The sequence below is a fragment of the Triticum urartu genome, chromosome 1A (genome assembly GCF_056163025.1).
Source record: "Triticum urartu cultivar PI428250 chromosome 1A, HENAU_Tu73, whole genome shotgun sequence".
NCBI lineage: Eukaryota > Viridiplantae > Streptophyta > Magnoliopsida > Poales > Poaceae > Triticum > Triticum urartu.
The window spans coordinates 384500859-384566427 of record NC_141873.1 but is presented as its reverse complement, the minus strand read 5'-3'; the positions used below and the strand labels follow the sequence as shown (position 1 = coordinate 384566427).

At 46.5% G+C, this 65569-nt stretch overlaps 4 protein-coding genes and 1 pseudogene across 5 annotated transcripts; 1 reads left to right on the top strand and 4 right to left on the bottom strand.

Moving 5' to 3' along the window:
- Positions 1-5423: 5423 nt before the first annotated feature.
- LOC147991348 (uncharacterized) lies at positions 5424-5978 on the bottom strand. Its single transcript, XM_087538634.1, has one exon. It carries the CDS (start codon positions 5976-5978, stop codon positions 5424-5426), a length of 555 nt encoding a protein of 184 aa, XP_087394760.1.
- A 9974-nt stretch (positions 5979-15952) lies between these two features.
- Positions 15953-17099, bottom strand: LOC147991347 (uncharacterized; annotated as a pseudogene).
- Positions 17100-17930: 831 nt separating this feature from the next.
- On the top strand, positions 17931-19746 carry LOC125513611 (uncharacterized). The gene has a single exon (XM_048678774.2). The coding sequence runs from the start codon at positions 18505-18507 to the stop codon at positions 19462-19464; it is 960 nt and encodes a 319-aa protein (XP_048534731.2). The 5' UTR covers positions 17931-18504; the 3' UTR covers positions 19465-19746.
- An 891-nt stretch (positions 19747-20637) lies between these two features.
- On the bottom strand, positions 20638-24347 carry LOC125513617 (polyadenylate-binding protein 1-like). 2 transcript variants are annotated; one of them, XM_048678783.2, is made up of 6 exons: positions 24112-24347; positions 23883-23970; positions 22371-22441; positions 21687-21878; positions 21513-21604; positions 20638-21036 (listed from the first exon to the last, which is right to left on the bottom strand). In XM_048678783.2, exons 1-6 carry the CDS (start codon positions 24238-24240, stop codon positions 21006-21008), a joined length of 603 nt encoding a protein of 200 aa, XP_048534740.1. In that variant the 5' UTR covers positions 24241-24347; the 3' UTR covers positions 20638-21005. The 2 variants fall into 2 exon arrangements, with proteins under 2 accessions (XP_048534740.1, XP_048534743.1); XM_048678786.2 differs by having other exon boundaries at positions 23883-23967.
- A 3395-nt stretch (positions 24348-27742) lies between these two features.
- LOC125513633 (phospho-2-dehydro-3-deoxyheptonate aldolase 1, chloroplastic) lies at positions 27743-33229 on the bottom strand. Its single transcript, XM_048678795.2, has 5 exons — positions 32682-33229; positions 31746-32023; positions 31051-31327; positions 28408-28653; positions 27743-28212 (listed from the first exon to the last, which is right to left on the bottom strand). The coding sequence occupies exons 1-5, from the start codon at positions 33150-33152 to the stop codon at positions 27943-27945; spliced, it is 1542 nt and encodes a 513-aa protein (XP_048534752.1). The 5' UTR covers positions 33153-33229; the 3' UTR covers positions 27743-27942.
- Between the last annotated feature and the right edge of the window lie 32340 nt (positions 33230-65569).

The window sequence follows — 65569 nt, the reverse complement described above, 5'->3', positions numbered from 1 at the left end:
AACCTCTATGAGCACCGGTACAATCGGTAACAGGCAATAAGCGGTAGAACCGGCCCACAACCGCCCAACAACCGCACCACAACAGAGACTAGTCCAGTGGTAGAGCGGTACATGACCGGTACAACCTCCGGACCAATTCTGGAGTGGCACAACCGCTCGAAACACCGGTTGTACCGGTCAACCGGTACAACCTCTCCATGGGGCGGTACAACCTCTCTGTGTAAAACATGTAATATCAAAACAGCCACAACTTTCGCATACGAGCTCCGAATTCGACGAAATCAAGTTTGTTGGAAAGCTAACGACAAGGGCTAACACAAACTTGATAGAAAAAACAATAAGAAGCAAATAATAATAGGCACATAAGAAAATGGTGAGAACCCTTCCTCGAATAAGACCGGTAAAAACTCCAACACCGAAAACGCAATAGAAGAAGCATGTGAACTCCGTTTTCGATGAACTCGAGCTCGTCATCAAGATGACCATAAGCTCTAAGACTCACGAAGAGAATAAAACAAGAACCAAGAAAGATGATGCAAGGGTGCAATGGTTTGAGCTCTCTACGAATGATACGGCCAAGCTACTCATCAAGAGCCCCCCTTGATAGTACGACAATCGATCCTATAACCCGGTCTCCCAACTACCACCATGAGACCGGTAAAATAGAAAGCCTATCAAGGGCAAACCTTTGCCTTGCACATGGTCCACTTGAGCTAGATGATGACGATCTTGACTCCCTCAAGTTGGACCACCTTTCTTGATTGCATTGGCTCGATGAAGACTAGATGATTGCTCCCCCATACTCCACTATGGGTGAGCCACTTTTCGGCACATCTTCACAAGTCCATTGATATCAAAATGGATGCAAGCTTAAAGCACTTGATCTCTCCGTGATGCTCCACTTGAACTTGCACGCTACAAACTTGATGACGATCACCACTTGATGTCATCCTCCATGGATTGTATGAGATCTTCCACTTGACGCAAGACCATGGAAACATACCTAACCCCACAAAGAACTCTCGCGTAGACCATGGGTTAGTACACAAAGCATAATGGACAATGCTTACCATACCATGGGATCACTTGATCCCTCTCGGTACTTCTTCTACGCTTTGTGAGTTGATCAACTTGATTCACTCTTGACTTTGTCTTGATCAACCTTGAATCTTTCCAACTCTCTTCATTTGGATGATGTCTTGAAGGTAAACATGAATGATCACACAATCTTCGTCTTCAAGACATGCTTGCAATAAGCTCAACTCACATATGACCAATCTTTGGATAATTCCTTGAAAAGCACTTTGGCCATCTCATAAACTCCTTGAAACCAACACATGGACTTCAAGACAATCCTATGGACAAATCCTTCAAATATAACTCAAGGCAACCGTTAGTCCATAGAGATTGTCATCAATTACCAAAAACACACATGGGGGCACCGCATGTCCTTTCAAGGTTGGCCAGTCTCAGCCTCGTCGGGGAGCTTGTGAGATTTGTGTTCTCCAAATCAGTTTGGTTGGACGTAGAGCGTTCTACAGACCTTTTCCGCATTTTATTCTCAAAGGCTGCGATTTATTAAGCAGGTCGTGGCCAGTCGGCCACCACCATCTTCTGATCTACATCGATGACTTGTTGACAGTTGCTTATACGAGCTCCTGAGTTTCAACAAATTTGCTCGGCTCAAACGAAGGCCTACAGGCGGCAACGAGCTATGCTCATGATGCCGTCGGTGGATGTAGGAGGAACAAGACGTCGACACTCCAAATGATTTGGAAGTATTTTCAATTTATGTAAAAGTGTTTTTGTAAGGGTTTGTGCTACTTAATATATGGCCTTTGGCTTTCTCAAAAAAAGTGAATTAGGAAAAACTCAGGATTGTCATGTCACAACCACTTGAATTCATGATTGGATTTTTTTTGCAGAAAAAGGCACTACATAAGAAGAAATGATTCCTCCCCCCTTAAGGTCTCGTTCATTATGAAGTTTTACAGAACTGAATTCAAAACAAATATTCATATGCGAGTTGTTTGATTTGTGCACGAGCGAAGGAGAACGGGACTCATTTCATCATTAAAAAAAGACCTTGATAAGTGCCACATTTGTGGCACGAACATATGGCCACTCTGAACATTTTTTATGCCAAGTTTAATGACATGAGAATGACAACTTAGTTATAAGCATGACAATTTCTTTTCGGATAACAAGTTTCATTTCTATTGGGTTTCTTTTTTTTCTTTTTGGAGGTTAACTTTTTTTTTGAGGATCAATGTCGCCGCTTTATTACTTAAGTGTAACTAGGAATCTCGTCCGAAATAGTTGCCAGAATGCAATCTGGAGGTACAGAAAACCAAACCTTACAAACATCATCACCTAAACCTACTTTAGCTAATTTGTCTGCGGCACTATTGGCATCTCTACTTACCCACGTTACCCTCACCTCCAAGAAATTGTGAAGCATGTCTGTGATCTCGTGCACACAGGGTCCCAACGCTGAGAGATCTCTCGCTTGACTGTTGATCGCTGCCACCACGCCCACATTGTCTAGCTCTAGGTGTAACCTGTGAACATTTATCTCCATGGCCACTTGTATGGCTCGTTTACACGCCAAGACTTCCATCTTCTCCGGACAAGAGGCATGGCTGTAGGAGTGGCACGCCGCAGCTCTGAAGGCGCCGTACTGATCCCTTAGCACAATACCTGCACCTCCTTTGTCTCGGTTTTTTGAGTATGCACCGTCAGAGTTGGCCTTCACCCATCCCTATTCAGGTGGTTCCCACCTCATTTTCACATCCGGCTGCCGATGGGTGACAGATTTCTCGTGTACTATCTTCCACTCGTCCACGAGCGGAACTACGCGGTTCATGATCACATTTGGGTCCTCTATTCGTTTGCCATCTCATGCTTCATTCCGGGCCAGCCACAGGGCATAGACTACTTGAATCATGACAGCCCGCTCGTCTTCCTGTGCTTGTGCAAACCAATCTAGCAACCACCTTGATACTGCACTCTGGGAATCCAAATGACACGGCGGGATCGCCACCGCAATTCCCTTCTCCGAACGCAGTTTCTTCCAGAACAATATTGAATGAGGGCAACCCCAAAACCCGTGATAAATTGTTTCATCACGCCCGCAAGTAGTACAGAATACCCCGGCCTTGATGCTCCGTCGATGCAGCTCATGTCCAACAGCTAAACCATTTCTCAACAGCCTCCACATGTGTATTTTTGCCTTGCCGGGAGCTGGAGTATCCCACACTGCCATCCAACTCTTGTGTTGATTAACCGAGGAGGAAGACTCCTGCATACCTGTTCTAGCCCTTGACATTGCCATTCGCGGGTGGTAAGCTGATCGTACAGTGAAATATCCGTTCTTGGTATAATTCCATGCTAAACAATCCTCAACGCCCGGCCCTCCAATCGTGATCTGCTTAATATCCCGCGCATCATCTTCTGAGAACATCGCGTCCACCTTCTGCTCGTCTCAATCCAGCCCCTCCTGATCTAATAAGTGACTAACTTTTGTTATCCCAGGAACATACTCGGCACCCAGTGGCACCAAGCTTCCACTTCTCGGGATCCACTGGTCATGATGGATGTTCACCTTGGACCCATCACCAATTCTCCAAACTAAGCCAGTCCTCAACAAATCTCTTCCATGGAGTATGCTCCGAAAGGTATATGATCCTCCTGCCGGGCAAGTGGCACTCAGAATACCCCCTTCGCTGAAATATATGGCTTTAAGAACTCTAGCACAAAGTGAGGAAGGGACTTGTAGAACTCTCCATGCCTGTTTTGCCAATAAGGCTTGGTTAAAAGCCTCGGGGTCTCTAAACCCCATACCTCCCTCTCTCTTGGCAGCACACATTTTGTCCCAAGCAATCCAGTGCACTTTATGTTCACCATTTACCGCCCCCACCATAATTTTGAAGAGATCGATGTCAGATTCCGGCACATCTTCTTTGTGAGTTGAAAGCAGCTCATAGTAAACGCTGGAGTGGCCTGAAGCCCAGATTTTACAAGAACTTCTATTGCTTTTTTCGAGAGGCCTTGCCCTTTCCATACCGTTACTTTTTTCTTGGAGCACTCAGTCACATATTTGAAAGCCCCATCCTTCTTCCTCCCTACCACAGTAGGTAGTCCCAAATACCGTTCACTTAAAGCTTCCGATTCAATCCCTATGGTTTCCTTGAGAGACTCCTTTTGCTCCTGCGAGCAGCCCTTACCATAAAAGATTGCTGATTTTTGAAGATTGACTCTCTGCCCCGATGCCTCCTCATATCTGACAAGTATGTCTTTAAGCACCTGAAAAATTTCCATAGAGCCCTGCAGAAAGACTATGCTATCATCAGCAAAGAGGAGGTGGGTCACCTGGGGTCCAGTGCTCCCAAATGACACACCTTTAATGGTACCATCAACTTGCGCTTTCTTCAACAGAGATGAGAATCCCTCCACGCAGAATAGGAACAGGTATGGAGACAAAGGATCACCTTGTCGAAGCCCACAAGAGGGGTAAAACAACCGAGACAGACCACTATTTAGCCTCACCATAAAATTAGCTGACGTCACACATCTCATAACCATAGATATCCATGCAGGTGCAAAGCCAAATAGCTCCATCATCTTCTCCAAGAAAATCCATTCGACCCTATCATACGCTTTCATCATGTCCAGTTTCACAGCGCACAAAGGTTTTTTCCTCTTCCTCTTCCGGATTGCATGCACACACTCATACGCCACAAAGACGTTGTCTGTGATCAACCTCCCAGGAACAAACGCGCTTTGCTCTTCGGAGATTAGGATCGGCAGAATGATTTTCAATCTATTTGCCAATACTTTAGCTGCTATCTTGTAGAGCACATTGCATAGGCTGATGGGCCGGAATTGCAAAAGTAACTCCGGTGAGCTAACTTTCGGTATCATTACAATCACCGTAGCATTAAACACATCCGGGGCCGCCACACCCGCCAGAAACTCATGAACCACCCTGCACACATCCTCCTTTACCGGTGACCAGTGTCGCTAGTAAAACATAGCTGGTAGCCCATCTGGTCCAGGCGCCTTCGTTGGCCCCATCTGGAACAAGGCAGTCTCAATTTCCACATCTGTCATTGGTGCCACCAGCTTCAAATTCATGTCCTCTGTAACCGCAGCAGCGATGTTTTCTAGCAGTCCTTGAGCACTTGTAGATCCTTCAGACGTAAACAGGTTCTCATAGAACGTAGCTGCCATTTCCCTCATATCCTCGTCCACCATGCACTTTGAACCATCTGCTCTAATAAGTGCTCTCACTGTATTCTTCCGTTTTCTGTGTGTGGCTCGCCCTTGAAAGTACTTTGTGTTCATGTCACCTGCGGCAAGCCAGTCCACTCTCGATCGTTGTCGCTGCACCACCTCTTCTCGTGCATAGACCTCTCTGCTCTTCAATATCTTTGATTTCCGTCGAGTATCCAGTACCCAAACGCCCTGTACTTGGCATCCTGCAGTTGCGCCTTTAACTGCTGTTTCTGCATGCGAATCGATCCAAAGACCACTCGTCCCCACTCCTGCATACTCGCCGATAGCTCCCCAAACCTGTTGCATGCTGCAGTTAAACCTTGCTCACCCGACGCCATGCCAGCCCACTTCTCCTCCACCATCACGTCATAATTCTCATGCCTTGTCCATGCCTCCTCGTATTTAAACTGTCGTACACCTTTCTGTCCATGTACTGGAGCCGTCTCCATAATATGAACCACCAAAGCCACATGATCCGATTCCTCCGTGATAATATGCTCTACATTGGTGTCCGGAAACATGGACAGAAAACCTTCATTGCAAGTGCCCCTATCAAGCCGAACCTGAATGTTCTCTCCTCCCTGTCTTTTGTTATCCGACGTGAAAGGATATCCGAAGAAGCCCAAATCCGCAAGGCCGCAGTCGGCCAGATAGTCGCGGAAGTCTTCCATTTGCACAAAACTTCTTTGGTTACCCCCCATTTGTTCAGTTTGAAACAAAACTTCGTTGAAATCCCCAACACAGAGCCATGGCAACTCATCTTGTCTTCTCAGATACTGGATTGCATTCTATGATTTTTTTCTATGGTCGGTGTCTGGTTCCCCATATAATCCAGTGATTCGATAGGTCTTATCCTCCCACACTACCTCTGCATCCAGAAAATATTGACACCAAGGTCTCATCGTTACCTGAATGTAATCTCTCCACCATAATGCTAAGCCGCCACTCTTCCCTCTACAATCCACTGCCACTCCACTTTTGAACCCCAAACTCCACTTTAACCTTTCCATTGCTCTCGCCATCTTTTTTGTTTCACTCAAGAATACCACCGCTGGGTTGTGGTAGGGGCGGATCCATGTGGGGGCATGGATGTACAGATGTACACCCAATTATTTTCGCAAGATTTTTCTATATATGATGTATGCTACGTACATGTATTGAATGTGGTGTAGTTTGTGCAATAAACACATGTTAATTTGTATAAAACTGGCCTCAAAGCCTCAGTCCAGCAACCATAAGTTTTGACAGTCTATCCCACACGACCCAAGTGGCTGCAAGTAAAGGATCCCTATTTGAAATATGGTTTTTGTTACATTTTTGCTCAAGAATTTTTCTGCAAGTAAGGATAATGACACCATGCCTTGTTTTTGGCCATGCCATATTTGTATGATTGTGTAGTAAATAATCTTTGTTTTTGTTATTTCTGTACAATACTTGTTGGAAATATGCCCTAGAGGCAATAATAAAAGCATTATTATTATATTTCCTTGTTCATGATAATTGTCTTTATTCATGCTATAATTGTGTTATCCGGAAATCGTAATACATGTGTGAATAACAGACACCAACATGTCCCTAGTAAGCCTCTAGTTGACTAGCTCGTTGATCAACAGATAGTCATGATTTCCTGACTATGGACATTTGATGTCATTGATAACGAGATCACATCATTAGGAGAATGATGTGATGGACAAGACCCAAACCTAAACATAGCACAAGATCGTATAGTTCGTTTGCTAGAGTTTTCCAATGTCAAAGTATCTTTTCCTTAGACCATGAGATCGTGTAACTCCCGGATACCGTAGGAGTGCTTTGGGTATACCAAACGTCACAACGTAACTGGGTGACTATAAAGGTAGACTACGGGTATCTCCGAAAGTGTCTGTTGGGTTGACATGGATCAAGACTGGGATTTGTCACTCCGTATGACGGAGAGGTATCACTGGGCCCACTCGGTAATGCATCATCATAATGAGCTCAAAGTGACCAAGTGTCTGGTCACGGGATCATGCATTACGGTACGAGTAAAGTGACTTGCCGGTAACGAGATTGAACGAGGTATTGGGATACCGACGATCGAATCTCGGGCAAGTAACATATCGATTGACAAAGGGAATTGCATACGGGGTTGATTGAATCCTCGACATCGTGGTTCATCCGATGAGATCATCGTGGAGCATGTGGGAGACATCATGGGTATCCAGATCCCGCTGTTGGTTATTGACTGGAGAGTCGTCTCGGTCATGTCTGCTTGTCTCCCGAACCCGTAGGGTCTACACACTTAAGGTTCGGTGACGCTAGGGTTGTGAAGATATGTATATGCAGTAACCCGAATGTTGTTCGGGGTCCCGGATGAGATCCCAGACGTCACGAGGAGTTCCGGAATGGTCCGGAGGTAAAGAATTATATATAGGAAGTGCTGTTTCGGGCATCGGGACAAGTTTCGGGTTTATCGGTATTGTACCGGGACCACCGGAAGGGTCCCGGGGGTCCACCGGGTGGGGCCACCTATCCCGGAGGGCCCCATGGGCTGAAATAGAAGGGAACCCAGCCCATAGTGGGCTGGGGCGCCAGCCCCTATAGGCCCATGCGCCTAGGGTTTCCACCATGGAAGAGTCCATGTGGTGGAAGGCACCCCTAGGTGCCTTGGGGGGGAGGGAAACCTCCCCTTGGCCGCCGACCCCCCTAGTAGATCTCATCTACTATGGCCGGTGCCCCCCCCCATGGCACCCCTATATATAGTGGGGGGAGAGGAGGGATTTTACACCAGCCCCTGGCGCCTCCCTCTCTCCCCGTTACGTCTCTCCCTTGTAGTCTTGGCGAAGCCCTGCTTCTGTGACGCCCTGCATCCACCACCACGCCGTCGTGCTGCTGGATCTTCATCAACCTCTCCTTCTCCCTTGCTGGATCAAGAAGGAGGAGACGTCTCCCGTCCCGTACGTGTGTTGAACGCGGAGGTTCCGTCCGTTCGGCGCTGGTCATCGGTGATTTGGATCACGTCGAGTACGACTACATCATCACCGTTCTTTTGAATGCTTCCGTGCGCCATCTACAAAGGTATGTAGATGCATCCGATGACTCGTTGCTAGATGAACTCCTAGATGATCTTGGTGAAACGAGTAGGAAAATTTTTGTTTTCTGCAACGTTCCCCAACAGTGGCATCAGAGCTAGGTCTATGCGTAGTTCTTCTTGCGCGAGTAGAACACAATGAGTTGTGGGCGTAGATTTGTCAACTTTCTTGCCGTTACTAGTCTTTTCTTGCTTCAGCGGTATTGTGGGATGAAGCGGCCCGGACCAACCTTACACGTACGCTTACGTGAGACCGGTTCCACCGACTAACATGCACTAGTTGCATAAGGTGGCTGGCGGGTGTCTGTCTCTCCCACTTTAGTTGGAGCGGATTCGATGAACAGGGTCCTTATGAAGGGTAAATAGAAGTTGACAAATCACGTTGTGGCTTTAACGTAGGTAAGAAGACGTTCTTGCTAGAACCCTAATTCAGCCACGTAAAACTTGCAACAACAATTAGAGGACGTCTAACTTGTTTTTGCAGCAAGTGGGTTGTGATATGATATGGCCAAAGTTGTGATGAATGATGAATGATCTATATGTGATGTATGAGATGTTCATGCTATTGTAATAGGAATCACAACTTGCATGTCGATGAGTATGACAACCGGCAGGAGCCATAGGAGTTGTCTTTATTCTTTTATATGACCTGCGTGTCATCGAGAAACGCCATGTAAATTACTTTACTTTATTGCTAAACGCGTTAGCCATAGTAGTAGAAGTAATAGTTGGCGAGCAACTTCATGGAGACACGATGATGGAGATCATGATGATGGAGATCATGGTGTCAAGTCGGTGACAAGATGATCATGGAGCCCCAAGATGGAGATCAAAGGAGCTATGTGATATTGGCCATATCATGTCACGTTTATTAATTGATTGCATGTGATGTTTATCATGTTTTGCATCTTGTTTACATAGAACGACGGTAGTAAATAAGATGATCCCTCATAATAATTTCAAGAAGTGTTCCCCCTAACTGTGCACCGTTGCGACAGTTCGCTGTTTCAAAACACCACGTGATGATCGGGTGTTTTATTCAGACGTTCACATACAACGGGTGTAAGACAGATTTACACATGCAAACACTTAGGTTGACTTGATGAGCCTAGCATGTACAGACATGGCCTCGGAACACAGAAGACCGAAAGGTCGAGCATGAGTCGTATAGAAGATACGATCAACATGAAGATGTTCACCGACGTTGACTAGTCCGTCTCACGTGATGATCGGACACGGTCTAGTTAACTCGGATCATGTAATACTTAGATGACTAGAGGGATGTCTAATCTAAGTGGGAGTTCATTAATAATTTGATTAGATGAACTTAATTATCATGAACTTAGTCTAAAATCTTTGCAATATGTCTTGTAGATCAAATGGCCAACGTAGTCCTCAACTTCAACGCGTTCCTAGAGAAAACCAAGCTGAAAGACGATGGCAGCAACTATACGGACTGGGTCCGGAACCTGAGGATCATCCTCATAGCTGCCAAGAAAGATTATGTCCTACAAGCACCGCTAGGTGATCCACCCGTCCCACAGAACCAAGACGTTATGAACGCTTGGCAGACACGTGTTGACGACTACTCCCTCGTTCAGTGCGGCATGCTTTACAGCTTAGAGCCGGGGCTCCAAAAGCGTTTTGAGAGACATGGAGCATATGAGATGTTCGAAGAGCTGAAAATGGTTTTTCAAGCTCATGCCCGGATCGAGAGATATGAAGTCTCCGATAAGTTCTTCAGCTGTAAGATGGAGGAAAATAGTTCTGTCAGTGAGCACATACTCACTATGTCTGGGTTGCATAACCGCTTGTCTCAGTTGGGAGTTAATCTCCCGGATGATGCGGTCATTGACAGAATCCTCCAGTCGCTTCCACCAAGCTACAAGAGCTTCGTGATGAACTTCAACATGCAAGGGATGCAAAAGACCATTCCTGAGTTGTTCTCAATGCTGAAATCAGCGGAGGTAGAAGTCAAGAAGGAACATCAAGTGTTGATGGTCAATAAAACCACTAAGTTTAAGAAAGGCAAGGGTAAAAAGAACTTCAAGAAGGACGGCAAGGAGGTTGCCGCGCCTGGCAAGCAAGCTGCCGGGAAGAAGCCAAAGAATGGACCCAAGCCCGAGACTGAGTGCTTTTATTGCAAGGGAAGCGGTCACTGGAAACGGAACTGCCCTAAGTACTTAGCGGATAAGAAGGCCGGCAAAACAAAAGGTATATGTGATATACATGTAATTGATGTGTACCTTACTGGTGCCCGTAGTAGCTCCTGGGTATTTGATACCGGTGCAGTTGCTCACATTTGTAACTCAAAGCAGGGGCTGCGGAATAAGCGGAAACTGGCAAAGGATGAGGTGACAATGCGCGTCGGGAATGGTTCCAAGGTCAATGTGATCGCCGTCGGCACGCTGCCTCTGCATCTCCCTTCGGGATTAGTTTTAAACCTTAATAATTGTTATTTAGTGCCAGCTTTGAGCATGAACATTGTATCGGGATCTCGTTTAATTCGAGATGGCTACTCTTTTAAATCTGAGAATAATGGTTGTTCCATTTGTATGAGAGATATGTTTTATGGTCATGCTCCTATGGTGAATGGTTTATTCTTTATGAATCTCGAACGTGATGCTACACATGTTCATAATGTGAGTACCAAAAGAAGTAAGGTTGATAATGATAGTCCCACATACTTGTGGCACTGCCGCCTTGGTCACATAGGTGTCAAACGCATGAAGAAGCTCCATGCTGATGGACTTTTAGAGTCTCTTGATTATGAATCATTTGACACGTGCGAACCATGCCTTATGGGTAAAATGACCAAGACCCCGTTCTCAGGAACAATGGAGCGAGCAACCGACTTATTGGAAATCATACATACTGATGTGTGCGGTCCAATGAGTGTTGAGGCTCGCGGTGGCTATCGTTATGTTCTCACCCTCACTGATGATTTAAGTAGGTATGGGTATATCTACTTAATGAAACACAAGTCTGAAACCTTTGAAAAGTTCAAGGAATTTCAGAGTGAGGTTGAAAATCAACGTGACAGGAAAATCAAGTTTCTACGATCAGATCATGGAGGAGAATACTTGAGTCACGAGTTTGGCACACACTTAAGAAAATGTGGAATAGTTTCGCAACTCACGCCGCCTGGAACACCTCAGGTAACGGTGTGTCCGAACGTCGTAATCGCACTCTATTGGATATGGTGCGGTCTATGATGTCTCTTACTGATTTACCGCTATCTTTTTGGGGCTATGCTTTAGAGACTGCCGCATTCACTTTAAATAGGGCTCCGTCGAAATCCGTTGAGACGACACCGTATGAATTATGGTTTGGGAAGAAACCTAAGCTGTCGTTTCTAAAAGTTTGGGGATGCGATGCTTATGTGAAGAAACTTCAACCTGAGAAGCTCGAACCCAAGTCGGAAAAATGCGTCTTCATAGGATACCCTAAAAAAACTATTGGGTACACCTTCTACCTAAGATCCGAAGGCAAGATCTTTGTTGCCAAGAATGGGTCCTTTCTAGAGAAAGAGTTTCTCTCGAAAGAAGTAAGTGGGAGGAAAGTGGAGCTTGATGAAGTATTACCTCTTGAACCGGCAAATGGCGCAACTCAAGAAAATGTTCCTGAGGTGCCTGCACCGACTAGAGAGGAAGTTAATGATAATGATCAAGATACTTCTGATCAAGCTCCTACTGAGATTCGAAGGTCCACAAGGATACGTTCCGCACCAGAGTGGTACGGCAACCCTGTCTTGGAAATCATGTTGTTAGACAACGGTGAACCTTCGAACTATGAAGAAGCGATGGCGGGCCCGGATTCCGACAAATGGCTAGAAGCCATGAAATCCGAGATAGGATCCATGTATGAAAACGAAGTATGGACTTTGACTGACTTGCCCGTTCAACGGCGAGCCATAGAGAATAAATGGATCTTTAAGAAAAAGACAGACGCGGATGGTAATGTGACCATCTATAAAGCTCGACTTGTCGCTAAGGGTTATCGACAAGTTCAAGGGGTTGACTACGATGAGACTTTCTCACCGGTAGCGAAGCTGAAGTCCGTCCGAATCATGTTAGCGATTGCCGCATTCTATGATTATGAAATATGGCAGATGGACGTCAAAACGGCATTCCTTAATGGTTTCCTTAAGGAAGAATTGTATATGATGCAGCTGGAAGGTTTTGTCGATCCTAAGAATGCTGACAAGGTGTGCAAGCTCCAACGCTCGATTTATGGGCTGGTGCAAGCATCTCGGAGTTGGAACATTCGCTTTGATGAGATGATCAAAGCGTTTGGGTTCAGGCAGACTTATGGAGAAGCCTGCGTTTACAAGAAAGTGAGTGGGAGCTCTGTAGCATTTCTCATATTATATGTGGATGACATACTTTTGATGGGAAATGATATAGAACTCTTGGACAGCATCTAGGCCTACTTGAATAAGAGTTTTTCAATGAAGGACCTTGGAGAAGCTGCTTATATATTAGGCATCAAAATCTATAGAGATAGATCGAGACGCCTCATAGGTCTTTCACAAAGCACATACCTTGATAAGATATTGAAGAAGTTCAATATGGATCAATCTAAGAAGGGGTTCTTGCCTGTGTTACAAGGTATGAAATTGAGCTCAGCTCAATGTCCGACCGCGGCAGAAGAAATAGAAGAGATGAGTGTCATCCCCTATGCCTCAGCCATAGGTTCTATTATGTATGCCATGCTGTGTACCAGACCTGATGTAAACTTTGCCGTAAGTTTGGTAGGAAGGTACCAAAGTAATCCCGGCAAGGAACACTGGACAGCGGTCAAGAATATCCCGAAGTACCTGAAAAGGACTAAGGAAATGTTTCTCGTTTATGGAGGTGACGAAGAGCTCGTCGTAAAGGGTTACGTCGACGCTAGCTTCGACACAGATCTGGATGACTCTAAGTCACAAACCGGATACATGTATATTTTGAATGGTGGGGCAGTAAGCTGGTGCAGTTGCAAGCAAAGCGTCGTGGCGGGATCTACATGTGAAGCGGAGTACATGGCAGCCTCGGAGGCAGCACATGAAGCAATATGGGTGAAGGAGTTCATCACCGACCTAGGAGTCATACCCAATGCGTCGGGGCCGATCAAGCTCTTCTGTGACAACACTGGAGCTATTGCTCTTGCCAAGGAGCCCAGGTTTCACAAGAAGACAAGGCACATCAAGCGTCGCTTCAACTCCATTCGTGAAAATGTTCAAGATGGAGACATAGAGATTTGTAAAGTGCACACGGACCTGAATGTAGCAGATTCGTTGACTAAACCTCTCCCTAGAGCAAAACATGATCAACACCAGAATTCCATGGGTGTTCGATTCATCACAATGTAACTAGATTATTGACTCTAGTGCAAGTGGGAGACTGTTGGAAATATGCCCTATAGGCAATAATAAAATCATTATTATTATATTTCCTTGTTCATGATAATTCTCTTTATTCATGCTATAATTGTGTTATCCGGAAATCGTAATACATGTGTGAATAACAGACACCAACATGTCCCTAGTAAGCCTCTAGTTGACTAGCTCGTTGATCAACAGATAGTCATGATTTCCTGACTATGGACATTTGATGTCATTGATAACGAGATCACATCATTAGGAGAATGATGTGATGGACAAGACCCAAACCTAAACATAGCACAAGATCGTATAGTTCGTTTGCTAGAGTTTTCCAATGTCAAAGTATCTTTTCCTTAGACCATGAGATCGTGTAACTCCCGGATACCGTAGGAGTGCTTTGGGTATACCAAACGTCACAACGTAACTGGGTGACTATAAAGGTAGACTACGGGTATCTCCGAAAGTGTCTGTTGGGTTGACATGGATCAAGACTGGGATTTGTCACTCCGTATGACGGAGAGGTATCACTGGGCCCACTCGGTAATGCATCATCATAATGAGCTCAAAGTGACCAAGTGTCTGGTCACGGGATCATGCATTACGGTACGAGTAAAGTGACTTGCCGGTAACGAGATTGAACGAGGTATTGGGATACCGACGATCGAATCTCGGGCAAGTAACATATCGATTGACAAAGGGAATTGCATACGGGGTTGATTGAATCCTCGACATCGTGGTTCATCCGATGAGATCATCGTGGAGCATGTGGGAGACATCATGGGTATCCAGATCCCGCTGTTGGTTATTGACTGGAGAGTCGTCTCGGTCATGTCTGCTTGTCTCCCGAACCCGTAGGGTCTACACACTTAAGGTTCGGTGACGCTAGGGTTGTGAAGATATGTATATGCAGTAACCCGAATGTTGTTCGGGGTCCCGGATGAGATCCCAGACGTCACGAGGAGTTCCGGAATGGTCCGGAGGTAAAGAATTATATATAGGAAGTGCTGTTTCGGGCATCGGGACAAGTTTCGGGTTTATCGGTATTGTACCGGGACCACCGGAAGGGTCCCGGGGGTCCACCGGGTGGGGCCACCTATCCCGGAGGGCCCCATGGGCTGAAATAGAAGGGAACCCAGCCCATAGTGGGCTGGGGCGCCAGCCCCTATAGGCCCATGCGCCTAGGGTTTCCACCATGGAAGAGTCCATGTGGTGGAAGGCACCCCTAGGTGCCTTGGGGGGAGGGAAACCTCCCCTTGGCCGCCGCCCCCCTAGTAGATCTCATCTACTAGGGCCGGCGCCCCCCCCCATGGCACCCCTATATATAGTGGGGGGGAGAGGAGGGATTTTACACCAGCCCCTGGCGCCTCCCTCTCTCCCCGTTACGTCTCTCCCTTGTAGTCTTGGCGAAGCCCTGCTTCTGTGACGCCCTGCATCCACCACCACGCCGTCGTGCTGCTGGATCTTCATCAACCTCTCCTTCTCCCTTGCTGGATCAAGAAGGAGGAGACGTCTCCCGTCCCGTACGTGTGTTGAACGCGGAGGTGCCGTCCGTTCGGCGCTGGTCATCGGTGATTTGGATCACGTCGAGTACGACTACATCATCACCGTTCTTTTGAACGCTTCCGTGCGCCATCTACAAAGGTATGTAGATGCATCCGATGACTCGTTGCTAGATGAACTCCTAGATGATCTTGGTGAAACGAGTAGGAAAATTTTTGTTTTCTGCAACGTTCCCCAACAATACTATCATTATGATGGTAAAAAAGTTCTTAGGCCTCCTTTGGTTTAGAGGAATTTCATAGGAATTCTAGAGGATAGGATTCTTATAGGATTTTTTCCTTTAGAGCCCTTTGGTTCATAGGAATGGATTCCTATTCCTACATAGGATTGGTTCCTATCCTCCACATTTCATAGGAAAATAAAAAAGAGCCTAGACTCAATGGAAAAATTCCTTTGGTGTCAACCAAATGACATCTTGTTTCCTATTCCTACTCATAGAATTTGAGATACATGTCATCTCATTTCATACAAGATTCCTATTCCTATGATAATCCTATCCTATGAACCAAAAGAGGCCTTAGTAGCTGCGTGAACATTTTAGATATTGTACACGGAAAAAAAATTGAACACCCAAGTCTAAAATCCTGGATCCGCCACTGGGTTGTGGGACCTATTCAGGTCGCGAAATTCGCCCACTATCGAGTCCAACCCCGGTCCTCGACAGTTCCAGGCCAGGATATTCATTGCTCCCGGCGGCCCTGAGCATCAGGGTCCGCCGATCTCTCGTGGTTTTCGGTAATGCGATCAAACACAGTCGATGTTTTACGTCGAGTATCGCGAATGAAAGCATCATTCCCACCCTGCCTGTCAGAGTCACCCTTAGCCATCCACATCTGTTTTGGCCTTCGTTTCCTGGACTCCTGAACCTCTACCTCTCTTTGTCCATTGCGTTGTTCATAGTCCGCATTTTGCCTTGGCTTCCTGACATAATATCCCCTGCGTCTCTCTTGAAAGCCATGCATATCGGGGTTCCCAACCGGGCCTATACGCCCGGGTCGAGCAGGTGCATGTCGCCCACTGTAGGAGCTGCCCATAGCATCTTTACCTTTTGCACTCCAAGGAATATCATGAGCAAAACCAGCCTCCCTCTGGAGGTTTTTATCAATCAGGGTGTCCCTTAGATCCTTCTCCTTTTTCTGCTCTAAGTGATGCCGCAGGTCACGTTCATGCCCCATACTCGATATCATTCTATCTTTTCTTGGGCTATTACTTCTCCTTCCCTCAGCTTGCTCAGCCCGCCAGTGCGGATTTCAGCTGTTTGAGAAAATTCAGAGTTTAAATTTCTCTTTGTTGGGACGTCCCTCACACGCCCATAATCAGCTCTTTGCCTCTGTCTCATACCATCATCAGCCTGCGAGCTACTGTGGCTATTGTTGCTACTTGTTGCCCCTCCAGTAGATCCTTCCTTTTTACCGTTCCTGCCTGGAGAAGCTCGCAGCCATCTGCCCGACTATGACGTGGAGTCAACCGGTGGCTCACAAATCCCACCACCGTGCACTAGCTGCCCACATTCAAAACAGAAGTGGGGGACTTTTTCATAGTAAAAATCAAACCATGTGCCCCTAATATCATCCTTTGATTTTTTAGATAGAATCCTCTGACTAACCATGCATAAACGTCAATTTTGGCCCGGACCCGAAGTTCGTTTCCTCTGGCCATCCCATCCTTGTCCACATCTACCTTCACTACTTCGCCAAGCCAATTTCCCAAAGCTTTCCCAAACACCTCAGTCCTCTTATCTGGCGGAAGATCTATAACCCGGACCCATATATCCACCTTATCGAAGATCATCTCCGAGGGCCTCGTCTTGCCTTCGTAATCCTTCATGATCAGCACAGCGAAGTCATACTGCCATGGGCCATTGTTCAAGACATGTTTGTAATCGCCCTCGCTCCCAAAGTGCACAACGAAGATATTGGAACCCATGTCTCTGAATTGCACATCTCTATGCAGGCCCCAACCACGCGGCATGGTCCTCTCAAGAACAGACTTTTTGAAAGGATGGGTAGAACACACCTTACCCATCGCTGACCATCGTGAACACTTTGGCATCTTAGATTCTGGTTCATCAAAGATGAACCCTTCCACCTCCTTATCCATAAGCACCATCCCACCCAATCTCGCTGACAAGCTTGATGTCGGATCCGGCGTTTTGCTCTCCACCGGGGATTTGGAACACTCCTGATTAGCAGATCCACCCGATCGCCGTGCTGTTGGTGTAGCCGGTGTCGCCTTTGGGGTGGTCATCTTGTTCTTCGCGGATCCCGTCTCCTTGCCGTCCACTGTCCCCGCCATGAGCGGAATACTCAGCAGGAACCAGTTCTCCCAGCCAGCGAACAGGGATTGCGCCGTTGCCCTCCTTGCTGCTGCCAAATTCAAACCACCCTCGTGAAGCAGAAACCCTAACCCTAGCGCAGGAGCACAATCGCCTCGCGATCGCCCCCTACCGCCTTAGTGTTTCCTTACGTGGTGGACTCTCAAAATCAGGACTAGAGTGCTTCGTACAACACGTGTGTCACTTATCATTTGGAAAAATAAAAAGAAAAACCAGATTAGCAGAGGGCCGGCAACCCAAATCGATCGGCACCGGCGCTGGTGAACCAGCGAGGTCCGGAGCCAATAATTGAGGAGGAGCAGACGATGGGATCGGAACGGCGCTGCTGGATGGAATTCGAGTGCCCGATTAAAAAAGGGGGAAAGGAAAGGAGACGGGCGGAGCCTCCGCCGATGGAAAGGAGACGGAGGAGGTTACACGGCGCACGGCCACGCGGCCACGCCGCGCGCGGGCGGGCGGGCGGGAGGGAGAGCGGTGGGTGGCTGGCCTGGCCCCGGCCCCCCGCACCGCGGCCTCGAGTGCCCACCACGGCACGGGCCGCACGACGCGGCGCCGTGCGGTGCGGTGCCTCTGCCCCCGCCCGTGCCGTGCCATTACCCACCCCTTACCGCCCGCCCACCCGCCGCCCCGCCCGCGACGCGACAAACCCCGCTCCAAGCAAAAACCACCACCGCATCTCGCACCGCACCGCCACGCCCCACGCGGCTGCCGCGGCCGCTGCCCCTCCACAGCCGGTCGTTCCTTTCACCGCGCGGCCCACCCCACCCACGCCCGCCAGCGGGCGGGCGCCCGCGGCCCACCTCCACCGCACCGCGCCTCCTTATATGACCGGTTCCCCACCTCCTCCTCCTCCGTTCCCCATCTCCACCACCAAACCCTAGCCGCCGTGCTGCGACCATGTCCTCCTCCTCGTCGCTCAAGCAGGACGACGTCCCTTCCTCCCCGGAGCTCCCCCCGCTGGCCGCGCCCGGCATCGCGGCGGCGGCCGCCGCGGCCGCGGCCGCGGCCTCGTCCGGGGGCGGAGGGGGCGGGGTGGGGGCGGGCGGCGGCTCCGGGAGGAGGCTGCCCCCGCCGTGCTGGACGCACGAGGAGACCCTCGCGCTCATCGAGGCGTACCGCGACAAGTGGGAGGCGCTCAAGAAGGGCAACCTGCGGGCGGCGGACTGGGACGAGGTCGCCGGCGCCGTCACCGCCCGCTGCGGGAGGTTCCCCACCGCCACCTACAAATCCGGCGTCCAGTGCCGCCACAAGATCGAGAAGCTCCGGAAGCGGTACCGCGCCGAGCGCACGCGCTCCATGGGGCGCTCCAAGGGCCCCAAGTGGCCCTTCTTCCCGCTCCTCCACGACCTCGCCGGCGGCGGGGTGCCCGACGCCAGCCCCAACCCCATAATCAAGATCAAGCCCAGGGGGAACGCCACCCCGGCGTCCCCTTCCCCCGTGTCGTCCCCCTCGTCCGAGGACGCCGGGCGGAGCAGGAGCCTCCACGGCCTCATCTCCAACGGCGGGGGCGGCAGCGGGCTGCGCTTCACCATCCCCAAGGCTTCGCGCACCAAGCCGGGGGTCCCGCGGGAGGCGAGGCCGGACCGGGACAGGGGCGATGACGACCCGGAGGCGGAGGCCATGGCGGAGGTGGCCTCGGCACTGAGGGCCGTCGGCGAGGGGTTCCTGAGGATGGAGGAGCGCAGGCTGGAGCTGTCGCTCCAGATGGAGAAGGAGCGGATGGAGTCAGAGATGAAGCGCACCCAGGCGCTGCTCGACGCGCAGCAGCTCTTCGTCGAGGCGTTCCTCGGCAAGCAGCAGCCGCACCACAAGAAGGCCAAGCTGGTCTCCTCCGCCGCTGCTATGGAGGAGGATTGAGAACTAGAGCTCCGGTGCAGCCTCAGCTCAACTCCGTGTTGATGGATGCTTGCTGGCTTTGTTAGTTAACTGCTGCTGCTCCTGTCAGTCAGCTGATGACTTGTGATGTTTCTACTCTTCTTTTGTTTGGATGGTTGATTTAAGAAGTGAAGGGCAAAGAATGTAGGTGTAGGATATGGCTGTGGGAGGATTTAGAAAGTGTTCATTTGTAATCAGTGTGTTGTCTTTTGAGTTGCTGTTTATGGTGGGGAAAAGAAAAGAGTAGCTTCGCTGGGAATATCATCATCTGGTCACTGCTTGCTTCTGCTGCTTTGCTATTGTTAAGATTGTCTCACAGTGAGCCAAGGTGTGATTGTTATGATAGTTGTAATCAACAGTCTCTCACTCATGGATAATTTGTTATGGATGGCCCTTGCTCAACTATCAACTGGGTACTGTGAATTTCACAGTTGCTGCAGGAATTGAACTATCAACTGGTACTGTGAGTTTTACAGTTGCTGCACCAATTGAACTATCAACCGGGCACCGTGAGTTTCACAGTTCCTGCAGGAATTGAACTGTTTGTAGTATGAATTCCTGCGAATCAAAAGGCGCCACAGAACACTGCCATTACACTACTGAAGACGAGGGACGGCTGAACATCAATGAGGGCATGAAAGTTGCAAGCTGCGGCTGTAACTAATGTCACTGGATACAATATTTGTTCTTCTCAACCTTGACCTTCTCCATTCCCTCCGGCGGAGTGCGGGTGCTTCTAGGTCGGTAATTTGATTGACTAACCAGATATATATGTTTGAGATGAAAAACATATGCTTAGAAGCTTCATCTTGTGTATGATTCTAATGATATGCTTTTCATGACATACAATTTGATTAGTCAAATCAACGACCGTCCTATGTACCGGACTTGAGGAGGGTGTGAATTCAGGAGGGTTCAGAACAAACAAAAGCACCATAGCCAGAAGATCAGCCTCATGGAAGAGGCGAACCCTTCCGCTGCCTGTAAACCTGCAACTACACACACCCTACAGCAGCAGCAGCTATAAGGACTCGACAGATCAAATATGAAATCTCTGGACAGGTGCCATGTTTTCTCGCATGACAAAAGCGGAAAACCAAGCAGAGGCAGCCATCAGTCCATCGGAATGGAACATCACCAGCTAACAAGACAACCAAACATGAACTAACAGGCATAATGTATATCGCCAATGGTTGCAGATAATTCAGGTCCAACTGCTTAGAACTCATCAGAGCAAGCAGAGTACACAACTTTGCCAACAATTCTGACTCAAAATTCGATAAAACTTCAAAGCTAAAGTCAACGGTATAAAACCCACCAGGCCGACTGATCACGGGATAATTCGGAACATAGGTTCATTCCTAAGGTAAAAGGGATGTCATCATGGTCTGATGGGAGGTATGACAACAAGGAGACTATGTAACTTTCAGAAGTCGCAGCCTTTCAGGGTCTTTGCCTGTATCTTCTGTATGTATCATGGAAATTCGCTAGCAAAAACCTGAAGTCATAGCAACCCAGCAGAATCAGGAATAGGGACAGAACCTGGGTGACCTCCTGCAGAGAAAAACAGAACATCAGAAAGGTCATCCTGGGAATTCTGTTTGAATTTCTCTCATCTTGGGCTCCATTTTGGATTTTTGGTAACCTCAGGAAAAGAGGAGATCCCAGGGAATAAAAGTTCGCCTGAATGTTTGGTGCACAACTAGTCGGATGCATTACAAGAATGGCCTCCGCATGCCATATTCTTCGAATCCTTTCATTTACTTTATATTATATACAGTTTACGATTGAAATTCTGCTCTATTCAAACAGAAGTACTGGGTTGGTCTTGATTAGGCTTATGCAAAAAAATTCCAATGAAATCAGGATAACCCAAAATTCAGCTGAAAAGATCAATATCTAGAAACAGTCGCTAAAAAATGATTCACCTAGAAAAATTCCATTAGTCCTACCTAAGCCACAATTGGAAACATGCTGACTTAATCTTTCCACATCTAAGTGCAATACATCTTCATGAAGAGACACCTTACCCAAATGCTGGACAGGGGGGATAGTAAGGTTGAAACGGGCGCCTTCCCCTATGGTGGCTCATTCCTGGAACATTAGTTCTTTTTGGACACACCTATAAAAAAAGAGCACGCAAGTAAATGTTAGAAAGTTCAAAACAACAGTGAGTGCAAATTGTAAAAAGGTTCGTTTTGAACCTTCAAAGGACGGCCATGCAGTTCTGTATCATTCAGCCGGAGAGCATTTTGGACTGACTGAGCTTCCTGAAACTCCACGTAAGCATATCCTTTGGGGTTGCCATAAAAGTCTGTCAGAATTGTAACCCTGTTGACAGTTCCACAATCCTGAAAATGCTCCTGAACTTCCTCTGGCAAACACCCATAGTCAACCTGAGGCAAGGTGGTAATAGTATAGTTAAACAGCTGCACAGGAGTAGCTAAGAACTATTCAATGCTATTTTTAATTTATTTTTTCAAGAGAAGTACTCCCTCCGTTCACAAATATAAGCCGTTTTGGATATTTCAATATGGACTACATACGGACTGAAATGAGTGAACAAATACACTAAAACGTGTCTATATATATCCAATTCAGAAAGAAGTTAGAACATCTTATATTTGTGAACGGAGGGAGTACTAAAACAGCAGATGAGGATGCCATAAACCCCAGGAAGAAATGGGATGGTAAAATCAAGAAAGAAAGTATCATCTCAGTAGCAGTCATAATTTATTAAAAGTGCTCCCCGTAATCCAGATTCTTGGCTTAACAAATGGCAATGCAAAACTTTCTGGCTCTGTGTGCTACTGCATATTGGAAAGTTCTTCATGGACATGCTAGAAGTACACTTTAGGATAAGAAACAAAACAAGAAGAAAACCTCACATTTCCAACATAGATGGAGCGAGCATCCACCTCTGCCTTTTCGAGTGCGGTTGCCGCTGCAGCTGGATCATCTGAAAAAATAGACCGAAGGAGGAAAAAAGTGTAAACAGATTGTAGAGTTTAATGGCTAACTGAAGGCAGAGAGTTCATTAAAAATAATGAAACAACGGCATGGCATGGCACAGCTCTCATGATCAGAAAGAATCAAACGCAAAAGAAAGAAGACGCCTTTGATTAGGATCTTTAATCAGCATCTATGTTTCTATTTATAACCATACTTATTAAGTAAGTATGTAAAGGGTGAGGCTTGAAGCAAACACTTAATCGTGTACACAATATCATCTTTAAATGCACCATATGTGTGCATTTTAAACCAGGTCATCTCACATTTCTCTTTGCTGTCAGAAAAATATCAGAAGCAGCAGTAAGCATGTACCAGTAGAAGAAGAAAAAAAGGTTACAACCATAAACTTTAGTGGCATTATCGGTGTATATAAACCATGCTTTCCATAGAACATTTTCATCAACTTCAAACCATCATCATGGTAACCTATTCTTACAGCTTTGGTTATGATATTTTCAAATGCACCATATGTGTGCATTATTATCTCGAATCAGGTACGTAAGCAGACCCCTTTCCTAATTTACATCGTTCATGATTGATTTGGGGCACTATTTAGTGCCATTTGTCTAAAAAAATACTCCGTTCATAACTGAATTCCATCTGGACACATCGGTAACATTTCGGGAAATGTGGAATGCAGGATGAGCTCAATGACTTGATGATGCTCTACAAAAGTGCAATTGTTGACGCTCGAAAATAACATTCTAACCGTCTCCGGATAGTAAATGTGACGAGTTGCGAGAAGGAAGATGGTTTACACTTTACAGCAATTGTAGTAAATAATGCTTAGCAACACTAATCCACCACGTAACCAGGTGAGTCTAAGTAATGCACCATCATTATACCCCTACTCCAAAAGACAGCCATGTACGTAGCCCGCCCACGAGGCGCTACGGTCCTGCTTTACGCGTCTAGGGGGCTGCCTAGCCCATGATTAGGTGCCGACATCACCCCCGCTGCCTGCCTATCACCTTAAACACTGTAACAATCCTTACCAAAGCTGTTCAAATGCATATTACTGGTACAACACAAATCAACAGAGCAATGAAATGAACAAACACACAATGCTCAAAAGATGCACTCACCCAGCACCTACAAGTACTCAAAGGCAGCAACTATTCCGACAACCAACCACACAGAAGTCGTCAGAAACGAAGAAACTAGGAGCCTGTTGACTGGAAAGTGAAGATCAAACCGATCACGTAGTGTCAGCGATTCCACATCGAGAGTGGCACAAATCTTATCACATGAATGACGCCCAAGTAACAAGGCGCTCGGGATCTCACGTGCATCCAACCAATTTCAATCCGGGCAACCACCAAAGACGAAACAAAGCGCTAATTACACGAGCAGAAACGGAGAGGGTGGTGGCGACTAGGACAGATTACCATGCGACGCGGCGGCGGCGGCGACGGCTAGCATCTCGCGCTCGGTCTCCTCCAACTCCCGCAGCCTCCTCCGCATGTCATCAATCTGCTGCACATCACCACACCATACCCTATCCTCGTTAGCACCCGACGCCACAAACACCGCAGGCGCTCAAACCCTCGAAACGCGAGGCAAAGAGGCTACGCTGCAAGCTGTAACACACGCACGCACGCACGCACGCACGCGAACCTGGTCCACGGAGGAGCGGTTGCGGTTGAATCCGTCGCCGCTGCCGCCGTTCCCACCCTCGCCATTGCCTCCGGCGGCAGGGAGGACCTCGCCGTTCTCGATCGGGATTGCGCGATTGCCCGAGGCCATCTCGCCGCCGCCGCAAGTGCTGGTTCGCTTGGTGCTCTCCCTCTTCAGTTACTTTTGTCTTGGTGATGACTAGCTCCTGTTGCCTCTTTTGGCGTGGCTTGGTTGGTTGGAGAGTACTTGTACACTTCACACGGGAAAGCGAGTGGTAGATCCCACGGTTCTGCGTCTACAGGTGCCAGATCGGACGGTCGGTTCGACCCACCCTAGAAAATGGAAGGGGGTTCTCGTTCCAAAATAAAACCCTAGAGAAAGCACTGGAAAAAAACATAGAAGGACTGCTCAAAAGAAATCCCTAAAGAAAATATAAGAAAACTATATTTTTTTTACAGCTAACTTCATTTCTTCTTCTTTGAAATGCTAACTCTATGCTGACATCAGGTAGCCATTAGTTATAGAAACATCACAAGTTTCACAGCACAAGAGATAGTTGTCGCGGGGTAGCCAACACTAAGCACAACTAATGCAGGAGATATGTGTGTCAGCTCGAAGGTGATGAGTAGATCTACATATCTTGGTTTTCTAGGGTCTTTGACTTCAAGAAGTCTAGCAAGACTTTGACCATTGTCATCATATCTGCTTTCTCGCGACAACTTCAACATGGACCTCCTTCGTGAGGTGATGGTCATCACCATTGGCTATGGATCAAAGGCGCTTTAGTCATACAAGGTGGCTTCACAGCGCCACCCCTATGAGTTACCCCCTCTTCTTTTCTACTTACTCGACAAATGTCACTTAGTAAGGGTGGAGCTCTAAGATGACAGTTGGATGCATTTTCAGTTGTCAAATTATAACGACGCTTCAAATCCACGACTTTCTACTTACAGAATGATGGGTTGTGGTTGGCATGAAGATGGCAAACATGGCAAAAAGAAACAGTTCAGCCATGGCAATTGATGGGTTATGGATCTGATGAAGTTGCCAAGCATTTAGTACAATAGCATACCAATTGCTTGGTACTTGTTAACAGGCATAACAAACATGAAACATGGCAAATTTCAGGCTTTTATAGAGAGTGATTAGCCATGTATTTACTCAGAAATTTGAAAAAAAAGGATGTGTTGTGGTTTGAAAAACATGGCAAACAATGCAAGTTTTTACAGTTCCACACATAGGGCAAGTTGCCATCTATTTATTCAGTAGAATGGCAAAATGATGAAAGGGCAAATGTAAATGCATTGACTGCCGTAGCATATGGCATATCAGAACACATGGCAATTTTCAGCGCCAAACAGTAGGATAGTTGCCATGTATTTATTTAGAAGCATGGCAAATTGATAAGAAGTGGAATTGTAGACACATTAACATCAGTATGAAAATGGAAGATCACACAAAAACACATATTTTTGCCATGGAAAATACTCCAGAATTTTGACATGGCGGAAGCTCATAGCAACTCTGTCCCATGGCAATTATTCGTAGCAAATTCGGCCATGGCAACTACTATATAATTTTGCCATGGCAATTACTCTAGAAATTTGCCATGGCAACAACTCATAGCAATTCTGCCCCATCAGAACTACTCATAACGAAAACTGCCATGACACCAATTGATCCAACATTCAGTTTGACATGTTATTTGAAGTATTCTTGACATGTTGTATAAAATTTCAGAATTTGCCATGTTTTACAAAAAATGTCGTGTGTTCAAAAAAAGAGCAATCCTACATTTGCCATGTGACCAAACAAATTGTGGGAAAAATTTGTACATGATACATGGAATTTGCCATGGCAAAACACATTCTGTAGCATCTATTCAACAATGTATGAATTTACTATGTGATGCTACAGAAAAATTGCCATGGTTATGTTAGTTTGAACATTGGATTGATGAGAAAAACAAATTTGCCATGGCAAAAACATTCAGTATAATCTATTTCAGCTCATGTGAATTGCCATAAGATCATATAAAAAATTGCCATCATGTGGACTAGTCATATACACGAATTCTGTTATTCGAGCCAATGGACCAGCGACTCACCGGCAAGAACGGGCATGGCCACGACCTCCTCCATGGGGTGGCCAGACGTGATGCCGGTGACGGGATCCAAGGTGAGGACGAACGTCGCCGTAGAATGGACGCGGAGGAAGGGAATCGACGGAGGCGAGGCTCCTCCAGCGTGGATCCCGCGGCAGCTCCTCTTCACCGTCGCCGCTGCCGCCATTCCTCTCCCTGCAGCTCCTCCCCCACTGCGCACGGGCACTCCCCTGCGGCAGCTCCTCCCCCGCTGCGCACGTGCACTCCCCTGCGACAGCTCCTCTTCACCGTCGCCGTCGCTACCATTCCTCTCCCTGCAGCGGTTCCTTCCCGCCACGGCTCCTCCATCGTGGCTCCTCCTAGCCGCAGCCCAATCCCGCTGCGGCTCCTCCATCGCGTAGCGAGCGCGCCCTTCCTCCTCCGCTGCGCCTTCCATCACCGTCGGCCGGATCCACCTCCTATTCGCCACCGCTTAGGGCCTCCGCCCGCCACCACTCGGGACCTCCGGTCGCCGTCGCCCAAGGCCTCCGTCCGCCTCTGCTCGGGGCCCACGCCCGCCACCGCCAGGGGCCTCCGCCCGCCTCCGCTCGGGGCCTCCGCCCGCCACCGCCAGGGGCCTCCACCCCGCCTTTGCTCGGGCCTGCCGTCCGCCGCCGCCCGGGCCATATTGTGTGTGGTGTGCGGGTAGGTGGGAAAGAAGGTGAGGCGGAGTGGGGAAAGAAGAACGGGAGTGAGGACGTGCGGCATAGTTTGTCCAGGTCCGGACGTGCGGCACAGTTTGTCCAGGCCCGGACGAGGCTGTGGGATGACGTGGAACGTAAAGTGCTTCAAGAATCGTGCAAAATGATCCAACGACAGATGACGCGTGTGGGCGGGATGCTACACACCACACGTGTGGGCGTTAACATTTCCGGAAAAGATCTGGTCGGCAACAAAAATTCTTGCTGGTTCTAGCAAATTTTATTGCCAGTCCCAGCAAAATGATCCTCGATGCCATCTGGTTCCAGCATTGGTCCACGGTGGTTGGAGCTTTTTCGCCAGGTGGTTCCAGCAAAAAAAAATCTACAGTTGCAGCACCCGAGCTCGCCGTTTCCGTCGGCGGCGGCTGCTGGTTGTAGCAACCATGGGTGCTGACTCCAGGCTTCCAGCATCAGCCGCCGGAAGGCGCCGACACTCGCCGTTGCAGCACCTTGCTCCACCCTGTCGCAGCTCTAGTCGTCGTCGAGCAGTGACAGATGCAGTTGAGAGAGAAAAACGAGGGGATGGTGCTGGCTCGACGGTTGGCTTCGTGGTGCTCACCGGAGAAGACAGCGAGAGAGAGGAGGAGATCCCTCGGGCAGAACAGAGGAAGAAGAATTGGGCGAGTGGCTAAGAACGACAGCGAGAGAAGATAAGGCACTTCTCATATTGCGTTTCCAAATTTAATCAATAAACCTTATGTCCAGTCTCAGCAAATACCGAATGAGTAATCTATTGTCAGGTCTCATGTAATCTCTCCACCCTCACACAAACTGCACCAAAGAAACGATGAAAATGAAAGAAACTGGAATTGAACCAAGCACAAGTACTGCACCAAAACAGCTATATCCTATTATTTGAGGGAGATTTTTCCTCGGCATTTCCAAAATCAAACGAGACCTATACTACCAAAAAAACTAAAGAATGCAAAATTATGTCCTCTAGCAGCTGAAGATAGTTTTGCAGGGAAGAAATCTAAGATTGATATCTTAAGCTTCTACTTTAGATATCAGGCTAGTCCATGTCCTGTCTCTCTTCTTCCTTAGCCTCTCGGCAATGGCAAATGCCAGCTCGAGCGACTGCGACGCGTTCAGCCTGGGGTCGCAGTGCGTGCGGTAGCGGGAACTGAGATCGTCGAAGGTCACTGTGTTGGATCCACCAATGCACTCTGTAACGTTCTGCCCTGTCATCTCTAGGTGAACCCCTCCGGGGTAGCTCCCCTCTTGCTCATGTACATCAAAGAAAGCCCGAAGCTCAGCCTGTGCAGCCATAAAGAAACAGTGAAAATTCTGAACCATGCCAAAGTTGACAAGTCCGAACAATGCTATCGGATGTCTCAATGGCATGTGGTTCCAGAAAACAACAGTCCATGTCTCATTGTAACAAACGGCGTGAAATACCGACCATAAGTAGGTTGTTCTATGTCGAATCATGCAAAAAGTTATCACGCTTACCCGGATTGCATCAAATGATCTTGTCTTGAGCCCGCAAGGTGCGCTGATGGTGTTCCCGTGCATGGGATCGCAGACCCAGGTGACAATCAGCCCTGCTTGACGCACGGCTCTGATCATATGGGGGAGCTTGGCACGCATGTTCTCGGCCCCCATCCTTGTGATAAGTGTCAGCCTCCCGGGCTTGTTGTGAGGATTCAAAATCTCACAGAGTTTCACAAGCTCCGATGAATCAAGCTTATCACTCACCTGTATAACATAGTCAGAGTCATTAGATTTGTCAACTGATTTTTTTCCATCTAAGACAGTCTGTTATGGCGCTGCTAGAAGGAGGGCGCGAGAGGGCCAGCCGGGGGCCTTTTGCCCACGGCCGGGCAAGATGGAACGGATTTTCTTCTTAATTCTTGCTTGATTAGATTGATACATCTCCTCTCTTTATATAGAGAGGTTTATTTGACTCCCAAGCAAGGCTTACTTGACCCCTAAGAAAGGGGCCCTTATCTCTAATTAACCCTAAGACTAACGGGCTATACCGCCAGCCCAGGCCATTAGGCCCATTACGTACTCTAACACTACACCCCACCTGGACATGCAGCTTGTCCTCAAGCTGCAGCCTAACCAACTTATAACCATGACTCGAGGCAACACAAACCTAACACCTAAAAACAAGCCTTTTACATCTCGGCTTGTTTTATTACTCTCAACCTGAAATGGACTGGGATGATTTATTTTGGACCTCTTAACAAAAAGTGGATACCATCCGCACGTCGGACGTGCACGTGTACAGCCACCTGGATCCCATGGACACCATCTGGACAAAAGGAGTGCATGTGTATGGCCACCTGGAAGTGGTCGCAAGAGCGACCAGCAGAGGCGCCCTCGCGGCGGCCGACGGCGGAATGCAGTGGTGCTACTCGGTGCGCTCTTGTCGGTGACACCATGCCTTCTCCCCGCCGGACGGCTGTTGGTCGGCACCGTACATAGAAGAGTGGAGGGTTGTCGATGGACAATGGCGAGGAGGGGTGCGCCTCCCCAACCGCCGATGTCGCAGACTTTGAGGGCGTTGTCCGTGGGGAAAACAGCATGCCCAAGATCCCCGACGCAGTGGACGAGATCGAGGTCCTTTGCGCAGCGAAGCGCAACTGGGAGGAGCGGCAACTGCAGACCACGCAACTCCCGCACACGCCGACGCGCTAGGAGGCCGCGTGCAGCAGCCTGCAGCCTCACCGTCGCCGACACGTGGCGGGTAGTGATCCAAGCTGGAAGCGGTGACGGCGACGGCGGAAGCTTGATCTGCTGGATGGGGACGCCCTGGGGAAGCGGTGATGGCGATGGCGGGAACTTGATCTGGTGGATCGGGACTCCCGTCGGCGCGGTCGATGCGGGGCCGGAGTTGACCGGTGATGGCTGCTGCAGTTGCAGCGGCTGCTGCGGCGGAGTGCCGGGCGCGGCGGAGGTCGCCAGGAGCGGTGGCTGCCACTGCAGCCAGGGCGGGGCGATGGATGGCAGCTGCTGCAGCGGCCCGATGAGCGCGGCGGAGGCCACCTGGTGCGGCGGCTGCCACGGCAGCCAGGACGGGGCGGTGGTGGCGGTGGATGGCAGTTGCAGCGGCTGCTGCAGCAGCCCGACGAGCGCGGCGGAGGCCGCCTGGTGCGGCGGCTGCCACGACAGCCAGGACGGGGCGATGGATGGCAGCTGCAGCGGCTGCTGCAGCAGCCCGGCGAGCGCGGCGGGGGGCGCTTGGTGCGGCGGCTGCCACGGCGGCGCGGTGGCGGTGATGGGCGGCGCAGCCGGGTGCGGCCCATAGGACCCGGCCAAGAACAGGTGGATCTCCTGGACCGCCTGCGTTAGGTCCCGCAGCGCCCCGGACACCTCCGGGGTGAGGACGACGGGGGCGGGCGCGACGGAGGATCCCGGCGCGGGCAGGAGCGGGGCGACGGTCGTGACCGGCAGCGGAAGAGACGGGTTGGGCGGCAGTGAAGACATGATCGAACCGAAGCTAGCTGATACCAAATTGTTATGGTGCTGCTAGAAGGAGGGCGCGAGAGGGCCGGCCGGGGGCCTTTTGCCCACGGCCGGGCAAGATGGAAGGGATTTCCTTCTTAATTCTTGCTTGATTAGATTGATACATCTCCTCTCTTTATATAGAGAGGTTTACTTGACTCCCAAGCAAGGCTTACTTGATCCCTAAGAAAGCGACCCTTATCTCTAATTAACCCTAAGACTAACGGGCTATACCGCCAGCCCAGGCCATTAGGCCCATTACATACTCTAACACAGTCATAAGATTGTAACTAGTAAGATTTTTAAAACATCAAAACTACTGTTCTTTGTAGTTGTTAAAAACACGACATCTTTCATGTCATTAACAATATATGACAAAAGATGATTATCAACAGATAAACACTATACATAAGCCTGGAGACCACAAAAGTGAAAGATCTATAGGAGACTTGTGAAGCATTGATGGTCGCCATTTGCAATGGAAGTTGAAGTACTTAGAATTAAGATGTTTATGATTTTACGTGACCAACTCCAACAACGAAATGCAAACCTTCAGGACTTCAGTAAAAACTTATGTCATATGAAGAGATGTCACCGAAGACCATATGCAGGCAAGCCAACTCTGATGGGTGCTTTGGTTACCTTTATGCCGACAGGATTGGAAATACCGCGGAGGAATTCAACATGAGCACCATCCAGTTGCCTAGTTCTCTCCCCAACCCAGAGCATGTGTGCGGAGCAGTCGTAATAGAGGCCAGAAGTGGAGTCCTCCCTGGTCAGTGCCTGCTCATATGGCAAGTGAAGGCACTCATGGGATGTCCAGAATTCAGCTGTGGTCATCATGGGATGCTGAGGAGGCAGACCAGCAGCAAGCAGGAACCCGATGGCGTCATGAACCCTCTGGGCAAGCTCCACATACCTGCTCAGAGAAGAACATAACGAGGTAAGATCTACTTTTATTGTATATAACACAGGATGTCAGTGATCATATTTAGGCTGACTGATATTTCCTACAGAATCCTAGAGAATGAATACCTAGCTATGATTACACGTGACTGATGCTGTCCAGATTAGTGTGCTAAAACAAGTACATCAGTTGTTTGACAAAATCACTTTTCTGGACTTGCAAATTATCCACAAACAAGGTCAGAAGTAAAAATTAAACCAAAACCGTTGCATATATGTGCAAATATGGCAATGACATTGAATGGGGCATGAGCCGTGTGCTGGAGAAAGATTGATGGTAATTTCTGAATTCAGATGATATTTACGGCGGGGTGAAAAGAGTTTTGCATAAAGGCTAGTCACTTGATGAGATCAAGTAGCAATTTAGTCACCTGTCTCCCTGCGTGCTGTGCCTCAGAAAGTCGAGGTTCCACTCGGTGACTCTCTGAAGATCAGCATATCCTCCATGGGCAAATGCTCTCAAAAGATTCAGGGTGCTCGCAGACTGACTGTAGGCTCTAATCAACCTTTGAGGGTTTGGTGCACGCGATTTCTCATCGAAATCATCGTGGTTGATGATGTCACCTTGATAGGACGGCAGCGTCACTCCATCTCTAGTCTCGATTGGGTTCGATCTTGGCTTTGCAAATTGGCCTGCCATCCTTCCAACCTGAAATACATAGTGCCACAAATCTTTTGTATAACAGGAGAGATGTTTATATACAAAGATGGAGTGTGGATGGTTTTTCTGCCAATCATGGAGGGAGAACATTTAGAAGCATTTCTCTTCAGCATAACAAGAATCTTTATTTTGTCAATACAAGTTTTCTTAATCTGTAGATAAATAAACATGGTTAAGCACCATTTCATAGTTTCATGTAATCTATAGCTTTAATCAATTAGTACTGGTTTGCAGATGAATCGAATGCAAAATAGCAATAGATCATTTTACCATCCATTAAACCAGCAGTATGGGCACAATTATTGTCGGGGACTCCCCAACAGTTATTCCGCTCAAAAAAGACTGACAGTTTAAGGATCCATAAACATGACCGCTTGTGTCATGATCTAGCCAGTAGTCACCTTTTCTGTGATTCTACTGAGATTACAAGTGTTTTCATTATAGACACTTGAATATCTGATGAAATTGTGGAGGCGGCAAAGTCTGAACTGCATTGTGACTTGTGAATTTGATCATCACAATTCACAAGTCAGAAGGACATAAACCCTCGTTAATTGGGGCGCGAATCCAACGGTAGGCTATTTGCGTAGGATCGTCAAATTAAGGAAGGGGTATGCATGGATGAAAGTGGGAGTCGGACTCGGACCTTGATGATGGGCATCTGGCCCCCGAAGGTGAGGACGACGGCCATCTGGAGCATGAGGCGGAAGGTGTCGCGGATGTTGTTGGCGCCGAACTCCTTGAAGCTCTCGGCGCAGTCGCCGCCCTGCAGGAGGAACGCCCGGCCCATGGCCGCCTCCCCGAGGCGCTCCTCCAGCGTCCACGCCTCCCCCGCGAACACCAGCGGCGGGAAGGACGCCAGCGTGCGCTCCGCCTCCCCGAGCGCCGCCGCGTCCGGGTACTCCGGGATCTGCCGCGCCGGCCGCGCCCTCCAGCTGTCCGGCGCCCACCCGCTCGTCACCACCGCCGGTGCCGACGACGACGCGCGCACCGACGGGCCCGTCCCGCGGCGACGCGGCGGGTCGGAGGAGGCCAACGAGGACCTCCGGCGGGCGGAGATGAAGGGCGACAGGTGCGCGGGAGCCAGCGGCGCAACGGGGAGAACGGGAGCCGCCATTGAGTGTGTGACTGGACGGGGAACGGGGCTGATCTAGAGGCGGTTAGGCATGCCGCGAGAAGCTGTAAGCGCGAATATATATGCAGTGGCGTGGCGGGGCCGAAGGCGGCAGTGCCACCCCGCTAGATAAGACGATCTTCTCGGTTCTCACGTCTTCCGTGTGATTTATAACAAACAAAAAATAATAACATTGGTTTAGTTATTTCCCAATTTTATTATTTTTGGATTATGTAACTTTCTTGCTGTTAGAAGGGAGAGAGAGGGATTGTTGCGGAATATGATGGATGCTGTGTTAAGCCTCTCGGGCGGTTTATATAGAGTACAAGGCTGGGCAAGAAGCATCTCCTAGAGATAAGGCAGGAGATGACTACAAATCATAGTCTACCATATACAAAGATATGTCTATATACTCTAACATCCCCCGCAGTCGTAGCGGTAGCGGCGTAGACATCAGGAGCGTCGCGGACGGTCAGACTGGATAGAATAGCAGCCGACAGGCTGACCCCCCCCCCCCCCCCCGACACTCATAGCGGTACCGTCGTGAACGGTGTCGCGTCACGGACGCGTTGACTGTAGAGGAAGCCGACGAGTTGCTCAAGCGGATGATAGCCCTTTGTGCCGATGTCGAGGTAGCCGAGAGCGTAGGGTGGTGTAGCCGTGGTCGATGTCGAGTCGGGGTAGCCGGTGTGGAGGGAGTTGCCGTGGAGCCGCGGGCGCAAGGAGGCACCGAATTAGTTATGAGCGCAGTGGTGTCGAAGTAGTGGTGCGCCGGAAAGAAGACGGTGTTGATGACACGTCGCGACGAGTTGCCAAGCCCAGGCACACATCGTGGACGAAAGCACGCATCGGTGTTGCCAGCACCGGGCATGCGTAGACGGACGAAGACGAAGTTGACGAAGCGCCGCACCAGGCTTGCCAGGCCCGGGAACACGTCGTTGACGAAGGCACGCACCGGTGTTGCCAGCATCGAGCATGCGTAGACTGGGACCTGCACGAGTTGTATGCCATGTCAGAGAAATCAGAGAGGCCAACAGAGAAGGACTCGACGACGGTTGTGGCGTCCGTCGGCGCGGGGCCGATGTCGCCCGCGGTTGTCGTAGTAGACGAAGTGGCCAAGGTAGATGACGACGACGCTAGCAGCGGGCTGGTGCTAGACGAAGACGAATGGGGTGGACGGGCGGTTGCGGCAGCTACAGGGGTAGCGGCGGCAGCAGACGAAGAAGAGCGGTGGCGGGCAGCCTGACGGTGACGGTGACGGCTAGGTTAGGAGCGCGGCGGCGATGCTCGAAGGAGGCGAAGAACCCGATAGCATGACGAAGACCGACGCGTACGGTGGCGTTCTCGCGCCAAGGAAGGCGGCGTGGCGCATATCACGTGAAGTCAACGCGTAGGAACGGCGGAATGGATGGTGGGCCGCGGCGCTAGACCCGAAGGGGCAACACAGCATCAACGGGCAGGTCGGAGCTACGGCGAGAAGACCTCGGGGCGACAGCGGGGACTGCGGGCCGCGACGTTGCGGCCCGAGGGGGTGACACAACGGCGGTTTGCGAGTCGGTGCATGCTACCTCTTAAGCATTGTGTTGGTTTTCCCTTGAAAAGGAAAGGGTGATGCAGCAAAGTAGAGTAAGTATTTTCCTCAGTTTTTGAGAACCAAGGTATCAATCCAGTAGGAGGCTACGCGCGAGTCCCTCGCACCTACACAAAACAAATAAATCCTCGCAACCAACGCGATAAGGGGTTGTCAATCCCTACACGGTCACTTACGAGAGTGAGATCTGATAGATATGATAAGATAATATTTTTGGTATTTTTATGATACAGATGCAAAGTAAAATAAAAGGCAACGAAAATAACTAAGTGTTGGAAGATTAATATGATGGAAGATAGACCCGGGGGCCATAGGTTTCACCAGTGGCTTCTCTCAAGAGCATAAGTATTTTATGGTGGGTGAACAAATTACTGTTGAGCAATTAACATAATTGAGCATAGTTATGAGAATATCTAGGTATGATCATGTATATAGGCATCACGTCCGAGACAAGTAGACCGACTCCTGCCTGCATCTACTACTATTACTCCACACATCGACCGCTATCCAGCATGCATCTAGAGTATTAAGTTCATAAGAACAGAGTAACGCTTTAAGAAATATGACATGATGTAGAGGGATAAATTAATGCAATATGATAAAAACCCCATCTTGTTATCCTCGATGGCAACAATACAATACGTGCCTTGTTGTCCCTACTGTCACTGGGAAAGGACACCGCAAGATTGAACCCAAAGCTAAGCACTTCTCCCATTGCAAGAAAGATCAATCTAGTAGGCCAAACCAAACTGATAATTCGAAGAGACTTGCAAAGATAACCAATCATACATAAAAGAATTCAGAGAAGATTCAAATATTATTCATAGATAAACTTGATCATAAACCCACAATACATCGGTCTCAACAAACACACCGCAAAAGAAGATTACATCGAATAGATCTCCACAAAAGAGGGGGAGAACTTTGTATTGAGATCCAAAAAAAGAAAAGAAGCCATCTAGCTAATAACTATGGACCTGAAGGTCTGAGGTAAACTACTCACACATCATCGGAGAAGCTATGGTGTTGATGTAGAAGCCCTCCGTGATCGATGCCCCCTCCGGCGGAGCTCCGGAACATGCCCCAAGATGGGATCTCGTGGATACAGAAAGTTACGGCGGTGGAATTAGGGTGTTGGCTCCGTATATGATCGTTTGGGGGTACGTAGGTATATATAGGAGGAAGGAGTACGTCGGTGGAGCAACAGGAGGCCCACGAGGGTGGAGGGCGCGCCTGGGGGGTAGGTGCGCCCCCTACCTCGTGGCTTCCCAGTTGGTTGCTTGATGTAGGGTCCAAGTCTCCTGGATCTTGTTCATTCCGAAAATCACGTTCCCGAAGGTTTCATTCCGTTTGGACTCTGTTTAATATTCTTTTTTGCAAAACTCTGAAATAGGCAAAAAACAACAATTCTGGGCTGGGCCTCCGGTTAATAGGTTAGTCCAAAAATAATATAAAAGTGAATAATAAAGCCCAATAATGTTCAAAACAAAAGATAATATAGCATGGAGCAATCAAAAATTATAGATACGTTGGAGACGTATCAAGCATCCCCAAGCTTAATTCCTGCTCGTCCTCGAGTAGGTAAATGATAAAAAAACAAAATTTTTGATGTGGAATGCTACTTGGCATACTTTCAGTGTAATTCTTCTTAATTGTCGTATGAATATTCAGATCCAAAAGATTCAAGACAAAAGTTTAATATTGACATAAAAATAATGATACTTCAAGCATACTAACTAAGCAATTATGTGTCTTCAAAATAACCAAAGAAAGTTATCCCTACAAAATCATATAGTCTGGCTATGCTCTATCCTCACCACACAAAGTATTTAAATCATGCACAACCCCGATGACAAGCCAAACAATTGTTTCATACTTTTAATGTTCTCAAACTTTTTCAATTTTCACGCAATACATGAGCGTGAGCCATGGACATAGCACTATAGGTGCAATAGAATGGTGGTTGTGGAGAAGACAAAAGGGAGAAGATAGTCTCACATCAACTAGGCGTATCAACGGGCTATGAAGATGCCCATCAATAGATATCAATGTGAGTGAGTAGGGATTGCCATGCAACGGATGCACTAGAGCTATAAGTATATGAAAGTTCAAGAATAAACTAAGTGGGTGTGCATCCAACTCGCTTGCTCACGAAGACCTAGGGCATTTTGAGGAAGCCCATCATTGGAATATGCAAGCCAAGTTCTATAATGAAAATTTCCCACTAGTATATGAAAGTGATATCATAGGAGACTCTCTATCATGAAGATCATGGTGCTACTTTGAAGCACAAGTGTGGTAAAAGGATAGTAGTATCGTCCCTTCTCTCTTTTTCTCTCATTTTTTTATTTTTTTATTTGGGCCTTTTCTCTTTTTTATGGCCTCTTTTTTTGCGTCCGGAGTCTGATCCCGACTTGTGGGGGAATCATAGTCTCCATCATCCTTTCCTCACTTGGGACAATGCTCTAAAAATGATGATCATCACACTTTTATTTACTTACAACTCAACAATTACAACTCGATGCTTTAGAACAAAATATGACTCTATGTGAATGCCTCCGGCGGTGTACCGGGATATGTAATGAATCAAGAGTGACATGTATGAAAGAATTATGAATGGTGGCTTTGCCACAAATACAATGTCAACTACATGATCATGCAAAGCAATATGACAATGATGGAGCGTGTCATAGTAAACGGAATGGTGGAAAGTCGCATGGCAATATATCTCGGAATGGCTATGGAAATTCCATGATAGGTAGGTATGGTGTCTGTTTTGAGGAAGGTATATGGTGGGTGTATGATACCGGCGAAAGGTGCGTGGTATTAGAGAGGCTAGCAATGGTGGAAGGGTAGAAAAGTGTGTATAATCCATGGACTCAACATTAGTCATAAAGAACTCACATACTTATTGCAAAAATCTACAAGTTTATTAAAGCAAAGTATCACGCGCATGCTCCTAGGGAGATAGATTGGTAGGAAAAGACCATCGCTCGTCCCCGACCGCCACTCATAAGGAAGACAATCAATAAATAAATCATGCTCCGACTTCATCACATAACGGTTCACCATACGTGCATGCTACAGGAATCACAAACTTTAACACAAGTATTTCTCAAATTCACAACTACTCAACTAGCACAACTTTAATATCACTACCTCCATATCTCAAAACAATCATGAAGCATCAAACTTCTCTAAGTATTCAAAACACTCATAAGGAAGTTTTTACTAATCTTGAATACCTAGCTGAAGGAAATATGCCCTAGAGGCAATAATAAAGTTATTATTTATTTCCTTATATCATGATAAAAGTTTATTATTCATGCTAGAATTATATTAACCGGAAACATAATACATGTGTGAATACATAGACAAACAGAGTGTCACTAGTATGCCTCTACTTGACTAGCTCGTTAATCAAAGATGGTTATGTTTCCTAACCATGGACAAAGAGTTGTTATTTGATTAATGGGATCACATCATTAGTTGAATGATCTGATTGACATGACCCATTCCATTAGCTTAGCACCCGATCGTTTAGTATGTTGCTATTGCTTTCTTCATGACTTATACATGTTCCTATGACTATGAGATTATGCAACTCCCGTTTGCCAGAGGAACACTTTGTGTGCTACCAAACGTCACAACATAACTGGGTGATTATAAAGGAGCTCTACAGGTGTCTCCAAAGGTACATGTTGGGTTGGCGTATTTCGAGATTAGGATTTGTCACTCCGATTGTCGGAGAGGTATCTCTGGGCCCTCTCGGTAATGCACATCACTTAAGCCTTGCAAGCATTGCGACTAATGATTTAGTTGCGGGATGATGTATTACAGAACGAGTAAAGAGACTTGCCGGTAACGAGATTGAACTAGCTATAGGATACCGACGATCGAATCTCGGGCAAGTAACATACCGATGACAAAGGGAACAACGTATGTTGTTATGCGGTCTGGCCGATAAAGATCTTCGTAGAATATGTAGGAGCCAATATGGGCATCCAGGTCCCGCTATTGGTTATTGACCAGAGACGTGTCTCGGTCATGTCTACATTGTTCTCGAACCCGTAGGGTCCACACGCTTAAGGTTACGATGACAGTTATATTATGAGTTTATGCATTTTGATGTACCGAAGTTTGTTCGGAGTCCCGGATGTGATCACGGACATGACGAGGAGTCTCGAAATGGTCGAGACATAAAGATTGATATATTGGAAGCCTATGTTTGGATATCGGAAGTGTTCCGGGTGAAATCGGGATTTTACCGGAGTACCGGGAGGTTACCGGAACCCCCCGGGAGCTATATGGGCCATAGTGGGCCTTAGTGGAAAAGAGAAGAGGCAGCCCAATATGGGCCGCGCGCCCCTCCCCTCCCTTGGTCCGAATAGGACAAGGAGAGGGGGCCGGCCACCCTCTCTCTTTTCCCCCCTCCGCGAATCCTATTCCAACTAGGATTGGGGGGGGGGGAATCCTACTCCCAGAGGGAGTAGGACTCTCCTGGCGCGCCTCTCCTAGGCCGGCCGCACCCCCCCTTTGGTCCTTTATATACGGAGGCAGGGGCACCCCAGAGACACACAAGTTGATCCATGTGATCTTACTCTTAGCCGTGTGCGGCGCCCCCAGCCACCATAGTCCTCGATAATATTGTAGCGGTGCTTAGGCGAAGCCCTGCGGCAGTAGTACATCAAGATCGTCACCACGCCATCGTGCTAACGGAACTCTTCCCTGACACTTTGCTGGATCGGAGTCCGGGGATCGTCATCGAGCTGAACGTGTGCTAAAACTCGGAGGTGCCGTAGTTTCGGTGCTTGATCGGTCGGGCCGTGAAGACGTACGACTACATCAACCAAACGCTTCCGTTGTCGATCTACAAGGTATGTAGATCACACTCTCCCCTCGTTGCTATGCATCACCATGATCTTGCGCGTGTGTAGGAATTTTTTTGAAATTACTACGTTACCCAACAGTGGTATCAGAGCCAGGTTTTATATGTTGATGTTATATGCACGAGTAGAACACAAGTGAGTTGTGGGCGATATAAGTCATACTGCTTACCAGCATGTCATAATTTGGTTCGGCGGTATTGTTGGACGAAGCGGTCCGGACCGACATTACGCGTATGCTTACGCGAGACCGGTTCTCCCGACGTGCTTTGCACATAGGTGGCTTGCGGGTGACAGTTTCTCCAACTTTAGTTGAACCAAGTGTGGCTACGCTCGGTCCTTGCGAAGGTTAAAACAACACCAACTTGACAAACTATCGTTGTGGTTTTGATGCGTAGGTAAGATTGGTTCTTGCTTAAGCCCGTAGCAGCCACGTAAAACTTGCAACAACAAAGTAGAGGACGTCTAACTTGTTTTTGCAGGGCATGTTGTGATGTGATATGGTCAAGACATGATGCTAAATTTTATTGTATGAGATGATCATGTTTTGTAACTGAGTTATCGGCAACTGGCAGGAGCCATATGGTTGTCGCTTTATTGTATGCAATGCAATCGCGCTGTAATGCTTTACTTTATCACTAAGCGGTAGCGATAGTCGTGGAAGCATAAGATTGGCGAGACGACAACGATGCTACGATGGAGATCAAGGTGTCGCGCCGGTGACGATGGTGATCATGACGGTGCTTTGGAGATGGAGATCACAAGCACAAGATGATGATGGCCATATCATATCACTTATATTGATTGCATGTGATGTTTATCTTTTATGCATCTTATCTTGCTTTGATTGACGGTAGCATTATAAGATGATCTCTCACTAAATTATCAAGAAGTGTTCTCCCTGAGTATGCACCATTGCGAAAGTTCTTCGTGCTGAGACACCACGTGATGATCGGGTGTGATAGGCTCTACGTTCAAATACAACGGGTGCAAAACAGTTGCACACGCGGAATACTTAGGTTATACTTGACGAGCCAAGCATATACAGATTTGGCCTCGGAACACGGAGACCGAAAGGTCGAGCGTGAATCATATAGTAGATATGATCAACATAGTGATGTTCACCAATGAAACTACTCCATCTCACGTGATGATCGGACATGGTTTAGTTGATTTGGATCACGTAAACACTTAGAGGATTAGAGGGATGTCTATCTAAGTGGGAGTTCTTTGAGTAATATGATTAATTGACCTAAATTTATCATGAACTTAGTACCTGATAGTATCTTGCTTGTTTATGTATGTTTGTAGATAAATGCCCCGTGCTGTTGTTCCGTTGAATTTTTATGCGTTCCTTGAGAAAGCAAAGTTGAAAGATGATGGTAGCAATTACACAGACTGGGTCCGTAACTTGAGGATTATCCTCATTGCTGCACATAAGAATTACGTCCTGGAAGCACCGCTGGGTGCCAGGCCTGCTGCTGGAGCAACACCAGATGTTGTGAACGTCTGGCAGAGCAAAGCTGATGATTACTCGATAGTTCAATGTGCCATGCTTTACGGCTTAGAACCGGGACTTCAACGACGTTTTGAACGTCATGGAGCATATGAGATGTTCCAGGAGTTGAAGTTAATATTTCAAGCAAATGCCTAGATTGAGAGATATGAAGTCTCCAATAAGTTCTATAGCTGCAAGATGGAGGAGAACAGTTCTGTCAGTGAGCATATACTCAAAATGTCTGGGTATAATAATCACTTGATTCAGATGGGAGTTAATCTTCCAGATGATTGCGTCATTGACAGAATTCTCCAATCACTGCCACCAAGCTACAAGAGCTTCGTGATGAACTATAATATGCAAGGGATGAATAAGACTATTCCCGAGCTCTTCGCAATGCTGAAAGCTGCGGAGGTAGAAATCAAGAAGGAGCATCAAGTGTTGATGGTCAACAAGACCACTAGTTTCAAGAAAAAGGGCAAAGGGAAGAAGAAGGGGAACTTCAAGAAGAACAGCAAACAAGTTGCTGCTCAAGAGAAGAAACCCAAGTCTGGACCTAATCCTGAAACTGAGTGCTTCTACTGCAAGCAGACTGGTCATTGGAAGCGGAACTGCCCCAAGTATTTGGCGGATAAGAAGGATGGCAAGGTGAACAAAGGTATATGTGATATACATGTTATTGATGTGTACCTTACTAATGCTCGCAGTAGCACCTGGGTATTTGATACTGGTTCTGTTGCTAATATTTGCAACTCGAAACAGGGACTACGGATTAAGCGAAGATTGGCTAAGGACGAGGTGACGATGCGCGTGGGAAACGGTTCCAAAGTCGATGTGATCGCGGTCGGCACGCTACCTCTACATCTACCTTCGGGATTAATATTAGACCTAAATAATTGTTATTTGGTGCCAGCGTTGAGCATGAACATTATATCTGGATCTTGTTTGATGCGAGACGGTTATTCATTTAAATCAGAGAATAATGGTTGTTCTATTTATATGAGTAATATCTTTTATGGTCATGCACCCTTGAAGACTGGTCTATTCTTATTGAATCTCGATAGTAGTAACACACATATTCATAATGTTGAAGCCAAAAGATGCAGAGTTGATAATGATAGTGCAATTTATTTGTGGCACTGCCGTTTAGGTCATATCGGTGTAAAGCGCATGAAGAAACTCCATACTGATGGACTTTTGGAACCACTTGATTATGAATCACTTGGTACTTGCGAACCGTGCCTCATGGGCAAGATGACTAAAACACCGTTCTCCGGTACTATGGAGAGAGCAACAGATTTGTTGGAAATCATACATACAGATGTATGTGGTCCGATGAATATTGAGGCTCGTGGCGGATATCGTTATTTTCCCACCTTCACAGATGATTTAAGCAGATATGGGTATATCTACTTAATGGAACATAAGTCTGAAACATTTGAAAAGTTCAAAGAATTTCAGAGTGAAGTTGAAAATCATCGTAACAAGAAAATAAAGTTTCTACGATCTGATCGTGGAGGAGAATATTTGAGTTATGAGTTTGGTGTACATTTGAAACAATGCGGAATAGTTTCGCAACTCACGCCACCCGGAACACCACAGCGTAATGGTGTGTCCGAACATCGTAATCGTACTTTACTAGATATGGTGCGATCTATGATGTCTCTTACTGATTTACCGCTATCATTTTGGGGTTATGCTTTAGAGACGGCTGCATTCACGTTAAATAGGGCACCATCAAAATCCGTTGAGACGACGCCTTATGAACTATGGTTTGGTAAGAAACCAAAGTTGTCGTTTCTGAAAATTTGGGGCTGCGATGCTTATGTGAAAAAGCTTCAACCTGATAAGCTTGAACCCAAACCGGAGAAATGTGTCTTCATAGGATATCCAAAGGAGACTATTGGATACACCTTCTATCACAGATCCGAAGGCAAGACTTTTGTTGCTAAGTTCGGAAACTTTCTAGAGAAGGAGTTTCTCTCGAAAGAAGTGAGTGGGAGGAAAGTAGAACTTGACGAGGTAACTGTACCTGCTTCCTTATTGGAAAGTAGTGCATCACAGAAAACTGTTTCTGTGACACCTACACCAATTTGTGAGGAAGCTAATGATAATGATCATGAAACTTCGAAACAAGATACTATTGAACCTCGTAGATCAACCAGAGTGAGATCCGCGCCAGAGTGGTACGGTAATACAGTTCTGGAAGTCATGCTACTAGATCATGATGAACCTACGAACTATGAAGAAGCGATGGTGAGCCCAGATTCCGCAAGATGGCTTGAAGCCATGAAATCTGAGATGGGATCCATGTATGAGAACAAAGTATGGACTTTGGTTGACTTGCCCGATGATCGGCAAGCAATTGAGAATAAATGGATCTTCAAGAAGAAGACTGACGCCGACGGTAATATTACTGTCTACAAAGCTCGACTTGTCGCAAAAGGGTTTTGGCAAGTTCAAGGGATTGACTACGATGAGACCTTCTCACCCGTAGCGATGCTTAAGTTTGTCCGAATCATGTTAGCAATTGCCGCATTTTATGATTATGAAATTTGGCAGATGGATGTCAAAACTGCATTCCTGAATGGATTTCTGGAAGAAGAGTTGTATATGATACAACCAAAAGGTTTTGTCGATCCAAAGGGAGCTAACAAAGTGTGCAAGCTCCAGCGATCCATTTATGGACTGGTGCAAGCCTCTCGGAGTTGGAATAAACGCTTTGATAGTGTGATCAAAGCATTTGGTTTTATACAGACTTTTGGAGAAGCCTGTATTTACAAGAAAGTGAGTGGGAGCTCTATAGCATTTCTGATATTATATGTGGATGACATATTACTGATTGGAAATGATATAGAATTTCTGGATAGCATAAAGGGATACTTGAATAAGAGTTTTTCAATGAAAGACCTCGGTGAAGCTGCTTACATATTAGGCATAAAGATCTATATAGATCGAGACGTTTAATTGGACTTTCACAAAGCACATACCTTGACAAGATTTTGAAGAAGTTCAAAATGGATCAAGCAAAGAAAGGGTTCTTGCCTGTGTTACAAGGTGTGAAGTTGAGTAAGACTCAATGTCCGACCACTACAGAAGATAGAGAGAAGATGAAAGATGTTCCCTATGCTTCAGCCATAGGATCTATCATGTATGCAATGCTGTGTACCAGACCTGATGTGTGCCTTGCTATAAGTCTAGCAGGGAGGTACCAAAGTAATCCAGGAGTGGATCACTGGACAGCGGTCAAGAACATCCTGAAGTACCTGAAAAGGACTAAGGATATGTTTCTCGTATATGGAGGTGACAAAGAGCTCATCGTAAATGGTTACGTTGATGCAAGCTTTGACACCGATCCGGACGATTCTAAATCGCAAACCGGATACGTGTTTACATTAAACGGTGGAGCTGTCAGTTGGTGCAGTTCTAAACAAAGCGTCGTGGCGGGATCTATGTGTGAAGCGGAATACATAGCTGCTTCGGAAGCAACAAATGAAGGAGTCTGGATGAAGGAGTTCATATCCGATCTAGGTGTCATACCTAGTGCATCGGGTCCAATGAAAATCTTTTGTGACAATACTGGTGCAATTGCCTTGGCGAAGGAATCCAAATTTCACAAGAGAACCAAGCACATCAAGAGACGCTTCAATTCCATCCGGGATCTAGTCCAGGTGGGAGACATAGAGATTTGCAAGATACATACGGATCTGAATGTTGCAGACCCGTTGACTAAGCCTCTTCCACGAGCAAAACATGATCAGCACCAAGGCTCCATGGGTGTTAGAATCATTACTGTGTAATCTAGATTATTGACTCTAGTGCAAGTGGGAGACTGAAGGAAATATGCCCTAGAGGCAATAATAAAGTTATTATTTATTTCCTTATATCATGATAAAAGTTTATTATTCATGCTAGAATTGTATTAACCGGAAACATAATACATGTGTGAATACATAGACAAACAGAGTGTCACTAGTATGCCTCTACTTGACTAGCTCGTTAATCAAAGATGGTTATGTTTCCTAACCATGGACAAAGAGTTGTTATTTGATTAACGGGATCACATCATTAGTTGAATGATCTGATTGACATGACCCATTCCATTAGCTTAGCACCCGATCGTTTAGTATGTTGCTATTGCTTTCTTCATGACTTATACATGTTCCTATGACTATGAGATTATGCAACTCCCGTTTGCCAGAGGAACACTTTGTGTGCTACCAAACGTCACAAAGTAACTAGGTGATTATAAAGGAGCTCTACAGGTGTCTCCAAAGGTACATGTTGGGTTGGCGTATTTCGAGATTAGGATTTGTCACTCCGATTGTCGGAGATGTATCTCTGGGCCCTCTCGGTAATGCACATCACTTAAGCCTTGCAAGCATTGTGACTAATGATTTAGTTACGGGATGATGTATTACAGAACAAGTAAAGAGACTTGCCGGTAATGAGATTGAACTAGGTATAGGATACCGACGATCGAATCTCGGGCAAGTAACATACCGATGACAAAGGGAACAACGTATGTTGTTATGCGGTCTGATGGATAAAGATCTTCGTAGAATATGTAGGAGCCAATATGGGCATCCAGGTCCCGCTATTGGTTATTGACCGGAGACGTGTCTCGGTCATGTCTACATTGTTCTCGAACCCGTAGGGTCCGCACGCTTAAGGTTACGATGACAGTTATATTATGAGTTTATGCATTTTGATGTACCGAAGTTTGTTCGGAGTCCCGGATGTGATCACGGACATGACGAGGAGTCTCGAAATGGTCGAGACATAAAGATTGATATATTGGAAGGCTATGTTTGGATATCGGAAGTGTTCCGGGTGAAATCGGGATTTTACCGGAGTACCGGGAGGTTACCGGAACCCCCCGGGAGCTATATGGGCCATAGTGGGCCTTAGTGGAAAAGAGAAGAGGCAGCCCAAGATGGGCCGCGCGCCCCTCCCCTCCCTTGGTCCGAATAGGACAAGGAGAGGGGGCCGGCCACACTCTCTATTTCCCCCCCTCCGCGAATCCTATTCCAACTAGGATTGGGGGGGGGGAATCCTACTCCCAGAGGGAGTAGGACTCTCCTGGCGTGCCTCTCCTAGGCCGGCCACACCCCCCCTTTGGTCCTTTATATACGGAGGCAGGGGCACCCCAGAGACACACAAGTTGATCCACGTGATCTTACTCTTAGCCGTGTGCGGCGCCCCCAGCCACCATAGTCCTCGATAATATTGTAGCGGTGCTTAGGGGAAGCCCTGCGGCAGTAGTACATCAATATCGTCACCACGCCATCGTGCTGACAGAACTCTTCCCCGACACTTTGCTGGATCGGAGTCCGGGGATCGTCATCGAGCTGAACGTGTGCTAAAACTCAGAGGTGTCGTAGTTTCGGTGCTTGATCGGTCGGGCCGTGAAGACGTACGACTACATCAACCAAACGCTTCCGTTGTCAATCTACAAGGTATGTAGATCACACTCTCCCCTCGTTGCTATGCATCACCATGATCTTGTGTGTGCGTAGGAATTTTTTTGAAATTACTACGTTACCCAACACTAGCATATTAGGATTATTTAAGAAAATTACCATGCTATTTAAGACTCTCAAAATAATCTAAGTGAAGCATGAAAGATCAATAGTTTCTATAAAACAAATCCACCACCGTGCTCTAAAAGATATAAGTGAAGCACTAGAGCAAAAACTATATAACTCAAAAGATATAAGTGAAGTACATAGAGTATTCTAATAATTTCCGAATCATGTGTGTCTCTCTCAAAAGGTACGTACAGAAAAGATGATTGTGGTAAACTAAAGAGCAAAGACTCAAATCATACAAGACGCTCCAAGCAAAACACATATCATGTGGTGAATAAAAATATAGCTCCAAGTAAAGTTACCGATGGAAGTAGACGAAAGAGGGGATGCCTTTCGGGGCATCCCCAAGCTTTGGCTTTTAGGTGTCCTTAGATTATCTTGGGGGTGCCATGGGCATCCCCAATCTTAGGCACTTTCCACTCCTTTGTCCATAATCCATCAAATCCTTACCCAAAACTTGAAAACTTCACAACACAAAACTTAAAATAGAAAATCTCGTGAGCTCCGTTAGCGAAAGAAAACATAAGACCACTTCAAGGTACTGTAATGAAATCATTATTTATTTGTATTGGTGTTAAACCTACTGTATTCCAACTTCTCTATGGTTTATAAACTATTTTACTAGCCATAGATTCATCAAAATAAGCAAACAACACTTGAAAAACAGAATCTGTCAAAAACAGAACAATCTGTAGTAATCTGCAGCTAGCGCAAGATCTGGAACCCCAAAAATTCTAAGATAAATTTCTGGACGTGAAGAATTTATATATTAATCATCTGCAGAAAGAATTAACTAAATAGCACTTTCCAAATAAAAATGGCAGCAGTTCTCGTGAGCGCTAAAATTTCTGTTTTTTACAGCAAGATTAACAAGACTTTCCCCAAGTCTTCCCAATGGTTCTACTTGGCACAAGCACTAATTAAACACAAAAAACACAACCAAAACACAAGCTAGATAAATTATTTATTACTAAACAGGAGAAAAATCAAGGAATAAAAAAAATGGGTTGCCTCCCAACAAGCGCTATTGTTTAACGCCCCTAGCTAGGCATCATAAGATTGCATCAAAGCATCAACGATATGTTTGGTAAAAGCTTTATTTTGACTATAAGCATGTGGAGAATTTAGCACGGATTGCAACAAGGAAATACAATCTATCAAAGAGCAGCTATCATAATTAAATTCCTTAAAATCCAAAATAGTGGGTTCATCAACATCTAGAGTTTTGATCTCTTCAATCCCACTTTTATCAAATTTAGCATCAAGATCTAAAAACTCAGAATTTTTAGAACACCTTCTAGGTAAAGGTGGATCATATTCAGTCCCATCATTATCAAGATTCATATTGCAAAACAAATATTTAATAGGGGACACATCAATAACTTTTAGATCTCCATCTTTATTACCATGGAAACTATAAGAACACACTCTTATAAAGGAATCTTTCTTAGCACGCATTCTAGCGGTTCTTTCTTTGCACTCATCAATGGAAATTCTCATGGCTTTGAGAGACTCATTGATATCATGCTTAGGAGGAATAGATCTAAGTTTTAAAGAATCAACATCAAGAGAAATTTTATAAACGTTCCTAGCCAAATCATCAACTTTAAGCAATTTCTCTTCAAACAAAGCATTGAAATTCTTTTGTGAATTCATAAATTCCTTAACTAGTCTCAAATTCAGAGGATATCTTATTAAAATTTCCATAAGAATTGTTGTAGGAATTATCATAATTATTAGAGGAATTACTAGGATAAGGCCTAGGATTAAAGTTTCCTCTATACGCGTTGTTACCAAAACTATTCCTACCAACAAAATTCACATCCATAGATTCATTATTATTCTCAATCAAAGTAGACAAAGGCATATCATTAGGATCAGAATAAACACTCTTAGTAGCAAATAATTTCATAAGTTCATCCAACTTTCCACTCAAAACATTAATTTCTTCTATCGCATGCACTTTTTTATTAGTAGATCTTTCAGTGTGCTATTGAGAATAATTAACCATAATATTATCTAGGAGTTTAGTAGCTTATCCTAAAGTGATTTCCATAAAAGTGCCTCCCGCGGCCGAATCTAAAAGATTTGTAGAAGCAAAACTCAATCCGGCATAATTTTTTTGTATAATCATCCACAAATTTAAACCATGTGTTGGGCAATTACGTATCATTAATTTCATCCTCTCCCAAGCTTGTGCAACATGTTCATGATCAAGTTGCTTAAAATTCATAATATCATTTCTAAGAGAGATGATCTTAGCGGGAGGAAAATACTTAGAGATAAAAGCATCTTTGCACTTATTCCAAGAATCAATACTATTTTTAGGCAAAGACGAAAACCAAGCTTTAGCACGATCTCTAAGCGAAAAAGGAAATAGCTTCAATTTAACAATATCATTGTCCACATATTTCTTCTTTTGCATATCACACAAATCAACGAAGCTATTTAGATGGGTAGCGGCATCTGTTGGAAATATGCCCTAGAGGCAATAATAAATTAGTTATTATTATATTTCCTTGTTCATGATAATCGTTTATTATCCATGCTATAATTGTATTGATAGGAAACTCAGATACATGTGTGGATACATAGACAACACCATGTCCCTAGTAAGCCTCTAGTTGACTAGCTCGTTGATCAATAGATGGTTACGGTTTCCTAACCATGGACATTGGATGTCGTTGATAACGGGATCACATCATTAGGAGAATGATGTGATGGACAAGACCCAATCCTAAGCCTAGCACAAAGATCGTGTAGTTCGTATGCTAAAGCTTTTCTAATGTCAAGTATCATTTCCTTAGACCATGAGATTGTGCAACTCCCGGATACCGTAGGAATGCTTTGGGTGTATCAAACGTCACAACGTAACTGGGTGACTATAAAGGTGCATTACAGGTATCTCTGAAAGTGTCTGTTGGGTTGGCACGAATCGAGACTGGGATTTGTCACTCCGTGTAAGCGGAGAGGTATCTCTGGGCCCACTCGGTAGGACATCATCATATGCGCAATGTGACCAAGGAGTTGATCACGGGATGATGTGTTACGGAACGAGTAAAGAGACTTGCCGGTAACGAGATTGAACTAGGTATTGGATACCGACGATCGAATCTCGGGCAAGTAACATACCGATAGACAAAGGGAATTGTATACGGGATTGATTAAGTCCTTGACATCGTGGTTCATCCGATGAGATCATCGTGGAACATGTGGGAGACATCATGGGTATCCAGATCCCGCTGTTGGTTATTGACCGGAGAACGTCTCGGTCATGTCTGCATGTCTCCCGAACCCGTAGGGTCTACACACTTAAGGTTCGGTGACGCTAGGGTTATAGAGATATTAGTATGCGGTAACCCAAAAGTTGTTCGGAGTCCCGGATAAGATCCCGGACGTCACGAGGAGTTCCGGAATGGTCCGGAGGTAAAGAATTATATATAGGAAGTGCTATTTCGGCCATCGGGACAAGTTTCGGGGTCACCGGTATTGTACCGGGACCACCGGAAGGGTCCCGGGGGTCCACCGGGTGGGGCCACCTGCCCCGGGGGGGCACATGGGCTGTAGGGGGTGTGCCTTGGCCTATATGGGCCAAGGGCACCAGCCCCAAGAGGCCCATGCGCCAAGATAGAAAAAAAGGGGAGAGTCCTAAAGGGGGAAGGCACCTCCGAGGTGCCTTGGGGAGGATGGACTCCTCCCCACCCTTGGCCGCACCCTTCCTTGGAGGAAGGGGCAAGGGCTGTGCCTCCCCCTCTCCCTTGGCCCTATATATAGTGGGGAAAAAGGAGGAGCAAACCAATCTAAGGCCTGGCGCCTCCCTTCCCCTCCCGTGACACATCTCCCTCCTCCCGCAGCGCTTAGCGAAGCCCTGTTGGAATCCCGCTACTTCCACCATGCCGTCGTGCTGCTGGATCTCCATCAACCTCTCCCCTCCTCCTTGCTGGATCAAGGCATGGGAGACGTCTCCGTTCCGTACGTGTGTTGAACGCGGAGGTGCCGTCCGTTCGGCGCTAGGATCATCGGTGATTTGAATCACGACGAGTACGACTCCATCAACCCCGTTCTCTTGAACGCTTCCGCGCGTGATCTACAAGGGTATGTAGATCCACTCCTCCCTCGTTGCTAGATGACTCCATAGATAGATCTTGGTGACACGTAGGAAATTTTTGAATTTATGCTACGTTCCCCAACAGTGGCATCATGAGCTAGGTCTATGCGTAGTTTCTATGCACGAGTAGAACACAAAGTAGTTGTGGGCGTTGATTTTGTTCAATATGCTTGCCGTTACTAGTCCAATCTTGATTCGACGGTATTGTGGGATGAAGCGGCCCGGACCAACCTTACACGTACTCTTACGTGAGACCGGTTCCACCGACAAACATGCACTAGTTGCATAAGGTGGCTAGCGGGTGTTTGTCTCTCCTACTTTAGTCGGATCGGATTCGATGAAAAGGGTCCTTATGAAGGGTAAATAAAAATTGGCATATCACGTTGTGGTTTTTGCGTAGGTAAGAAACGTTCTTGCTAGAAACCCATAGCAGCCACGTAAAACATGCAAACAACAATTAGAGGACGTCTAACTTGTTTTTGCAGGGTATGCTATGTGATGTGATATGGCCAAAAGGATGTGATGAATGATATATGTGATGTATGAGATTGATCATGTTCTTGTAATAGATGATCATGGAGCCCCAAGATGGAGATCAAAGTAGCTATATGATATTGGCCATATCATGTCACTATTATTTGATTGCATGTGATGTTTATCATGTTTATACATCTTATTTGCTTAGAACGACGGTAGTAAATAAGATGATCCCTCATTAAAATTTCAAGAAGTGTTCTCCCCTAACTGTGCACCGTTGCTACAGTTCGTCGCTTCGAAGCATCACGTGTTAATCGGGTGTGATAGATCCTTTCGTTCACATACAACGGGTGTAAGACAGTTTTACACATGCAAAAACACTTAGGGTTAACTTGACGAGCCTAGCATGTACAGACATGGCCTCGGAACACAGAGACCGAAAGGTCGAACACGAGTCGTATGGAAGATACGATCAACATGGAGATGTTCACCGACAATGACTAGTCCGTCTCACGTGTTAATCGGACACGGCTTAGTCGACTTGGATCGTGTAACACTTAGATGACTAGAGGGATGTCTATCTGAGTGGGAGTTCATAAGATGAACTTAATTATCCTGAACATAGTCAAAAGATCTTTGCAAATTATGTCGTAGCTCGCGTTTCAGTTCTACTGTTTAGATATGTTCCTAGAGAAAAATTAGTTTAAAGTTGATAGTAGCAATTATGCGGACTAGGTCCGTAAACTGAGGATTGTCCTCATTGCTTCTTAGAAGGCTTATGTACTTAATGCACCGCTCAGTGTGCTAAACCTCGAACGTTGTCTGTGGATGTTGAGAACATCTGACATACACGTTTTTGATAACTACATGATAGTTCAGTTAAACGGTTTAGAGTTGAGGCACCAAAAACGTTTTTGAAACTTCACGAAACATATGAGATGTTTTGAGGGCTGAAATTGGGATTTCAGGCTCGTGCCCACGTCAAGAGGTATAAGACCTCCGACGGTTCTTCTAGCCTACATACTAAGGGAGAAAAGCTCAATTGTTGAGCTTGTGCTCAGATTGTCTGAGTACAACAATCGCTTGAATCGAGTGGGAGTTGATCTTCCAGATGAAATAGTGATGGTTCTCCAAAGTCATTGTCACCAAGCTGCTAAAGCTTCATGTTGAACTATAATATATCAGGGATATATATGATGATCCTTGAGATATTCGCGATGTTTGACACCGCGAAAGTAGAAATCAAGAAGGAGCATCAGTTGTTGATGGTTGGTGAAACCACTAGTTTCAAGAAGGGCAAGGGAACAAAGGGATACTTCATGAAACGGCAATTCAGCTGCTGCTCTAGTGAAGAAACCCAAAGTTGAACCCAAACCCGAGACTATGTGCTTCTGTAATAAGGGGAACAACCACTGGAGCAGAATTACCCTAGATACTTGGTAGATTAGAAGGCTGGCAAGGTCGATAGAAGTATATTGGATATACATTATGTTAATGTGTACTTTACTAGTACTCCTAGTAGCACCAGGGTATTAGATACCGGTTCGGTTGCTAAGTGTTAGTAACTCGAAATAAAAGCTACGAAATAAACGGAGACTAGCTAAAGGTGAGCTGACGATATGTGTTGGAAGTGTTTCCAATGTTGATATGATCAAGCATCGCACTCTCCCTCTACCATCGAGATTGGTGTTTTGCGTTGAGCATAGACATGATTGGATTATGTCTATCGCAATACGGTTATTCATTTAAGGAGAATAATGGTTACTCTGTTTATTTGAATAATACCTTCAATGGTCTTGCACCTAAAATGAATGGATCATTGAATCTCGATCGTAGTGATACACATGTTCATGCCAAAAGATAGTAATGATAGTACCACCTACTTGTGGCACTGCCACATAAGTCATATCGGTATAAAACGCATGAAGGAGCTCCATGTTGATGGATCTTTGGGCTCACTCGTTTTTGAAAAGTTTGGGACATGCGAACCATGTCTATTGGTATATATGCATGAAGAAACTCCATGCAAATGGACCATTTTGTACTCGCTTGATTTTGAATCACTTGAGACATGCAAATCATACCACATGGGCAAGATGGCTGAAAGCCTCGGTTTCAGTAAAATGGAACTAGAAAGCAACTTGTTGGAAGTAATACATTTTTGATGTGTGCAGTCCAATGAGTGCTGAGGCATGTAGTGGATATCGTTATGTTTTTACTTCACAGATGATTTGAGTAGATGTAGAGTATATTTACTTGATGAATCACGAGTCTGAATTATTGAAAGGTTCAAGTAATTTCAGTGTGAAGTTGAAAGATCATCGTGACAAGAGGATAAAAGATCTATGATATGATCATAGAGATGAATATCTGAATTGCGAGTTTGGCACGGAATTAAGACATTGTGGAAATTGTTTCACAACTAATACAGCCTGGAACACCATAGTGTGATGGTGTGTCCGAACATCATAACTGCACCCTATTGGATATGATGCATACCATGATGTTTCTTATCGAATTACCACGGTAGTTTATGGGTTAGGCATTAGAGACAACCACATTCACTTTAAATAGGGCACCACGTAATTCCGATGATATGACACCATATGAACTATGGTTTAGAGAAACCTAAGCTGTCATTTCTTAAAAGTTTGGGCCTGCGACGCTTATGTGAAAAAGTTTCAGGCTGATAAGCTCGAACCTAAAGCGGATAAATGCATCTTCATAGGACACCCGAAACAGTTGGGTATACCTCCTGTCTCAGATTCGAAAGCAATAAGGGATTGTTTCTAGAATCAGGTCCTTTCTCGAGGAAAAGTTTCTCTCGAAAGAATTGAGTGGGAGGATGGTGGATACTTGATGAGGTTATTGAACCGTCTCTTCAACTAGTGTGTGGCAGGGCACAGGAAGTTGTTCCTGTGGCACCTACACCAATTGAAGTGGAAGCTTATGATATTGATCATGAGACTTCGGATCAAGTCACTCCCAAACCTCGTGGGATGACAAGGATGCGTACTACTTCAGAGTGGTACGTAATCCTGTCTTGGAAGTCATGTTGCTAGACAACAATGAACCTACGAGCTATGGAGAAGCGATGGTGGGCCTGGATTCCGATAAATGGCTTGAGGCCATATAATCCGAGAGAGGATCCATGTATGAAAACAAAGTGTAGACTTTGGAAGAACTACTTGATGGTCGTAAGGCTGTTGAGTGTAGATGGATTTTAAAAGGAAGACGGACAATGATGGTAAAATGTCACCATTAAGAAAGCCCGACTTGTCGTTAAGATGTTTTCTGACAAGTTCAAGGAGTTGACTACGGTGAGATTTTCTCACTCGTAGCGATGCTAAGAGTCTGTTGGAATTATATTGGCAGTCACTGCGTTATTTATGAAATCTTGCAGATAGGATGTCAAAACATTGTTTCCTCGACGATTTTCTTGAGGAAAGGTTGTATGTGATACAACCGAAAGGTTTTGTCAATCCTGAAAAGATGCTAATAAGGATGCAAAGCTCCAGCAATCCTTCTAAGGACTGGAGTAAGCATCTCGGAGTTGGAACGTATGCTTTGATAAGATGATCAAAGTTTTGGGTGTATACAAAGTTTATGAGAAACTTGTATTTCCAAAGAAGTGAGTGGGAGCACTATAGAATTTCTGATGAGTATATGTTTTAACATATTGTTGATCAGAAATGACGTAGAATTTCTGGAAAGCATATAGGGTTGTTTGGAAAGTGTTTTTCAATGGAAAGCCTAGATTAAGCTACTTGAGCATTGAGCATCAAGATCTATAAGGATAGATCAAAACGCTTAATAGTACTTTCAAATGAGCACATGCCTTGACGTGATCTTGAAGGTGTTCAAGATGGATCAGTCAAAGAAGGAGTTCTTGCCTGAGTTGTAAGGTATGAAGTTAAGACTTAAAGCTCGACCGCGGCAGAATAGAGAGAAAGGACGAAGGTCGTCCCCTATGCTTAAGACATAGGCTCTACAGTATGCTATGCTGTGTACCGCACCTGAAGTGGGCCTTGCCATGAGTCAGTCAAGGGGTACCAGAGTGATCCAAGAATGGATCACAGGACAGCGGTCAAAGTTATCCTTAGTAACTAGTGGACTAAGGAATTTTCTCGATTATGGAGGTGTTAAAAGAGTTCATCGTAAAGGGTTACGCCGATGCAAACTTTGACACTAATCCAGATTATTCTGAGTAGTAAACTGGATTCGTATAGTAGAACTGTTATTTGGAATAAGCTCCAAATAGAACGTGGTAGCTACATCTAGGAGATGACATAGAGATTTGTAAAGCACACATGGATCTGAAAGGTTCAGACCCGTTGACTAAAACCTCTCTCACAAGCAACATGATCAAACCCAGAACTCATTGAGTGCTAATCACATAGTGATCTGGACTAGATTACTGACTCTAGTAAACTCTTTGGATGTTGGTCACATGGCGATGTGACCTGTGAATGTTAATCACATGGCGATGTGAACTAGATTATTGACTCTAGTGCAAGTGGGAGACTGTTGGAAATATGCCCTAGAGGCAATAATAAATTAGTTATTATTATATTTCCTTGTTCATGATAATCGTTTATTATCCATGCTATAATTGTATTGATAGGAAACTCAGATACATGTGTGGATACATAGACAACACCATGTCCCTAGTAAGCCTCTAGTTGACTAGCTCGTTGATCAATAGATGGTTACGGTTTCCTAACCATGGACATTGGATGTCGTTGATAACAGGATCACATCATTAGGAGAATGATGTGATGGACAAGACCCAATCTTAAGCCTAGCACAAAGATCGTGTAGTTCGTATGCTAAAGCTTTTCTAATGTCAAGTATCATTTCCTTAGACCATGAGATTGTGCAACTCCCGGATACCGTAGGAATGCTTTGGGTGTATCAAACGTCACAACATAACTGGGTGACTATAAAGGTGCATTACAGGTATCTCTGAAAGTGTCTGTTGGGTTGGCACGAATCGAGACTGGGATTTGTCACTCCGTGTAAGCGGAGAGGTATCTCTGGGCCCACTCGGTAGGACATCATCATATGCGCAATGTGACCAAGGAGTTGATCATGGGATGATGTGTTACGGAACGAGTAAAGAGACTTGCCGGTAACGAGATTGAACTAGGTATTGGATACCGACGATCGAATCTCGGGCAAGTAACATACCGATAGACAAAGGGAATTGTATACGGGATTGATTAAGTCCTTGACATCGTGGTTCATCCGATGAGATCATCGTGGAACATGTGGGAGCCATCATGGGTATCCAGATCCCGCTGTTGGTTATTGACCGGAGAACGTCTCGGTCATGTCTGCATGTCTCCCGAACCCGTAGGGTCTACACACTTAAGGTTCGGTGACGCTAGGGTTATAGAGATATTAGTATGCGGTAACCCGAAAGTTGTTCGGAGTCCTGGATAAGATCCCGGACGTCACGAGGAGTTCCGGAATGGTCCGGAGGTAAAGAATTATATATAGGAAGTGCTATTTCGGCCATCGGGACAAGTTTCGGGGTCACCGGTATTGTACCGGGACCACCGGAAGGGTCCCGGGGGTCCACCGAGTGAGGCCACCTGCCCCGGGGGGCCACATGGGCTGTAGGGGGTGTGCCTTGGCCTATATGGGCCAAGGGCACCAGCCCCAAGAGGCCCATGCGCCAAGATAGAAAAAAAGGGGAGAGTCCTAAAGGGGGAAGGCACCTCCGAGGTGCCTTGGGGAGGATGGACTCCTCCCCACCCTTGGCCGCACCCTTCCTTGGAGGAAGGGGCAAGGGCTGCGCCTCCCCCTCTCCCTTGGCCCTATATATAGTGGGGAAAAAGGAGGAGCAAACCAATCTAAGGCCTGGCGCCTCCCTTCCCCTCCCGTGACACATCTCCCTCCTCCCCCAGCGCTTAGCGAAGCCCTGTTGGAATCCCGCTACTTCCACCATGCCGTCGTGCTGCTGGATCTCCATCAACCTCTCCCTCCTCCTTGCTGGATCAAGGCATGGGAGACGTCTCCGTTCCGTACGTGTGTTGAACGCGGAGGTGCCGTCCGTTCGGCGGTAGGATCATCGGTGATTTGAATCACGACGAGTACGACTCCATCAACCCCGTTCTCTTGAACGCTTCCGCGCGCGATCTACAAGGGTATGTAGATCCACTCCTCCCTCGTTGCTAGATGACTCCATAGATAGATCTTGGTGACACGTAGGAAAATTTTGAATTTATGCTACGTTCCCCAACAGCATCTTCACTAGGAAGGCCGGAAAACGGATCTTTCATGACAAGATTCAGCAAGGCAGCATTAATTTCACAAGATTCAGCATCAGTAAGAGGAGCAATCGGAGTGCTAATAAAATCATTGTTGTTGGTATTGGTAAAGTCACACAATTTAGTGTTATCTTGAGCCAACGTGAAAAGCAAGCAATCCAACACACAAGCAAACGAGGAGCAAGCGAAAAAGAGGCAAATAGAGAAGGAGAGGGAGGATAGAGACAGAGAGAGGGCGAATAAAACGAATAGGGTGAAGTGGGGGAGAGGAAAACGAGAGGCAAATGGCAAATAATTTAATGCGAGAGATAAAGGTTTGTGATGGGTACTTGGTATGTTGACTTTTGCGTAAACCTCCCCGCCAACGGCGCCAGAAATGGCTCGTTGTCGGGAGTCAAATCTTGACTTAACTTGGCGCGAATCTCCCTGGCAACGGCACCAGAAATCCTTCTTGCTACCTCTTGAGCACTGTGTTGGTTTTCCCTTGAAGAGGAAAGGGTGATGCAGCAAAGTAGCGTAAGTATTTCCCTCAGTTTTTGAGAACCAAGGTATCAATCCAGTAGGAGGCTACACGCGAGTCCCTCGCACCTACACAAAACAAATAAATCCTCGCAACCAACGCGATAAGGGGTTGTCAATCCCTACACGATCACTTACGAGAGTGAGATCTGATAGATATGATAAGATAATATTTTTGGTATTTTTATGATAAAGATTCAAAGTAAAATAAAAGGCAATGAAAATAACTAAGTGTTGGAAGATTAATATGATGGAAGATAGACCCGGGGGCCATAGGTTTCACTAGTGGCTTCTCTCAAGAGCATAAATATTTTACGGTGGGTGAACAAATTACTGTTGAGCAATTGACAGAATTGAGCATAGTTATGTTAATATCTAGGTATGATCATGTATATAGGCATCACGTTCGAGACAAGTAGACCGACTCCTGCTTGCATCTACTACTATTACTCCACACATGGACCGCTATCCAGCATGCATCTAGAGTATTAAGTTCATAAGAACAGAGTAACGCTTTAAGAAAGATGACATGATGTAGAGGGATAAATTCATGCAATATGATAAAACCCCCATCTTGTTATCCTCGATGGCAACAATACAATACGTGCCTTGCTGCCCCTACTGTCACTGGGAAAGGACACCGCAAGATTGAACCCAAAGCTAAGCACTTCTCCCATTGCAAGAAAGATCAATCTAGTAGGCCAAACCAAATTGATAATTCGAAGAGACTTGCAAAGATAACCAATCATACATAAAAGAATTCAGAGAATATTCAAATATTGTTCATAGATAAACTTGATCATAAACCCACAATTCATCGGTCTCAACAAACACACCGCAAAAGAAGATTACATCGAATAGATCTCCACAAGAGAGGGGGAGAACTTTGTATTGAGATCCAAAAAGAGAGAAGAAGTCGTCTAGCTAATAACTATGGACCCGAAGGTCCGAGGTAAACTACTCACACATCATCGGAGAGGCTATGGTGTTGATGTAGAAGCCCTCCGTGATCGATGCCCCCTCCGGCGGAGCTCCGGAACAGGCCCCAAGATGGGATCTCGTGGATACAGGAAGTTACAACGGTGGAATTAGGGTTTTGGCTCCGTATCTGATCGTTTGGGGGTACGTAGGTATATATAGGAGGAAGGAGTACGTCGGTGGAGCAACAGGGGGCCCACGAGGGTGGAGGGCGCGCCCCCTACCTCGTGGCTTCCCTGTTGGTTGCTTGATGTAGGGTCCAAGTCTCCTAGATCTTGTTCGTTCCGAAAATCACGTTCCCGAAGGTTTCATTTCGTTTGGACTCCGTTTGATATTCTTTTTCTACGAAACTCTGAAATAGGCAAAAAATAGCAATTCTGGGCTGGGCCTCCGGTTAATAGGTTAGTCCCAAAAATAATATAAAAGTGAATAATAAAGCCCAATAATGTCCAAAACAGAAGATAATATAGCATGGAGCAATCAAAAATTATAGATACGTTGGAGACGTATCAGTGCAGCCGTGGGGACAACCTTAGGACGGCGGCGTGGACCATGTGCCACACTCGCTACGGCCCGACGGGGCGGCGCAGCGATGGCGCGAGGGTTGGTGCAGTCACATGACGGCCTGGTGCAGACGGCCTCAGGACGGCGGTGGACCGCGGGCCGCAACACTACGGCCCGAAGGGGCGACGCAATGGTGACGTGGGTCGGTGCAACCGGGAAAAGAACCTCGGGGCGGCTGCGCTGCAGCCCGACGAGGCGACGCAACGGCAACCCGTTGCTCGATCGGTGGAGGGACACGCTGAACTTGGGGACGATCTTCACGGGACCCGCGGAGGCACACGCAACTGACTGTCAGGTTAGTCGAGCTACACGGGTGGAGCGGATCGCAAGAAGACGGGTGATCAATCCGATTACTCACGAGGTCGATGTAGCAGGGGAGTCTGACTGGAGGTAGTGCACCTAGACGAAGACCAGTTGGCGCAACATTGGGCCAGATCGAAGATGGAAAGTGAACTTTTGTTGATTGCTTTGCACACGTAGTGTATTGTGTGTCAAAACTTATAGATGTTGTCACGTGATGAAGCTTCTTGCATGGAGAGAGATCTGATCTCCATATGGCCTGCCCTTCTGTGCGGGTGCAAACCAGTGCATGACTTGCCCAAGCGACCGACGCACATGAACACATGACGTGCTGCCACGCGCGTGAAGCCTACGTCAGCATCTAGCCGATTCTGGTGGAGGTGGAGTGGACGTGTCCCGATCAGATAGGGGCAATGACGGCCGACCGGCATAGGACGTGCAGATCGAATGGGTGTGCGGGTGTTCCCTACAACGCCACTAGCCACACGATGTCGCAGTCATACCAGTAGCCAGTGTAATCGCCGAGGTCGAAGTAGATGGCGTGTGAGGGTTGACGGCGTCGGCGGGCGACGCAAATCAATCGTAGATGGGAAAACCAAAGAAGAAGCACGGATCAAGACTACCGGCGTGAGAGAGAAAAACCCGGATCAAGGATCGAGAAAAAGACTCTCTAGAGCAGTCGGTCAACATGACCGGCGGACGAACCCAAGGTATGGGCTGAAGGAAATATGCCCTAGAGGCAATAATAAAGTTGTTATTTATATTTCCTTATATCATGATAAAAAATTTATTATTCATGCTAGAATTGCATTAACCGAAAACTTAGTACATGTGTGGATACATAGACAAACAAAGTGTCCCTAGTATGCATCTACTTAACTAGTCCGTTAATCAAATATGGTTAAGTTTCCTAGCCATAGACATGAATTGTCACTTGATGAATGGGATCACATCATTAGAGAATGATGTGATGGACAAGACCCATCCGTTAGCTTAGCATAATGATCGTTAAGTTTTTCTACTATTGCTTTCTTCATGACTTATACATGTTCCTCAGACTATGAGATTATGCAACTCCCGAATACCGGAAGAACACCTTGTGTGCTATCAAATGCCACAATGTAACTGGGTGATTATAAAGATGCTTTACAGGTGTCTCCAATAGTGTTTATTGAGTTGGCATAGATCGAGATTAGGATTTGTCACACCTCGGTCATATCATTGTAGTGCTTAGGTGAAGCCCTGTGCCGGTAACTTCATCATCACCGTCACCATGCCATCGTGCTGACGGAACTCTCCCTCGGCCTCAACTAGATCAAGAGCTCGAGGGACGTCATCGAGCTGAATGTGTGCTGAACGTGGAGGTGCCGTACGTTCGGTACTTGGATTGGTTGGATCGCGAAGACGTTCGACTACATCAGCCGCGTTACTAAACGCTTCCGCTTTCAGTCTACGAGGGTAAGTGGACACACTCTCCCCGCTTGTTGCTATTCTTCTCCTAGATAGATCTTGCGTGATCATAGGAAAATTTTGAAATACTACATTCCCCAACAGTGGCATCCAAGCCAGGTCTATGTGTAGATGTTATCTGCACGAGTAAAACACAATGAGTTGTGGGCGATAATAGTCATACTGCTTACCAGCAATGCCTTACTTTGATTCGGCGGTATTGTTGGATGAAGCGGCCTGGACCGACATTACATGATCGCGTTCATGAGACTGGTTCTATCGACGTGCTTCACACACAGGTGGCTAGCGGGTGTCTGTTTCTCCAGCTTTAGTTGAATCGAGTTTGACTATGCCCGGTCCTTGTTGAAGGTTAAAACATCACACTTGATGAAAAATCATTGTGGTTTTGATGCGTAGGTAAGAATGGTTCTTGCTAGAAGCCCATAGCAGCCACGTAAAACTTGCAACAACAAAGTAGAGGACGTCTAACTTGTTTGCAGGGCATGTTGTGATGTGATATGGTCAAGACATGATAATATAAATTGTTGTATGAGAAGATCATGTTTTGTAACAGTTATCGGCAACTGGAAGGAGCCATATGGTTTTCGCTTTATTATATGAAATGCAATCGCCATGTAATTGCTTTACTTTATCACTAAGTGGTAGTGATAGTCCGAGAAGAAATAGTTGGCGAGACGACAACGATGCTACGATGGAGATCAAGGTGTCAAGCCAGTGACGATGGTGATCATGACGGTGCTTTGGAGATGGAGATCAAAGGCACAAGATGATGATGGCCATATCATATCACTTATTTTGATTGCATGTGATGTTTATCCTTTATGCATCTTATTTTGCTTAGTTCGACGGTAGCATTATAAGATGATCTCTCACTAAATTTCAAGGTACAAGTGTTCTCCCTGAGTATGCACCGTTGCTACAGTCCATCGTGCCGAGACACCACGTGATGATCGGGTGTGATAAGCTCTATGTTCACATATAATGGGTGCAAGCCAGTTTTGCATAAGCAGAATACTCAGGTTAAACTTGATGAGCCTAGCATATGCAGATATGGCCTCGGAACACTGAGACCGAAAGGTTGAGCGTGAATCATATAGTAGATATGATCAACATAGTGATGTTTCACCATTGAAAACTTCTTCATCTCACGTGGTGATCAGACATGGTTCAGTTGATATGGATCACGTGATCATTTAGATGACTAGAGGGATGTCTATCTAAGTGGGAGTTCTTAAGTAATAGGATAATTGAACTTTAATTTATCATGAACTTAGTACCTGATAGTATTTTGCATGTCTACGTTGTTGTAGATAAATGGTCCGTGCTACCATTCCTTTGAATTTTAATGCATTCCTAGAGAAAGCTAAGTTGAAAGATGATGGTAGCAACTACACGGACTGGGTCCGTAACTTCAGGATTATCCTCATTGCTGCACAGAAGAATTACGTCCTGGAAGAACCGCTAGGTGCAAAGCCCGCTGCAGGAGCAACTCCAGATGTTACGAACGTCTGGCAGAGCAAAGCTGATGACTACTTGATAGTTCAGTGTGCCATGCTTTACGGCTTAGAATGGGGACTTCAACGACATTTTGAACGTCATGGAGCATATGAGATGTTCCAAGAGTTGAAGTTAATATTTCAAGCAAATGCCCGGATTGAGAGATATGAAGTCTCCAATAAGTTATACAGCTGCAAAATGGAGGAGAATAGTTCTGTCAGTGAACATATACTCATAATGTCTGGGTACCAGAACCACTTGACTCAACTGGGAGTTAATCTTCTTGATGATAGTGTCATTGACAGAGTCCTTCAATCACTGCTACCAAGCTACAAAAGCTTCATGATGAACTATAATATGCAACGGATGGATACGACAATTATCGAGCTCTTCGCAATGCTAAAGGCTGCGTAGGTAGAAATCAAGAAGGAGCATCAAGTGTTGATGGTCAACAAGACCACTAGTTTCAAGAAGACGGGCAAAGGGAAGAAGGGGAACTTCAAGAACAACGACAAGCAAGTTGCTGCACAAGTGAAGAAGCCCAAGTCTGGACCTGAGCCTGAGACTGAGTGCTTCTACTTCAAAGGGACTGGTCACTGGAAGCAGAACTGCCCCAGGTATTTGGCAGATATGAAGGATGGCAAAGTGAAAGGTATATTTGATATACAAGTTATTGTTGTGTACCTTACTAATGCTCGTAGTAGCGCCTGGGTATTTGATACTGGCTCTGTTGCTCATATTTGCAACTCGAAACAGGGGCTATGAATTAAATGAAGATTGGCTAAGGACGAGGTGACGATGCGCGTGGTAAATGGTTCCAAAGTCGATGTGATCGCCATCGGCATGATATGTAACGCCCCGGATGTAACATTCCATAATTGTAACTCCAACTCTTGCCATTTCTGGCTATGTGATATGCTATATCCTTCGTGGTTGGGTTTTTTTCTTTTGTTTTGCATTTTGTTCATGTCATGCATTCCATCTCATGTCATCATGTGCATCTCATTTGCATTCGTGTTCGTCTCATGCATCCGGTCATTTTCCCCATTGTCCGTTTCGGAATCCAACACTCCCACATGCACCTGTTACACCTCTCAGATATCGTTTCGTGAGCGGGAGAAAAACGTTCTCGGAATGGGCCGAGATTTGTCGAGTGGCCTTGGTACATCACCGGTAGGCCTCCTATCAAATTCCATTCCATTTGGAGGTCGTTTGATGCCCCAACGGTTAACCGGGTAATCGCAAAAACCCCTCTCTCTTTGCAACCCAACACCCCTCCAAACAACCCTCTAGCCCATCTAAACCCCCTCCATGCTCTCCGTCGTTGGATCACGATCGTGTGGGCGAAAACTGACTAAAAAACTCCTATCCTAGCTCCAGTTATCTATATAAACACCCCCACTCCCAAAATCTGAGGAAACCATAGCCTTCTCTAACCTCTAGCCCCTCCTCGCCTCGTGTTCCACGCCAGACCCATCCTCTGCCACCACTTGTCACCGCGAGAGCTCCCCCCCGCCGCCACATCAGCCGCGCAGCCCCGCGCCCAACCCGTGTCTGCCACCTGGCCCCACGCCGTCCCTAGCCCGTGGCTCGCGCGGCCCGGATCGGTCCCGTCCCAGGCCAGATCGGGCCCGAGCTGCCCGCAACGCGCCTCCTCCGCACCGGCCGCTCCGCCACCAACCACCGACGCCGCCACCTTCCACCGCGCCGCTGTCGCCCGCCTCCAGCCCTCCACCTCGCCGCCTTGTGGCGCCCTGCGCCGGCCCGCCGCTGCCACCTGCAACTCCACCGCTCGCCGGCCCGCGCCGCAAAACTCGTCAGCGCCGCCACCGACCACCTCCCCGCGCCGTGATCCGGCCGGATCCGGTGAGATCCGGCCCAGATCCGCATCTCTGGCCACCTCCTCGCATCTCCAGGCACTTCCTCGCCGGGTAAACCGCCACGATCGGACGTGTCCTCTCTAACCCGGACATCCTCGAGGTTGATTTTTATCACTAAGTCCTTGAGATGTAATTCCATGTGTGCCCCTTCATCATGTCATATCTCCATGCATATAGGTCTGATTTGCACATATGATATACCGAAATGTTCGTCTCATGATGCTCTTAATGTTAGTGTCATTTGCATGCATGTTACATTCCATACTGATGCCATAATATTTGTTGCAAAAGTGCTATATGATGTTGTCTGCTGGAATCCATCATAACTTGCTGATTTGTCATTTTCATTGCATTTTGTGTGTGCATCCTTTGAGCATCATGTCTACATGTTTTAGGAGCATGTCCATGGCATTTTTACGGTGGTGCAAGCCTTGTATTTTTATGAGCTCTGTGGTGACTAGCACAAGCATGCAAAGTAGGCCACACGATGTTGCTGATTTCACAAACTTAGTAATTTTGCCAAGTCTTTTCCTGTTACATTATGTTGCTATGTTGTCTTGTTTTCACAAGTAGATCCATGCATATTTTGATGTAGTTCAGTAAGAGTGTTTTGAAGATATGGTGACGATCTATCCATTCATGCCTCTGGTTGTAATTATGGAGTACTCGAGTTTGTCATTCCCATGCTCTACTTTTGCTAAATATTGTTGCTGACAGATTGTTAACATGAAGTTCATTTTTTGCCATGTGTTTTGCTAGTGATCCATGCACCCTATGAACTTGCTA

Excerpts from the sequence above, each read along its gene's own strand:
- LOC147991348 (XM_087538634.1), bottom strand. The coding sequence starts at position 5,978 with ATGGGGGGTAACCAAAGAAGTTTTGTGCAAATGGAAGACTTCCGCGAC.
- LOC125513611 (XM_048678774.2), top strand. The coding sequence starts at position 18,505 with ATGTCCTCCTCCTCGTCGCTCAAGCAGGACGACGTCCCTTCCTCCCCG.
- LOC125513617 (XM_048678783.2), bottom strand. The coding sequence starts at position 24,240 with ATGGCCTCGGGCAATCGCGCAATCCCGATCGAGAACGGCGAGGTCCTC. Across the intron at positions 22,442-23,882 it reads CGCCGCCGCCGCGTCGCATG|ATGATCCAGCTGCAGCGGCA; the intron begins GTAATCTGTCCT and ends CTATTTTTTCAG. Across the intron at positions 21,879-22,370 it reads GCTCCATCTATGTTGGAAAT|GTTGACTATGGGTGTTTGCC; the intron begins GTGAGGTTTTCT and ends ACCTTGCCTCAG.
- LOC125513633 (XM_048678795.2), bottom strand. The coding sequence starts at position 33,152 with ATGGCGGCTCCCGTTCTCCCCGTTGCGCCGCTGGCTCCCGCGCACCTG. Across the intron at positions 32,024-32,681 it reads GCCAGATGCCCATCATCAAG|GTTGGAAGGATGGCAGGCCA; the intron begins GTCCGAGTCCGA and ends TATGTATTTCAG. Across the intron at positions 28,654-31,050 it reads CCAATCCTGTCGGCATAAAG|GTGAGTGATAAGCTTGATTC; the intron begins GTAACCAAAGCA and ends TATGTTATACAG.